At 39.1% G+C, this 72,089-nt stretch overlaps 1 protein-coding gene across 11 annotated transcripts; it reads left to right on the top strand.

Annotated features, from left to right (window-relative positions):
• The first annotated feature begins 22,062 nt into the window (after positions 1 to 22,062).
• LOC114266079 (putative disease resistance protein At4g27220) lies at positions 22,063 to 42,022 on the top strand. Of its 11 annotated transcripts, none has more exons than XR_014346280.1 (6): positions 22,063 to 25,456; positions 27,045 to 27,134; positions 27,207 to 27,746; positions 34,104 to 34,148; positions 34,260 to 34,354; positions 34,440 to 34,687. XR_014346280.1 is itself a non-coding variant. In XM_082898480.1 (5 exons), the coding sequence occupies exons 1-4, from the start codon at positions 22,598 to 22,600 to the stop codon at positions 34,137 to 34,139; spliced, it is 3,513 nt and encodes a 1,170-aa protein (XP_082754606.1). In that variant the 5' UTR covers positions 22,063 to 22,597; the 3' UTR covers positions 34,140 to 34,148; positions 34,260 to 34,687. The 11 variants fall into 11 exon arrangements, 9 of the variants coding, with proteins under 9 accessions (XP_082754606.1, XP_082754603.1, XP_082754602.1 ...); XR_014346281.1 differs by having other exon boundaries at positions 34,260 to 34,359; XM_082898480.1 differs by having other exon boundaries at positions 27,207 to 27,734; positions 34,260 to 34,687.
• The last annotated feature ends 30,067 nt before the right edge of the window (positions 42,023 to 72,089 follow it).

Genomic DNA, 72,089 nt, shown 5'->3' with positions numbered 1-72,089 from the left:
ATCAGTATCAATTGAGGGCAAAGGCTCTGACTCTTGATGCGGTACTTCCACACAAGGTGAAAAAGATGGGGTTGAGAGTGGATCATTCTCAATGGAAGAAAAATGTGATTCTTTGAAAGGGGTTGATAATGGCTTATCCATATCACTGTCATCAAAATCAAAACGAGCTAGAGATTCTCTTAAAGAATTTTCTATTGAAAAATAGGAGACAGCCTCTTCTTTCTTATCGAGAATATTAGCTATTTGCTCTAAATATCTTACATTTTGGAAATCGATTGACACTGGATATGCAACAACACATTGAAATCTAAGTTGCTTTGAAGAAATGTTGACACTTTGTCCTTGTTATTTGGGAGTGCAACAATTGTGTACTGAATTCCATATTTTGAAAAATTTGCAGCACTCTCTTCAAAATAGGATTTTTGTTGAGGTGGTGGAGTATAATGTTGATATTGAGAATAATCAAAAGGGGTTTCAAAGTAATTGACATGCTGACTCTCATATTTCCACAAATTATTTTCAAAATACGCCATAACCCCACTATACACAAGGTTCCAAAACACTAAATAGCTTTGACCTTTGTTCCTGTCAAAAAAGCTCAAAAACTCATCCTTTATTTATTTATTTTTTTTTTATTTTTTTCTTTGCAAGCTAAAACCTGCAAATTAGTATAAACAAATATACAAAAAAAAAAAGGAGGACAAACTAAATTGCAATAAAATAAAAGGGGATTCAGGACCTCCCAAAAAGAAAATAAATGTACAGAATAAAAGAAAGTGTAATAAAGTAAATGTTAGTAGTCAAAGGTTAATAGTCAGTCATTTTTATTTGTCCTCAAAGTTATATGTGTAGTAGATGTAATTAATCCACACGTGTCTAACAAAGGTAAATAGTCCATGAATTATATGTTCAGTATGGATATCTACTTTTTGTGTAACGGTATCAAAATTTTGAGTTTTTGTTTTTGTTTTTTTTTTAATTTATATTTCTCCTGTAGAAAAAAAAAATTTAAATTCAAATTTTTTTATTTTGTTTTATAAATAAATATCTAAATTAAATAATTCTATTTTTAGTCCCCGACAACGGCACCAAAAATTAATGTTGTTGTTCGCGCACCAAAATATTTTATTTAAAACCAAGTAATAACTACTACTCTGGAGTATAGCGGTTAAGATCAGGTGTCGATCCTCAAGAACTAATCGAGTTGTGTTGATTAAAAAAATAATAATTAAAGTAATTTAAGAAGGTTGGTTTTGAAAATAATAAAACTAAAATTAATAAAAACATAAAATAAATAAAATAAAATAAGAAATATCTCAGGGTTTTGAATCCACTACTAACCTTATAATCAGGGTTATTATATTAGTTTTCAGAAAATCATTAATTTGGATAATATGGTGTAAGTTGATCAGAAATACATCGTCTGGAGGATTTGTATATTAAAATCTGAAAATCACGAATCATCTTCAATTATTACAGATTGTCACCATTAAACTACAGTAAACTACAGTTGATGCACTACTTATCTTATTAGGTATGACTTATCTAACAATTTTAATACACAACAGTGAAAACAATTGTGTAACGTGATTTGAATAAAACATTTATTATATAAAAAGATATAAAAGTCATACAATTTATTCAAATAAAATCAAAACTAAAAATACTAAATATAGTAAAACTGCAATTACTTGATTAGGATTTCATCTTTACACTAGATAAAAAAATTAATTCCTCACACTCATATAAATATCACACTCTAATATTTATAAACTAAACACTTCCACTCTTGGCCGAAGAGCTCTCCCCCAAGCCCTCTTCTTCATTCCTCTTGGCCGAACTTGCTGCCTTTCATAGGGAAAAGAAAACCTGCAAAGTAAATAAATGAATTAATAATTAATAATAATATATATAAGTTAGTGGTGAATTAATAATTAATATATATATATATATTAGTGGTGTGGTGGATGATGATAATATTAGTGGAGTGGTGTCGTCAATTGTAAAGTCATCAAAAACCGAGCACCATCTTTTTATTTATTTATTTTTTAATATATTAATATAAAATATCTAAAATATTTTATTTACAATAACATATGTACAAGCACCCAAAATATGTGCAAACTCACAACATCACACAAAATTTTAAAATAATATAAATAAATAGACTAATAAAGTGTATAATAGAAGGTCAAATATCTAACATTTAGGTACCAATCATGTTGTTTCGTTTTCACAAGCCAAGGGTTTTATATTTATGGATTTGATAACCATTTGCTTGTAACCAGGCCAAAACCTTGAAACTTGTAGTTGTAGGGCACTAAATTGTGTTTTAAATTTCTGTATATTAAGCTCTCACCTGCTGTAAATTCATACCTTAGAAAATATTGAATTTGTAATAGCATGTGGATTATTTTGTAAATCTTTAGCACATTATGAATACAAGTATAGAGATTTAACGAGTATACAAATGATGGGAACTTATGATTAACAAATTGTTATAGAACATAATTAATGAGAATTGATGCACTTTGTAACAGCTGTTTTGGGTGACCGCTCGAGCGGTCATTTGGTCGCTTGAGCGGAGATTTGCAGCTTCCAGTATCTCGCAAGTTTGTAGTGAGACCGCTCGAGCGAAGGAATGGTCGCTCAAGCGTAAAATGCGAGCTCCCAGTATTTTCACTCTAGCTCTGCAAAACATTTGAGACCATGCATTCACCGCTGGAGTGGTCCCTTTGTATTATGGCACTTCGCTCGAGTGATGGAAAGTTCGCTCGAGCGGTCTAGTCAGGGCATCAGGGTTATATTGCGATCCAAACACTTTTCTAACTTATTTCTCTCACACTCCTCTCTCTAACAGCCCTCTTTCCCAAACCCTAGCTAGAACACCCTAGATTTCATCTAGTAAGAGTAAGAATCGATCTTTGGGCCTTCATTAAAGTTGTTATCCTAGTCAAGAGCTACATTTTGAACCGATTAGATCTTGGTATTTGAGAAGCTCATTGCGTGGACCTTCATCTCTCTTCATGCAACCTTGAGATAGGAATACCTTTACCCTTGTACATTTATATTTTGGCATAAATGTGAGTGAATCTTAAGGTGTGTTGAACTATTGAGATGGATGTGGTATATGTATACATATACGTGTATATATATATGGGCTTTGTGTTGATGAAGTGGTTGTGTGAAATTAATGGTGGATTCTCAAATCAATTATGAAATAATGACTAAATATACTTGAATCAAGGAAAATAAATAGTTGAAAGGAAAAGCGCCAAATTTTCATATGTAACCCTAAGTGCTATTTTCGATTTTGACTTAATGGTTAATGGATAAGTAAAATTGGGGAGTCCTTTTGATTATTTGTGTTGTGTTTAAAATGTTAATGTTTTGGAATGTGTTTGAGGTGCTCACTTGCCCTGTTCGTTTGAGGGCAACGAATATAGAGATGTTGTGAGATGTCCACTAGTCGGTTCGTGTGAGGACGACAAAAGTGGAAGGTTTGAGGTGTCCACTGGCCGTCCTTGTGAGGACATAAAAATGTAGAGATTGAATGGTGAATTGTGTGTTGTATAATAATTTCTAAACCAATGGAAATTCATGGGCATTAATAAAGGTCATGCATATTTAAACCAAATGTTTATATATTTTGTTAAAGTTATTCTCTACTAGGAAATTACTCATTCATATTTACTAACATTTCAGGAAATGAAGAGCCCTACAACCATCAATGGAGAAGAACAAAATGACTAACTCTTTTCAAAAATCTAAATTTTTGTGAACTTGAAGTTGTAATGTAATTGTAGAACTCCTTTTCTACTCTTGTTTTGAATTTTGTATTTTGTATTAAATGTCACAATGTAATTAGTAACTTAGAGGACAATGTAATTGTTTTGTAATCTTCTCTAGTTCACTGAACCGAGATAAGTTTGTTGTAATTTTGTAAACAAAATCTGCAGTTCAATGGGAAAGAGAAACATTTGCATGGGATTGTGTCATGTGTTTATGTGGAGATTGTTCTTTTAATTGTTTATTGGGAATTATATGTGTGAGGTGTTACAAATTTGGTATCAGAGCCAACCGGGTTGCATACCTGGAGCTCGTGGGAAGTGACTTGGTCATAATGGGTTATCATGCTAGGATGAGGGGTTGGTGGTCTTATTTGATTGTGTTTATGTGATTAGGTGTGTATGGGGTCAATCCTGTAGGATATAACTTATGTCCACTACATTCATCGAAGTCCCTTTAAAAAGGCATCTGATCAATATTTTTTTTCCACTAGGAAATCCTTGAATGTCATGGAATGAGGTGATATCTTTGGAGAGAGATCCATATGTGTTTTGTTTATTTACATGCTTATGTGTTAAGAATGAGAGGGAGACTTGAGAAGAAGTGATGAACTAGTATATGAATTTTGACTTAATTTTGTCCACATCTACTGTTATATAAGATGTCTGAACGTGGTAGGGGTCGTGGCAGACCTCATCGAGGTGGTTGGGATATCTCGGCTCAACTAGAGATCCCTTCTTAAAAAAAAAAAAGGAGTGGGCCAAAACAATATGGCCGCTCCACTAGACGCTATAGGAGTGCTGGCTTGAGAGATGGCCAAGGCTCTTAGGGAGTCAATGGATATTCTTAGAGCCGAGCAAGCTACTAGAACTATTGAGGGGGAGACTAGAGTTTCATTCCTAAAAAAGGAATTTTTCCTCTCAAATCCTACTGAATTTCTTGGGGGTGTTGAACCATTAAAGGTAGATGAATGGCTTGAGCAAATCACCAAATCTTTCGAGATTTTAGATATTCGGGATGGTGAGCTTTGGGTGGCACTTGCTAGTTATCAATTGAAGGGGAATGCCGGCCAATGGTGAAAATATGCCAAGGGTCAAATTAAACATACTTGGGAGGCATTTTCGCATGCCTTTCAAGAAAAATACCTTCTTTCAACTGCGAGGAAACGCTTGAGGAGAGTGTTTGACAAACTAGAACCGTCTGATTCCATAGTGTTGGAATTTGAGGCTACTTTTACGAGCCTATCACGTTTTGCACCCGACTTGGTAGCTACAAAAGAGCGTAGGCGTCTAGAGTTTGAGAAGAGGCTGAGGCCGAGAATCTTGATAAAAGTGATAGAAACTGTAGCTTGCTTTTTGTGTTCCTTTTGGATACGACTAGCCCTACAGTTGGGACTCTGTAGACACCCCATTTTTGACCGCCTGCAAAACTTGGATGCTTTGTCCTAGGCACTCGATGATGAAGTCGTGTTGTGTGTGATTCGAAGTCTCAACGAAGGAATGTAAGCTCGTGCTCCAAAACCAATCCCAAACCTTTAGGAGCCAGCCGTATCACATTGGGAGCCGGCCGTAGTCATTGGGAGCTGGCCGGTTCTCGATAGCAAGAAACACTGTTCTGGGTAGGAATGGGCCAGCTGTCCATTTCTGAAGATATTTTTGACCTATTTTGCTCAAATTCTATAAAACGAGGTTATATCTTTGTTTTAAGGGTTGAACAATTTCTAAAAAGCCTATACACACAAGAGAGAGCTCCTTCTTCCTATACAAGTCACCTTTGAGTAATCCCAGCTCTCTTCATACACCGTATACCACCTTAGATCATAACCGTAAAGCCTTGGTTGAGGCTTGTGCATCACAATTCAAGCTTGAGAGTGTGCTTGAACCAAGTTTGTGTTACAAACAAGAGCTTGCTTCTTTGAGAGGTGTAAGCTTACCACCTTCTCTCTTACTTCTTTTCCAATCTCTTGTTAGCTACTTCTTGTGTTTTTGTGTTGTCTTGAGTGCTTTTGAAGTGTTTAAATTTGGGTTTGGATAGCTACCAAAGGGTAGAGAGGGTTAACACCTTCTCTTACACCTTATTTCATAACTCAAGCCCTTATTTTTACACTATTTTCTTTAGTTTTCAAACTGCTTTTCAAAGGTTTAAAAGGGCTGGAAAACATGGTTTAAGGTCTCAAAAAGTGGAGGGGTTGGCCACCTCTCCTTGTCTTTGTTTACTAGTTTGTGTCTCCTTGCTTTTGTTTATCTTTTTGTGTACTTTTAACACACTTTTAGCCACTGTTTTTTTATGTTTTGGGATTGTTTAGGGCTGTCCTAATTTAGTAAATTAGTTTATGCTTTGAATATTAGCTTGATGTAGTGTAAGTCCTCATAGCTTCGATTGTTTAGGCCTTAGACACTAAGTTGTTTAAGTTGATAGCTTTCTTCATTTCAAAGGTCTCATTTTAATAATCAATTTAACATTCATTTCTACAACCTCCCTATTTTCTTCTTTTCTTCTTTTGTTTGAGAGTCATTTCGACCGGTTGATGGTTACTCAAAGCATGAACGAGAGACCTATGCTCAATGGCTTAATCTCTACGGAGGTTCACTGTTAACGGCATGGTCCCTCTTTCATGCTTAGAGTTGCTTCTCGTTTGATATTGCTTCTCGCTTAGTGGACTTAAACATCACTTTGGACAAATTGATTAAAGAATGGAAAAGGCTAAGAAAATTGGCTTAAAACGCTAAAAAATGCTAAAAACACTAAAATAACCTAAAAATGTAAAATACAACTCGATAACGGAAAAACACAATGAAAATAACCTAAAAACGCTAAAAAACACTTGATACAAACAAAACAATACTCAAAATATAGCCACAGTACACCAAGGCAAAGCCAGCCTTTTTCTACAATTGCACTGGTTTGGGTTGACACTTAGACTCGGCTAGGTCCAAATAGGCACAACCAGGCCCAAAAATGATGTCGGTGGGTGCAGTCCAGCTGTCATGCACTATTTCTTCCCAAACTCTATAAAAGGTGCTCTCATGTTGTTTTCTTGGCAGAATAGCAAATCTTTGATATTTTCCTCTCAAGATGGAGATTTTGCTCAATAATAAGGTCCAAGACTAGATAGCCACTTTGGATGGCTCGGAAAAGGTGAATTTTCGTGGTTTCGGCATAAACGTTCTTTTTCCTTTGAGCCGCACTTCGCTTTGTTTTCCATTCCTCCACACCGTCATCCAATGCTGGAACCCGATTACATATGTGTTTTGCTTCGGATCACAAGAAATGTGCCATTTTCTCGAAGAATTTTAAGCTTTGATGGCATCCCGGCATGACGAAGAAATCATGTCGCAACCCTGTTTCGGCCATGCACGGGCACTTGGACAGATGTGTGGGCTTTCATTACACGAGGCTCGGTCCCTGGCTCATAATGGGGAGCTAGATATACCCATCTTAATTCATCGATTTTCCATCATCGGAGACAGGAGTGACTTTATCTGGCGTGGTTACCACCAACACCCTCTGCTTATGTTTGTTTGCATACTTCCTACTTGCTCCTAGTTACAATGTAGCTAGCATTAGGTTAATTGAAGTGGCCCAATGCCTGAAGAGGGTAAGAGTTGCATGGGTTTGGCATTAGCCGAGACCCCTGATGGGTTTAAATGCTTTTCATCGGCGAGAGACTACTAGATTTGCAGGGAGTCCACTGTTTCTTCAGGTATTGTTTCTCGCCATTTCTTATTTATGATTCCTCACATCACTCGGCACTCACTCTCTATTTTCATCTCAAAAACCGTTTTCTTACTTTTCCCTCATTGTACACCTCTCTATTCTTTAATCTCTCTTATTTTTCATTCCTTTCCAGGTATGGCTCATGGATAAGCTGAAAGTAGTGGACCCTTGCCCCGCGTATTCAGCCAGAGCTTACTTCTTTCAGCAGTGGCTAGTGGACTTCCCTTTGGAGAGATGGTGGTGCGACTGGATGTACAGCAAATCTACGGCTAACATAGCTTGGCGTTGCTCCTGACTCAATTTGACTGAGATGAGCTACAGCATGTCCCGACAACCGAGAATACAGTTGATTAGCCTTACGCACTGTGTGTTCTATTTCCCTTTCTAGTTCAGACGCCAGTTTGGACATGATCAGACTTGTCCGGAAGAAGGGATAGAATACCCGGCTCCATTCCCCATTCGTGCTTCACACTTGACTTGGTACCTCACTGCTTGGAGGACAAGAGAACAAATGGCCCCTACCCCTAGCTTCAGTTACGCCCTTTCTAGTGAGTGCTTGGCTTGGCTCGAAGACGAGGCACAGGTTGGGCCATCTTTGGCTGTAAAGACCTCCACGAGTGTGAGTAGAAGACACAGGACCAGTTAACTTGTTTGTGCCCCTAGTTTTATTGCATTGTCTTTTTTTTTTTTATATGATGTAAAAGCAACTTTGGTTTAATCAAAAGTTGGAGAATGTACTTGTGTTGAAATCAATAAAATTAAAGTTGTGAGCACTAAAAATTTTCCTTTTTGCTCCCAAAAATGGTCTAAGTTGTAAAAAGTAAAATTTTGAGAAAAATCAATTCATTAAAACGTTTCAAAACGATTTTCCAAAACGATTACCACTTGACACACACAGAATCAATCCTTAAGGTGTACAACCCCCAATCAGAAGATCATAAGTACCCACGACTATATTCATCATCATTGCTCTATCTTGCAACTAACCCTTCTACCAAATGAAGATGACACAACCCAACTAGAAGACAATGGATAGAGATGGCCCGAGCAAACAAATGGACAAAACAGTTGAGTTGAAGATGGTTATGGCCGAACTTCGGGATAAAGTTGCCTACGTATCCTAAAGATGGGAATCGGGCCTTACGTAGTTTGGTTCAAGTTCACTCGAGTATTAATTCTCTCCTTTTCCGCTCTAAGTTGCCAAAGTTGCCCTTTCGGATTTTCAACCTTACGAGCTCTGCTTTTCTTTGTTTCTAATTTTTCATGCTCTGACTTTTGCCTAGGTCGCCCTTTCGGGTTTTCGGTCTAGAGAGTCTCTCAGGGGTAATATTTCTTCAACTTGTCCATGCTGATCGGCTACGAAAACTCGAGGCTATCTAAATCTATAAGGATAATAGCCCCTTCTGACCAAGTTGACTTGATGATGTAAGGACTAGTCCAATTGGGTCTGAACTTGCCCCTAGGATCATGGATGGGGGCTCGGTTGTCTTTCAGTACCATATCTCATTCCTTGGGGTTTCTGGACTTAACCTTCTTGTTGAAAGCCCTAGCAATTTTGCGTTGGTAACCCTGGATATGGTACAATGCCTTTAACCTCCTTTCGTCAAACAACATCAACTCTTCAAACCTGCTCTGTTGCCAATTCGCCTCTGCTATCTGACACTCAGCCATAACATGCAACGACCGTACTTCAATTTCAATTGGCAGAATAGCTTCCATCCCGTACACTAGAGAATAGGGAGTAACCCCCATGGATGTCTGAATTGACATTCTGTAGCCCCAAAGAGCAAATGGTAGTTTATCCGGCCAATCTCTGCAGGTCTCTGCCATCTTCCGCAGGATGTTCTTCATATTCTTATTAGTAGCTTCAACACCTTCGTTAGTCTGTGGTCTATACGTTGATGACTTATGAAAAGCCACATTATATTTCTGGAGCAAATCGACCACCTCTTTCTTGAAGTGCGAACCGTTGTCTGAGATGATCTCATTCGGCACCCTGTACCTACAGATGATGTTGTTCTTGATGAACTTGGCCACATGTGATGCCTTCAAGATAGAGTAACACTGAGCTTTCACCCACTTAGTAAAGTAATCAATCGCCACCAGGATTAGGGTAGTTTCCAATCCAGCGATACACACCTCATACTCTGCTTCGCTGTTGGACACTCTGAATCGGAGTTTGAAAGCTAAGGGTATGTGGGAATCATCAGGTGCTATGAGCAACACATCTGTCCCATAACCATATTGATTAGACGCTCTGTCAAAGTACATTGTCTATGTTTCCTCTCTACATGTAGAATGTCTTTATTTAGGAATAGGTACTCTACTGCCTCATCTCTTTGTACTGGGTGGTCTGCTAGGAATTCCGCTACTGCTCTTCCTTTAATTGATTTACGTGTGACATACTTGAGATCAAATTTGGAGAGAAGAAGCAACCAACGAGCTAGCCTACTCGTAAGTGTTGGTTTCTCAAAGAGACATTTGATGGGATCTAATCTTGAAACCAAAATTTCAGAGTGAGCTAACAAGTAGTGCCTTAACTTGCTGGTAGCCCATACCAAGGCTAAGGAAGCTTTCTCTAGGGGAGTGTAGTGGGTTTCATAGTCCAACATCTTCTTGCTAAAGTAGTAGATGGCTTTCTCTACCTTAGCTTCATATTCTTGAGCAAGCATGCATCCCATGGTCGAATTCGTCACTAACAAGTACAAGATCAATGGCTTCCCCAGTTCCAGTGGTGACAGTACAGGTGGATTCTGTAAGTATTTCTTGACTTGCTCGAAGGCAAATTGACATCGATCGTCCCGTTAGAACTTCTTACCTTTCTTTAGGAGACCAAATAGTGGTTCACAAGTCAAGGTTAATTTTGAGATAAACCGTCTTATGAATTGTAATTTACCCAGAAAGTTGTGCACCTCTTTTTTAGTCTTTGGTGGTGGCATTTCTAAAATGACCTTGATTTTGGAAGGATCTACTTCAATTCCCCTTTGTGTAATCAGAAATCCCAACATTTTTCTTGCAGTCACCCCAAAGGTGCATTTCTATGGGTTCAACCTTAATCTGTACTCCCTGATCCGCTGAAAGAATTTTTCTAGTGCGGTGTAGTGGCCTTCTCGCTCGTTGGACTTGACAATCATGTCGTCCACATACACCTCAATTTCATTGTGGATTATGTCATGCAAGATCGTGGTCGCAGCCTTCTGATATGTAGCCCCAGCGTTTTTTAACCCAAAAGGCATAACTCGGTAGCAATAAGTACCCCATGGCATAGTGAAAGCAGTCTTCTCTTTGTCCTCTGTGCCATCAGAATCGGGTTATACTTGGAAAACCCATCCATGAACGAAAGCAAGACATGGCCAGTAGTGAGATCTACCAACTCGTTAATGTGCGACAGTGGAAGTCATCTTTCAGACTAGCTCTGTTCAGATCCCGGAAGTCGACGCAGACTTTGATTATGCCATCATTCTTTGGAACTAGAACGATATTAGCTAGCCAAGTTGGGTACTTAGACACCATCAAGAAACATGCCTCAATCTGTTTGGTGACCTCTTCTTTAATTTTCAATGCCCAATCTGGACGAACTCAGAGCAGTTTCTGTTTAATTGGTCGAGCCTCTGGGTCACGAGGGATCCGGTGTTGTACAATCTCATGATCAATTCCAGGCATGTCTTCGTAGGACCACGCAAAAACATCTTTGAAATCGTTTAATAAAGTGATTAAATGCTCGCGTTCGTCTGAAGACAATGTGGACCCGATCTGGACCAAGTGGGGATCCTCCTCAGTACCTACGTAATTGCAAAAATTTCATTTGTACAGGGCTTAATACGCCTCTCCTTCTCATGATCAACCAAAATTTTCAAAACCTGAGGAATTTCTTCCTCTTCGTTCAAATCAAACTTTTGAAAATCAAATCAGTGCAACAAACCAAAGGCACAGAGAAGTAAGTGAAATCTACAACATTCCCATTCAAAACGTCTAGATCTTCGGTTACAGTAGACTCAAAATAAAAATGGAAAGTCGACCTAGACAAGACCTTGGTATCCGGGTTACCACTCCTGGAAGTACCAGACTCAAAAGAACTCGAATCTGACTCCGACTCCACAGACTTAGTGGAACCATATTCTGACTCACTATCTTATTCAGAACTGTTGATGGTGCCCTTCTCAAACTTCCATACCAGACGTGGAGCCTCAGATGTGTCCACGATGAGACCAGTGAAATCTACTGTCGGTTTGTCCCCGATCATTGAGATAGTAAAACTATCTCCCAAGTTGACGAGCTTAGTCCTAGCATTAGAAATTGTTAGTAGATCAGCCAATGCTTTTCCCAATAGCTCCTCTTCGTCGTCGATGTCCAAGCTGGCAATCCTACCTTGATCTGTATTGAAGCTCAGGTCCGTCTGCTCATGCTTCTCTTTTGGTAACTGGTGCTCGAAGAAGATTTCGAACCCTAGGTACCTGGTCTTTGTTTTCCAATCAAACCAAGGCTCTAGAAATCCATAAAATGGGAAATCTTCCCCTTGGCAGACAAAGCGTCCATTTAGGGTTCCCCGAATTGGCCTGTGGATTAATTCATACCGTCTCCCAGTCCTCTTTGCTTTAATTCTTCTTCTCAACTCATCCCTCTTCCTTTGCCAGTCTGTAGCAGTAGGTTTGTACCCCAGCCCAAAAGCATGGGGGTTGTGACTCATCTCTTTGGCTATGGTACCTCCCTGCCTACCACTCCTGCCCAATCTTGATCTTGAAATATGCCTTTGTTTGTTCATTATATAGATGGATTGGGCGCTTATGTAGTTCTCATCGTCTTCCACCATGATAGTTTGGACCAACCGGGCCTCCGCCAAAGAGAAGTTGGAGAGGAACACGTCCTCTTCCCTATGTATGATTTCTAACAAGGGTGTGGTAGTTTCCTGGGAAGGGTGAATTGCAGAATAGCCATACACAGTAGCAATCCCACCTTTAAAGGGATATTTCACCAGCTGGTGAACAGTTGATGAAACTGCCTTCATCTGATGCAGCCATGGCCTTTCTAGGAGTAGATTGAAAGTTGTCGGTACGTCCATGACATGGAATTCCACCTCATGCTCAGACGGGCCGATTAGTATGTGGCTCTTGAACGTTCCCATAACATCTCGGCTAGTGTTGTCATAAGCTCGGACGGCTTGGGTTGTGGGCTTGAAGTCAGCCGACTTCAAACCTATGGCATAGGCAGTTCTCGCCATACAAACATTAATCACTAAGCCGATATCCACTAGTACCACCGGGATCCATTTCTTCCGGCTCTCCAGCGTCACGTATAGGGGTCTGTTGTGGTTCGCACCCTTAGGTGGCAACTCTTTATCTATAAAGGATATCACTAGAGTAGCATCCCCGGAGGTGACCAATGACATCAGTTGGTCAATGGTGGTGTCGATGGGCAGTTTCGTCTTATTCATGGCCCCTAGTAGCGCCTGCCTATGTTTCCGAGAAGCCATTAGCAGCCCCTAGATTGATATGTTTGCCTGAATTTTCTTGAGCTATTTCAAGACCAGGTCTTCCTCAACATCTTTCTCTTTTGATTTCTTTGCCTCTTTCCCAGAGGATTCTGGTTGATCTAAAGTCAGGGGTTTGAAATACTGACCACTACGGGTCATATGATTAATCTCGTTAGTATACCACGTATCATCAGGGGTATCAGCTTTCCACCATTCGTTAGTGTACACATGACTTAGGTCACTATCTTCCCACCACTTCCCTACGGTCATGGCTGGGCTATTATCAGGTTCTACCTAGAGCATGTTCATATCACGCCCCCCGTCATCATACCACTCCTCCTCCACAACAGTTTTGGTTTCTGCGTTCCAGTACTTCCTGAGCTTTCTTGGTATTCTTTTCCTATCACTGGGCTCCCACTCGGGCTTTCTCGTGCTTTGGACATCTACCGCTATTGGCTCGGTCTCTGCTTTTCCTTTTCCTTTTCCCGGCTCCAGGGCTATCTTTCTCTGGATTTCTTCTTTCCTTGTTCCTTCTCAATCAAAGGTACGACCTCAGCCTCACTGCTGTCACCAACTTCCCCTTCTTTACAGTCTCTCTCGCTTGCTCTTCCACATCTAAGTCCTCTTCACTCAACCACCTATTGCTGGTTTTGGTTTGGCGGGTGGAGCGATAATTTAATTGTTAATGAGATCCCGGATCTCATGACGCAAGCGGTAGCACAGGTTTGTGGGGTGGGGTGACCATGCTGTTGGTGAAAAATACAATACTGGGTAGGGTCATGTCTAGGTGGTAGTAGGTCAGGGAGGGGTCAAGGATTGAGAGGCTTAATGTGCCATTTCTCCATCAGAAGTTTAAGGGCATGGGTTGGGCTCATATATAGGGGGTAAAGGTTCTTCGGTTCTGGTTTGGGATGGTAGGTTGTGAGGGTTGTGAGGTTGTTGGGGCAAAAGGATCAACCATTTTGTCCGCTGTGACGACAGTATTGAATTGAAATGAAAGCAAGGAAAAAGTTGACAAGCTTATACCTCTTGAAGAGAGAAAGCTTTGGTTGTAAACCAAACTTGATCCTAGAACACTCTCAAGGTTGAATTATGATTCTTAAGGCTTAACCAATGCTCCATCGTTCAGCTTTAAGGGTGTCTATGATGTATAGATATGTTTCAAGGATGATATAATATCACAAAGCTGGCTTGCTAAGGAAGGAGGAGCTCTTAAAGATTTTTTACACTCTTGGAAATTTTTCTAACCCTCAAAATAAAGATATCATCTCGTATTTATAGAATTTCAGCCAAATAGGTCACAAATATCTTCAAAAATAGATAGCTGGCTGATTCTTGCCCAGAATAGTGTTTCTCGTCCAAAAGGCATGGCCGGCCCCAAATGGCCACGGCTAGCCCCCAATGAGGCACGGCCGGGCCCCAATGTGGCTTCCCTGTTCCTCTAGTTCAGGCTCAATGTATGTTGGCACAGTGCTAAAAGATGGATTTTTATGGCATATAGGTATAGAAACAGCCTTGGTATAGAAGGTTGAGATTTTTTAGAGCTAAAAATCGGATTCCTTCGTTGAGAATTTGAAACATTGACAATGTAACTGTCATCATCGAGTGCTCAGGAAAAAGTACCCAAGTCTTGCGGGCGGTCAAAAATGGGGTGTCTACAGATGGGAAACATGATTCGGGATTATGATAGGTTGGTAGAGTCCGCAACACATGTTGAGATCATGCTTGAAGGTGCAGAGAAAATGTGGCAGCTTAAGAGACAAGGGTTTACTGAACCTCGAGGGGGTTCCATGGCATCCAAAAATTCAAAGAGTTTTACGTCTTCTAATCTACCGCCGTTATTGGCCATGTCATTAAATACTACGTCAAGAAAGAGAATGGATAGTACGGGACAAAGTGGGATCACTTGTTATCGATGTGGTAAGCAGGGTCACAAGTTCATTACATGTCCACAAGGGGGTAACCAACAACATCAACCTTCTACTCGTCCTCAGAATCAAACCTTGGGTGGAGGTCAATCGGCCATTTGCTATCAATGTGACCAGCCAAGTTATATGAAGAAGTTTTGTCCCCTGATTGTCAAAACAACTAGTGCTTCAAGGTTTCAAGTAGAGCAGAGCTAGAGACAGACTCATCAGCCAGTTCAGTCTGGATAGGCGTCTAAAGTTGTACATGGGGCTACCTTCGCACAGTCCGTGCAACATACCTATTATCAAAGGGGTGGGTATAGTGAACAGAGACCCCAAGGGAGAGTCTATGCTGTCAGTGCATCTAAACAGTCGACCGGGCCAATGGTGATGCGAGGTACATGTCTTATATATAATACTTGTGCCAATGTGTTGATAGATATGGGGGCATCTCACTCATTCATAACATCTACATTTGCATCCATATTGGGGTTAGAGGTTGAACCATTAAAATATTCTCTTGTGGTAAAATCACCGGTTGGGGGTAAGATGGTATTAAACCATGGGTGTTGCGGGCCTGTGATTAAAGTTGCTGTTCCGCCGACTTCCTTTTAGTTTGGTGTTGTTAGATATGATGAATTTTGATGTTATCCTCTGTATGGACTGGTTGTCCTCTTTTCGTGCTGTAATAGATTGTTATCGAGGGAGAGTTACAGTGTGTACGGCTAGGGGTGACTGTTTTTATTTTATGGGAGATAGAACTGATAGACTTTTAACACTGTCATATGACTCTCGTAGTCGAGGCAAATTCACTTCCCTTCTTGCAACTTTGATGAGTGACAAGAATAGTGAAGTGCGAGGGGTATTCCCTAGGGTGGTTTGCGATTATTTAGATGTCTTTCCAAATGACCTCACCGAGCTACCACTTCATTGTGTGGTTGAGTTTTCTATAAACCTAGTGCCGAGTACGACACCTATCTCTATGTCACCCTCTAGATTCGCTCCGGTAGAGTTGCTGGTTTCGAAGGAGCAATTACAAGAGTTGTTAGGCAAGGGTTTTATACGCCCTGGTACTTCACCCTGGGGAGTGCTGACTTTCTTTTCCAAGAAGAAGGATGGTTCATTAAGGCTATGCATTGATTACCGTAAGCTGAACAGGGTCACAATTAAGAATAAGTACCCGTTGCCTAGAATAGATGACCTTTTTGACCAACTTAAGGGTTTTCAGTGTTTCTCAAAGATAGATCTAAGATCGGGTTATCATCAATTGCGCGTGAAAGAAGAAGATATTCCAAAGATAGCCTTTCGTACTCGATATGGCCACTATGAATTCCTTGTGATACCATTTGGTTTAACCAATGCTCCTGCCACCTTTATGGACTTGATGAATTGGGTTTTCCGAGAATCTCTCGACAAGTTTGTGGTAGTCTTTTAGATGATATTTTTATATATTCACCCTTTAAGAAAGAACATGAGGTGCATCTTCACATTGTGTTACATTTAGTTAGGGAGCACATGCTATATACTAAGTACGAGAAACGTGAGTTCTGGCTCTTTGAGGTGAAATTTTTGGGTCACGTTGTTTCTAAGGATGGGGTTGCTGTAGATTCTTCGAAGATCGAGGCGGTATAGAATTGGGAGGGACCTAGGAATGCATTTGAGATCCGTAGTTTCTTGGGTCTTGTCGGTTACTATAGATGGTTTGTGAAAGACTTCTCGTCGTTAGCTTTTCAGTTGGCTAGGCTAACAAGAAAGGGAGTGAAGTTCATTTGGAATAAATCATGTGAGAAATCCTTCTTAGAGTTGAAGGCTAGATTAACCACTGCACCAATTTTGGTCATTCCAGAAAGAGGTTTGGGTTATACTATATATTGTGATGCCTCTAGGGAAGGTTTGAGATGTGTTTGGATGCAAGAAGGTAAGGTAGTGGATTGAAAACCCATGAAATAAATTACTTGACTCATGACTTAGAGTTAGCTACAGTTATTTTTGCTCTAAAACTGTGGAGACATTACTTGTATGGAGGTAAATTTGAGGTGTTCTCAGATCATAAAAGTCTTAAATACCTATTTTCCTAAAAGGATTTGAATTTACGTCAAAGAAGGTGGATGAAATTTTTAGAGGATTATGATTTTGAATTACACTACCATCCTAGAAAAGCCAATGTGGTGGCCGATGCTTTAAGTAGAAAATCTGTGAGTACTATTGCCAATCTTGCAATTAGGGAATGGGAAATATTGGGTGATTTAGGTGAATTTGATTTTCATCTTAGTGAATCTTTTGAGCATGCCACTTCATTTTTTGTCCTTACACAACCGACGCTTGTTACTCGAGCTATAGAGGCACAATGGGAAAACTTGAAAGTTGAAACAATGAATGAGAAAATTCCACAAGGGAAAGGGAAAAAGGGTTTAAGGGTGGATTCCAATTGTAATGTTCGGTATCTAGACTGCCTTTTTGTACCTGAATCGTGTAGAGACGAGATACTTCGGGAATTTGACCACTTTTATCTTGCAGTACATCTGGGGGGCATAAAAATGTATCATGACCTTAGCCGACAATTTTGGTGGAGGGGTATGCAGCGGGATGTGGCTTCTTTTGTGTCCAAGTGTTTAACTTGTCAACAAATCAAGGTATAACATCACGACCAGCCGGGTTATTGCAACCTTTGCCTATCACGGAATGGAAGTGAGAATGTATCACTATGGACTTTGTTTCGAGCCTCCCTATAACACAAAAGGGTAATGACACAGTTTGGATAGTGGTGGATCGATAAACTAAGTCGGCTAATTTTCTCGATATATGTGTGGAGGACTCATTTGATTACCTAGTAGAACTTTATCTTAAAGAGATTATCCAGCTTCATGGAGTTCTGGTAAGTATTGTCCCGGATTGAGACCCTTGTTTTACTGTACGGTTGTCGCAAAGCCTACAAACTGTTATGTGCACTCAGGCCTTGTTTGGGAACATGCTATTTTAGTAATTTTTTAGCTTTTTGGCTAAAATATGAGGTTAAAAAAACTAATATGTTTGAAATGACTTTTTGATTTTTTACGAAAGAATGTGTAAAAGGTAGAGAGAAAATGAAATTTTTGACTTTTTGGTATAGTTTGTAGACTTTTTCATTTTTTTAGTAACGTTTTGACTTTTAAGCTAAAACAGACACATGCCAAACGAGGCCTCAGTTAACTTTTACCACCACTTACCACCCACAAACCGATGGACTGTCCGAGCGCACTATCCAAATCTTAGAAGATATGTTGAGAGCTTGTGTACTAGATTTTAAAGGTTCTTGAGAGAGACACCTACCTTTAGCGAAATTTTCCTAAAATAATAGTTATCAAGCTAGCATTGGGATGGATCCTTTTGAAGCTTTGTATGGGCAACCATATAGGTCACCGATGTGTTAGACTGAAGTGGGGGATTCACCTATGCTTGGACCGAAATTGGTTCGTGAGACCACTGAAAAAATAGCTCTCATTTGGAAACGATAAGTAACGGCTCAGAGTCAACAAAAGAGCTATGTAGACCGGAGGAGAAGACCCCTATCTTTTGGTGTGGATGATCATGTATTTTTGAAGACATCGCCTAGAAAAGGTTTAATGAGGTTTGGTCGAAGTGGAAAATTGTCACCTAGGTTCATTGGCCCCTTTGACATTTATAAAACGGGTGGAAGAGGCAGCTTATAGCCTTGCATTGCCACCGCAATTATCTGGAGTGCACGATGTGTTTCATGTTTCCATGCTTCGCAAGTATGAACCTGATCCTTTCCATGCCTTGGATTAGACAAATTTAGAGGTGGACTATAATGCTTTATATAAAGAGACCGATGAAGATCTTAGACACCCGGGAACAAATTTTGAGAGGCAAAGTCATTCTTTTAGTTAAAGTGTTACGCCATCACCATGGGGTGGAAGAGGCCACTTAGGAACGAGAAACTGAAGTTTGTGAGAAATACCCCGATTTATTGAATGACATGTAAACTTGCTTGTTTGTTAATCTTAGATCATTGTAGGGGGAGGTTGTAAAAGGCAGGTAAAAGAAAGAAATCTAAATTTCTATGCCATTGTTTGAAGTTAACTTTGATTTCATTTTGGTTTAAGAAGTGGTGATGATTGAAACTATTGTTATTGTGATATTCATTTTTCTTGGGAATTGTTGGAGTTGTTTTGGCAAGAACTATGAAATTTTGGGGATGAAATTCCTTAAAGGAGGTAGGCTGTTATAGCTGTTTTTGCTTGAGCATTCATTTGGTCGCTCGAGCGGAGATTTGCAGCTCCCAGTATCTCGCATGTTTGTAGGCGAGACCGCTTGAGCAAAGGAATGGTCACTCGAGCATAAAATGCAAGCTCCCAGTATTTTCACTGCAGCTCTACAAAACTTCTGAGACCTAGCATTCACTGCTTGAGCTATGGAAAGTTCGCTTGAGCAGTCTGGTCAGGGCAGTAGGTTATATTGCAATCCAAAAACTTTTCTAACTTATTTCTCTCACACTCCTCTCTCTAACAACCCTAGATAGAACACCCTAGATTTCATCTAGTAAGAGCAAGAATCGATCTTTGGGCCTTCATTAAATTTGTCATCCTTGACAAGAGCTACGTTTTGAACCGATTAGATGTGGTATTTCAGAAGCTCATCACGTGGACCTTCATCTCTTTTCATGCAACCTTGCAACCTTGAGGTAGGAATACCTTTACCCTAGCATATTTATATTTTGTCTTAAATGTGTGTGAATCTTAAGGTGTGCGGAACTATTGAGATGGATGTGGTATTTTTATATATGCATATATATATATATATGGGCTTTGTGTTGATGAAGTGTTTTGTGTGAAATTGATGGTGGATTGTGGAATCAATTACGAAATAATGAGTAAATATACTTGAATCAAGGAAAATAAATAGTTGAAAGGAAAAGCCTCAAATTTTCATCTGTAACCCTAAGGGTTGTTTTATTATTATTATTATTTTATTATTTTGACTTAATGGTTATGGATAATTAAAATTGGGGAGTCCTTGTGATTATTTGTATTATGTTTAACATGTTAATGTTTTGGAGTGTGTTTGAGGTGCCCACTTGCCCGGTTTATGTGAGGGCGACGAATGTGGGAATGTTGTGAGGTGTCCGCTGGCTAGTTTATGTGAGGACGACAAAAGTGGAAGGTTTGAGGTGTCCACTAGCCATCTGTGTAAGGACGGGAAAATGTGGAGATTGAATGGTGAATTGTGTGTTGTGTAATAATTTCTAAACCAATGGAAATTCATGGGCATTAATAAAGGTCATACATATTTAAACCAAATGTTTATATACTTTGTTAAAGTTATTTTCTACTGGGCAATTACTCATTCCTATTTACTAATATTTCAGGAAATAAAGAGCCCCATAATCGTCAATGAAGAAGAAGAAGAAAACGACTACCTCTTTTCAAAAATCTAAATTTTGTGAACTTGAAGTTGTAACTTCTTTTCTACTTTTATTTTGAATTTTGTATTTTTGTATTAAATGTCACAATGTAATTAGTAACTTAGAGGACAATGTAATTGTTTTGTAATCTTCTCTAGCGCACTGAATCAAGATAAGTATTTTGTAATTTTGTGAACAAAATCTGCAGTTCAATGAGAAAGATAAACATTTGCATGGGGTTATGTCATATGTTTATGTGGAGAATGTTCTTTTAATTGTTTATTGGGAATTATATGTATGGGGTGTTACACGCGTTGATGAGTTAACCTTGATTATCAAATGTTAATTATATGGGGATGTTACATGTTAAATAATCGGTAACACAGGTTCGAGTAAGGAAATTTGATACACTTTGAAGGGGGAAAAAAAAAAAAAAGAGCTTACCTTGGCTACGAACAATATCTTCAGCTCTAGAATCGAAATCCCTAATTATAGAAGAGAGCATAGAAGAGAGGCCCTTGGCCAAAGAAGAAGAAGAAGAAGTAGAAGAAGTAGAAGAAGAAGCGTAATTGTGAAATAAGAATTCAATTATATGCAAATAAATTTAATTTACCAAAAAGGTAAATCATAGGGGTCCTTTTCATTTGAGAAACTTTTTTTTTTTTTTTTCCCCGCTATGGGAGAGAGTGTGATCGATGGGGGCTTTTTAGTAGGTTTTTGCCTTAACTTTTGGGATTTTGGGAGATAATAATTTTTAGGGGTATGGGGTGTGCATTTTAACATGTGTGAAATTTTCGTAAAGATAATTTTGATATTATTTTGAGAGAAGAAATAAATTTTAAGAATTTCAAAATTTATAAATAAAGGTCTATAGAAATAGAGTTCCAAAATAATAAATAAGATACTAATAACATCACTCTTATTTTTTTACACTCATTAGGACTTACTTTTTTCATAGATTAAGGGAAAGAAAAATAAGATCACCCACAATGCCCCCATATGTTTACTGAATTCATAACCTCTATTATAAGAATTGAAGAAGATACCAAAATCACACAAGGATATTCCTTAAAATGGATGGATATGATCAAATGAAATAATAATTTAGGGGTTAAACGTGGATGGCATAATTTACATCTGATGAGGTTATTTTGTATAATTTATTTGTGCTAGTAATAATGTTTTGGTAAATTATAAATATATTATCTGAGATTTGGTCAAAATACGGATTGGTTCTGTGATTCTACATCTTACTCTCTCAAGTTTCTAATTAAATAACAAATGCTCTATTTTATTAAAAAATTATTAAGTTAATTAATTATTTTTAATAATACCATAAATATATTTAAATTAATAATTCATATAATTTTATTATTTTATAAGAAAATATTTTAGAATTTTATTTTCTATAAATTCTGTTAAATTAAAAATATTTGAGAAAATAAGGTAATTGCAATTCCAAACCTATAGGTGTAATTCTGCATTTTTTTTTAATTCTACAAGCCTGTGCAAGATTGTTTAATAAGTTGATTTTTAAATAAGGTTATTTTTAAAAGCTAGTGAAAAATACTTTTAGGGTTGTTCGGAGTGATTTATTTAGATTATCTTTTTATCATTTAATAAGATTCCAGAATAAATAAATAAATAAAAGAGGTCTTTTTTTAATATTATTTTCGAATGCGACTGAGGGAGGTGCAACTGATCATTTCTACGTTTACCGACTTGGGACATTGGTGGTTAGTCTCCCCTCGCTCTCTCTCTCAAAAACCAGTGTGACTGCTGAAATTTGGTTGGGTGAGGGCTTCAACTTGAAAACAGAAACCAGTGTGACTGCGGTGAAATTTGCTTCCAGTGTGTACGCTTTCTGTGATCTTCCTCTTCATATTCCAGACCAAGAAAGGTAACTCGAAAACAGAGCTTTCATTTACTTTCTCACCTCCATTTCCCTTTTATTCCTGCTGTACTCTTTTGCTTCATTCTTGCCGTCTCCTTTTGATTCTTGTACTCCCTTTGCTTCTTCGCTTTCATTCTTGTTGTTTTTTTTGGCTTTTTCATCTTGTGTTTCCTTTAATTTCTTAAGAAAAAAAAAAAAAAAAAATTCCAGAAAAAAAGCCCTTTTGATTCTTGTACTGTCTTTGCTTCTTTGCTTTCAGTCTTGCTGTCTCTTTTTGATTCTTGTACTATCTTTGCTTTCGTTCTTCTTGTTTTTTTGGCTTTTTCATCTTGTGTTTCCTTAGAATTTCTTAAGGAAAAAAAAAAAAAAAAAAAGTCAAGAAAAAAGCCCAAAAATTAAAAAGAGAAAAAAAGTGAGAAATGGCTGAAGGAGTTGGTTTCTCCTTTTTGGGGAAAGCTCTGGGGGGAATTCGGGAGTACTTGGTTGCTGCGATCGGCAGACAGGTTGGTTATCTGTTTTGCTTCAACACCAGCATTCAAAATCTTGAGACTCAATTGGACAGCCTAAAAGTGACAAGAGAAGGGGTTCAACTAGGGGTGGATGAAACACGCAACAATGTCAGAACCGTTGGACCTCATCTTGAGGCATGGCTGACTAAAGCAAATGACAACACAGCAGAGGCAGAGACAATTATTAAAGACAAGGCCCAAGTTCAAAAGGGGTGTTTCAATGGGTGGTGTCCAAATCTCAAGTTGCGTTACTCACTGGGCAGGAAAACCGTGAAGAAGACTCAGGAACTTGCTCTTCTCCATGCTGAGGGTAGCAACTACATTCAGTCGTCCTACAATCCACCACCACCAAGCATAGAACCTATACCTACAACAACAGAATTCCAGGGGTTTGATTCTCGAATTCTGGTCATGAACGAGATCATTGAGGCTTTGAAAGATGATGGGATCCACTTGATTGGGATATGCGGGATGGGTGGAATGGGCAAGACAACAATGGCAAAAGAAGTTGCAAAAAGAACCAAAAATCTCTTCAATGAATTTGCAATAGCAACTGTCAGCCAAGAGCCAGACTTAAAACAGGTTCAAAGTCATATTGCAGAAATCTTGGGTTTACAACTCAACATGGAGAACCCAGCAGTACGATCAAGTCGGCTACGTGAGAGACTTCTACAGAAGGATAAGAAAATTCTAGTCATATTGGATGACGTTTGGAAAGAATTCGATTTAGAGGAGTACAGATTTCCTTTGGAAGGAGGCAGCAACAATATTTGTAAGATCCTTTTCACTTCACGAAATCGAAATATGTGGATAGGAATACGAAATAAAAAGTATATCCAACTTGAAGTCCTAGTGGGTGAAGAACCATGGCGTCTCTTTAGAGAGAAGGTAGGCGATTGTGCTGACAACCTTGATCTGCTACCACTTGCAATAGATATTGTAAATGAATGTGGAGGTTTACCACTTGCCCTCGTAACTATGGGAAGTACACTTATGAATGAACACAACCAATATCACTGGAAAGATGCACTTCGACAACTAAGAACCCCTTGTTCAGAAAGTTTGTTGTCAGGAGTGCCTGCAGAAGTGTATCAAGCTCTATATTTTAGTTACAATTTTCTAAAAGATGACAGAGCGAAGAAGGTGTTTCTGCTTTGTTGCTTGTATCCAGAGGACTACAATATTTCTATTGAATATTTGGTTAGATACGGAATCGGATTGCGGTGGTTTGAAGGCATCGACAAAGTGGATGAAGTAAGAGATCGAGTGAATGTCTTAATTGATCAACTCAAAAGTTGTTATTTACTGTTGGATGGTGATAAGGAGGAGGAAATAAAAATGCACGATGTGGTGCGCGATGTTGCTATATCAATTGCGGCTAAAGATAAGCATGGTTTTATGACAATCCATGGTGCCAAATCGAGAGAGTGGCCAAAGAAGGCGACATATGAGCTTAACACTTCCATTTTGGTGATATCAAATGAAATTGAAGAGTTTCCAGGAGGATTGACATGCTCAAAACTTGAGTTTTTACTAATACAATGCTGGAATAGTTCACTAAAAATACCAAGCAATTTTTTTGAGGGCACGGGGGAACTCAAAGTTTTGGACCTGAGAATCACGGAAGACATCTTGTTACTGCCGTCATCACTGCAATTCTTGAGAAACCTGTCGACATTGCATCTTGATCACAATCAGAAGTTCGATAATATATCTGTAATTGGAAAGCTACTGAATCTGGAAATCCTCAGCATTCGTCGATCCAACATTGAGGAGTTACCTGAGGAAATAGGAGGACTGGTTAATTTAAAGTTGTTAGATCTGACAAGATGTAAACTTAAAAGAATAGCACCTGGTGTCATATCAGCCCTAGTCCAATTACAAGAGTTGTACATGGGAGGCTGCGAAATCATTTGGGAACGGGAAGGCAAGGAAGGAGGAGAAAATGCGAGCTTAAGAGAGTTTGAATCCTTGTCCAATTTGAATACTTTAGAGATTAATATAAAAGATGTCGTGTGTTTGCCAAGAATCCCATTGTTTAGCAAATTGACAAAATACTCAATTTTGATAGGTTATGGTGCCAACGCCAGTTTTGTTAAAGAATACATAACAAGGCTCCGAAAGCTTTTGAGTCTCAGACTTCCTGACACGTGTACTATCTCGTTAGAATGTGGTGGGATCAATTCGTTGTTAAGGAGGAGTGCACTTGTAGAGTTAATAGGGGAGGGTTTGAAGGATGCAGTGCAAGAGTTGTTTCGAGAGGGTGTTGAAGGACTCCGATACTTGAAGGGCCTAGTAATTCGTGATTGTGCTACACCAGAATGTTTTGTCAATATAATGGAATGGGTCCCGCGTACACCTAATGCTATTCCTCCTATTTTTCCTATCCTGGAGAAATTAGAGCTCGATGATCTACCCAATTTAAGAAAGATATGTCACTGCCAACTTCCAACCGGCTCTTTTGGAAAACTAAAACATCTTGCAATATATGATTGTGATGGAATGGAAGAAGTTATTTGGAAGGAAAAAGGAGAAGATGATGCAACAAACAAGATGGAGTTTCCAGCGTTAGAATCCATGACTTTGTGGAGCCTACCAATGTTCGTTGGTTTTTGCAGAGGGACTGACGAGATCGAGTTCCCTCAATTGAAGGAATTGAGTCTTAGGCGTCTACCACAACTCAAGTGGCTCTTCCTCAATAGCAGTAATCCGTTTTCAGAGTCAATGGAAAACCACAATGCTACCTTCCTATCTCTTTTCCCCCACAAGGTATGGAAATTTATCGATAGGTTTTAATCGTTGGAATTAATTCTTATTGAAAATAAGTCTTAATAAAATTGTTATTAAAAATAATTTTTTGTGACGATTTTTTACATGTCGCTAAAATTTGACAATTAGTGACTTTTTTTTCATGGCTTTTATAAATTGTAGCTAAAACTCCCAATTAGTGATATTTTTCGTTGAAAGTTGAAAATTAGCGACTTTTTGTGACAAAATTTTCAAACCATTGCTGAAAATTAATAATTAGTGACATTTTTTTTAGTAGTGTTTGATAAAAAAACGCCATTAATTCTCACAGTATCTAATGGATAATAAGTTCACCTATTAACACTTACACGTAAATCTCCCTAAATATATATATATATATATATATATATTCTACTAGTAATTAGTAAGATAATTATAAATTGGAGTACTTTGCATTTACAAAATTTCATTAGTTTGCACCCTCCAAATTATTTACATTACAAAATTTAAAAAATAGTTTTTAAATTCAGTTTTATCAAATATTGATCTATTCTATTTGTTATCTGTATTGTTTATTATATTTCTATATTATTGTATAAAGTTACTTGTATTATTTTATTTGTTTCTATTTGTTGCTATTCTTGTTATCTGTTCATATGTCATATATGTTTTTTTTTTCTTTGTTTATAAATCACATTTTAATTTGCTTATGCATCTTTTTTGCATTTATTTTTGTTTGTTCATTCTCTAAAAATAAGAATATTGTCTGGAAATAAAAATATTATCTATTTCAACATGACATTCTTAAAATAAGTTAATAAAATTTAATACCGCTTATTGAAATGGATTATCATTATACTCATAAAAACATACATTTTCAATTATAATTTCTTTTCAAAACTAAATTGCATAATAAGATGGAAGATGATTTTGCAATAAGTTATTTGATCATATTTATTGAGAAAGATATATATTAAGGTTTTGATGTTGAGTTTAACATAGATATTTTTATATTATATATATATATATATAAAGTGGCGATTACAACATTTTAAAATAGTTAACTTTACTAAATGAAGACATAGTAATAGTTAATATTTTGTTAAATTAATGCAGACAAGAAATAAGTCTAACTATATTTTTATTCTCAATTATGTTAACAAAGAATGTCCGATTGATAGTAATGTTATTTATTTATTGTGCTAGTATAAATCAAAATTTAAAATTTTATAATAATTTTTTGATGAAAGTTACATGTGTTTTCCCCCTCCAAAACTCAAATCCAAGATCTGTCCCTGCCACTCACTCTGTTTAGAAATCAGCTAAGATCTTTAGAAATGGTTGTCATTTGGCCATGGATGGAAATTTTACTATTAGAACGTAGCTTATTCTATAGTTGTTTCTTTAATTGAATGACACAATTATTTGTTTCTCTTCTTTCTCTTTTCATAGTCAAGGATTAGTATTTTATTTCATTTCATTTTATTTTTTTGTCCCAATAACCAAATGAAAATTATTGGTCATATATGCAGGCTATAAGAGGAGAGACAGAGATAGAGTGATATTCCATAACAATTCCTACAAATGTTATAACTACCACTGGCAACAGTTTTATTTTCAGGTTGCATTACCTAGCTTGGAGGAGCTAGAACTCAAGGATCTTGACAATCTGGAAGGGCTGGAACACATTCCAATCTCAGTGGGATCCTTTTCTAAACATTTTATATTACTTTTAGTAGTATGGTTGTTAATGCAATTGTTTGGTTTGCAGGTTGCATTCTCTAGCTTCGAGGAATTGGAACTCCATAGATTTCAGAACATGAACGAAATATGGTGCAATCAACTTCAGACTGGCTCATTCAACAAACTAATTAAACTGTATGTCTCAGATTGTGGCAGTTTGAGAAATATGTTCTCTCCTTTTATGGCCAGACATCTTGTGCATCTGAAAGAGCTAGTCATAAATAAATGCTCAATGATGGAAGAAGTAGTTGCAAAGGAGGAAGATAAAGAAGAAGGAAGGATAAGCATAACTCCATTGCCTAAATTGGAGTTTTTGGAACTCGAAGATCTACCAGAGCTCAAGAGTTTTTGCCACGTTACTCATGTTTGGGAATTGCCATTGGTAGAAAACTTCACTGTCCTCAATTGCCCTAAAATGAAGACCTTCTCTCCTGGAGTCATATGCACCCCAAAGTTGCAACATGTATTTGTGAAGAATGGAAGGGACAAGTGGTACCCAGGCAGAGAAGGAGAAGACTGGCTATGGATAAGCGACCTCAATCAAACCATAATGCACGTAATTGAAAAGGTATGTTGTTTATATGAGTACTTTTGTTTTTCTCTCTTTTTCTTCCATTAAGTGCATAAGCCACATTTTAACTTCCAAGTATCCAAAAAGGAAAACAAGATCCAGACAATTGAGAAATAAGTATTTTAAAACTATCAAATCACGATTCTTCTAAAAATTAAAATTTTGTTTACTATATTGCTAAATTTGCAATTAAAAGAAGTATTAAATTAATATATCTGAAGTACATTTTATGTTAGAATTTCCCATCTTTACCTTCACCTACTCCACTACACACTCCACTTCACCTACCTCCACTTCACCACACGCTCCACTTCACCTAACCCACTATCACCTCCACTACACCTACTACCACATTTTCTTCTATATATAGATTGTATAGGAGTTGTAATTAATATCAATCTTGTAACAATCAGATATCAATCAATAAATACATCAATTTTAACATGTGTTAAAATCCACCTACACTCCTTACCTACTACACACTCACCACTATCATCACATTTTCCCACTTTTTCAAACCCATTTTAATCATTTCCCTCCTTTCCCTTACTTTCTTCCACCCACGATTTCACCATTTTCTTTTCTTTTAATATATATATATATATATATATTTTATTATTAAAAAAAAAAAAAAAAAAAAAAAAAAAAAAAACATACACCCTTGTTTTTCTTATCCCCCATCCACAAATATTTTTCTCTATTTTTTTATCCATTGTTTTATTTTATTTTATTTTTTCTTATTACACAAAACAACATTCACACAATCACACCAACAACATTCCACCACCTTGTCATTTTATTCATATCAGGGGCTCAACCCGGATCACACTTTTACACCACCAAAAAAAAAAAAAAAAAAAACACATCAACCCCATCCACAGGCAGGATTTTCTTCTCTATTCTGCCGCCGGTCTTTTCTTCTTGCCTCCGTCTTGGGCGGTCCTTGCCGGTGTTGCCTCCGTGTTTCCCACTCCACTGGGCACGATCACTACTCCCTGCTCCTCCACTGCAGCATATGGCGGCCCTCCAAATCGGAACATCACGGTGGCCTTCCGCTTCAGCTCCTTGTTTTCTGCCCTTAGCACGCTTATCTCTGCTCGCGCATCCTTATACATGCGTTGGAGCAGAGCCAGCTGGGCGTTTAAATGCTGCACCTCATTTGTCCTACTCTGCAGCCGGTTCGACAAATTTGTGACCGCCGTCATGGTTTCCACGCATGACTTCAGAGTATACTGATTAGCCTCAATATCAGTTTGCACCGCCATTTTTTGCTCCACCGACCGCATCGGAAAGTTCAATGGAGCAAAACCAGAGGTGTTTGGTTGAGGTTCACTGGCCACCGCACCAGTTATTTCTCCTGTGGGCTCGTTCAGTTCTGGAAAGAGAGTGAGCAGGTTCTGGGTAGCTGGACGGGAAGAAGAGGCCATGTTTTGGGTTGCTAAGTGTTTCCGAGCAGGGTTTACAGAGTATTTCAGACTGCCAAAATTCAGAGGTTTCAAACTGGTTTGCACAGCCTCTGCCTTCGTCTTGGTTATATAGCCAAGGCAGCCACGCGCATCGCGCGCCTCTTGACGCCCGACAAACTGGCACGCCTTTTCATGGCACATCTTTTGATAAAGTGGACACGCCTTTTGATGGCACGCCTTTTGATGAATTGGGCACGCCTTTTGATGGCACGCCTTTTGACAAAATTAGGCACACCTTTTGAGGATGCGACTTTTTAAGGGTCCGACAAGACTCTGTAAACTGTCCCGACATTGATTCCGGTTAGCTCCTTTATGGGTCCGACAAGACTCTGTAAACTGTCTCGACATTTGATTCCGGTTAGCTTTTTCAAGGGTCCGACAAGACTCTGTAAACTGTCCCGACATTGATTCCGGTTAGTTTCTACAAGGGTCCAGCAAGACTCCGTAAACTGTCACAACAACTGTCACAACAGTGTCTGTTACAACGGTCCGACATGACCCCGTAAACTGTCTTCTACATCGGTCCGACATGACCCCATAAACTGTCTTCTACATCGGTCTGACACGACCACACAGTGTCTGCTACAACGGTCCGACATGACCCCATAAACTGTCTTCTACATCGGTCTGACACCGCCATCCAGTGTCCTCTACACCGTTATGACACCACCATACAGTGTCCTCTACATGGTTATGACACCCCCATACAGTGTCCTCTACAACGTTATGACACCACCATCCAGTGTCTTCACCAATGGTCTGATACGACCATACAGTGTCTCTTATCCTTTTTTATTTTTATGTATTTTCTTGTTTTGTTACTCTCTCCAAACTCAAGTTGGTTAGTTTCTCTCCTCCTTGAGTTTGCGGGGGGCTGTTAGAATTTCCCATCTTTACCTTCACCTACTCCACTACACACTCCACTTCACCTACCTCCACTTCACCACACGCTCCACTTCACCTAACCCACTATCACCTCCACTACACCTACTACCACATTTTCTTCTATATATAGATTGTATAGGAATTGTAATTAATATCAATCTTGTAACAATCAGATATCAATCAATAAATACATCAATTTTAACATTTTACATAAAATTTTCTTCCTTTCAATTATAAAAGATCAAAAGTTTGTTCTTTCTAAAGTATGAAAGTTTCTTTTAAGCTGTGTTTGGATCATAAACTTAGATGAAAATTTAAAAAAAGAAAAAGAAAATATTTGTGAATAAAATATAACTACATTTTACACATTTTTTCTTTTTTTCTTTCTTAATCCATATTCAAATCTATCATTCAAACATAGCCGTAAAAATTCAAAAAAATTGGATTTACTGTACAGAGCTATTAATTCTTGTGCTATTTAATATATTACTTGTGAGCATTACTATTAAAATTATTATTTAAATTCATGATTAATAGTGATAGCACACCTGAAGTGTAACCAACAATTCACTCTCTCCTTTTTACTTACCTACTAATACACTATCCTGTATAAACTTTAAGATCTACTATCAAAGCATTGAACTTGTATAGTTCTTTATAATAAAAGTAGAATAATTTTTCATATACTAACAATCTCATTAATTTTTTTACTAAAAAGTTAAAAAAAAGTAATGATACTTAAACATCCAATAATGTGGTGACATATACGTTTTTAATAAGATTGTTAGTATGAATTTAAGTACATGTAACATTGCTCACAAAGGTATCTATGTTACATGGCCTATAGAGTATTGGTTGTTAATGCCTATCCAAGTACAAGACTTTCTAAACTCAAATCTTAGAATATTGGGATATATTCAAAAGTTATGTGGACATGTCAAAACGTGTATATATATATATATATATATATATATATTTCATATTATATAATTTTATTAGATAATATGAGAAACATTATTGGGGAATTTGTTAGAAAATCCTGTTTCAAATATTTGTATCTCAGTTAGTTTATAAGATATTCTTGTATTCCAATAAGTCTTATTATTTTGGATATTTGATCCTTATATTTACGGTATTTTATGAACAACTTTACCCTTACAAATATTTTTTAAACCCTTAGCAACTTGATGATGTGAACATTTACATTAAATAAATTTGACAATGTGAATGTTCACGTTGACAATGTGAACATTAATGCGAGTTTCACCCTATCATCATCAGGAGTATTTTGGGAACTATGTCATCCATAGAACTTATTGGAATATAATAAAATAATTTGTACTAAGTGAAACATAAGTAGATGAAGAGAGATCTATGAATAAATTTTCTAAAATTATTTTAGGATATATGTTTAGAAAAAAATTTGCAATTAAAAGAAGTATCAAATAAATATATCTGAAGTACATTTTACATAAAATTTTCTTCTTTTCAATTATAAAAGATCAAAAGCTTGTTCTTTCTTAAGTATGAAAGTTTCTTTTAAGTTGTGTTTGGATCATAAATTTGGATAGAGATTTAAAAAAAAGAAAAAAAAAAAGAAATAGAAAATGTGATTAAAATGTTAATAAAATATAACTACATTTTACACACTTTATTTTTTCCTTTCTAAATTCATATTCAAATCTATGATTCAAACACAACCATAAAAATTCAAAAATTTTGGATTTATTGTACATGGCTATTAATTCTTGTACTATTTAATATATTATTTGTGAGCATTACTCTTAAAATTATTATTTAAATTCATGATTAATCATAGTACACCTGAAGTGTACCCAACAATTCACACACTCCTTTTTACTTACCAACTAATACACTATCCTGTATAAACTTTAAAATCGACTAGCTTATAAAAGCATGGAACTTGTCTGGTTCTTTATAATAAAAGTATAATATTTTTTTCATACGATATAAGAAGTTAAATGTGATTGGCTGTTAAAAAAATAATGATACTTAAACATCTAATGATGTGGTAACATGTATATTTCTAATAAAATTGTTAGTAAAAATACATGTAGCATTATGCATAACAGTATCTATTTTACATGCCTATCCAAGTAAAAGATTTTCTCAACTTAAATCTTAGAAAATTCAATTTCAAATATTTATATCCCAGTTAGTCCATAAGATATTCTTGTATTCCAGTAAGTATTATTATTTTGGACATTTGATCTATCAAATCCTAATTCTTATATTTAATGTATTTATAAACAACTTTACCCTTACAAATATTTTTTTGAACCCTTATTTATCAAAATATATATATATATATATATACTTTGAACCCTTAGCAACTTATGATGTGAACATTCACATTAAATAAATTTGACAGTATAAATGTTCACGTTGACAATGTGAACATTAATGTGCACTTTACTCTATTATTATTTTGATAATTATGTCATTCATAGGACTTATTGGAACATAAGAAAATAATTTGTACCAAGTGGAACATATGTAGGTGAAGAGAGATCTATGAATAAATTTTCCTAAAATTATTTTAAAATATATGTGAAATTAGGTCTTATTTCAAAAAAAGAAAAAAAAAGTATAGAATTTTTAGTTCTTAGCCATGTGAAAGACAAAAAATATTCTTTACTAGCAAATATGAGCTTGTTCCTCTTCAAACATTATATAAAATTAGAGAATACGAGTGTCTAAGTTAGATACAGGTGTCCGACACATATCCCACACTCATAAAAATGATCACTTGAGACCTTGCTACTTTTTAGTGAAGTGGATGGTTAACATAATTTTTTTTTTATATATGTTATATAAATCTAAATAAATTCAAGGGTTTCAAAATGAAAAATACAAAATAGTAATGTAGAAATAAATTTCCTCCACTAATTAGGAATGTTAGAGAAGGTAGCAATATTGGTCTAACAAATTTCTAGCTTTCATCAATTTTGGAGAACAATTATATTCATTCACACACAAATCTCTTACACACCCCTTGTGAGATGGAAAGAAAAATAGAGTATAAGAAACTTAAATTTGAGAGTGCATAGCATTATCTTATTTATAAGTCATGTTCTTTTTAAATTTCATCCTAAATAATATATTGAAAGGGCTTGATGAAAAACCAAAATTATCACCAATGAAGATGCCAAATCAAGTATGAAGTTCATGTGCCGCTTGGAAATTCTAATGGTAAAGCCACTAATCTCCTATGTGTTAGAGGGGAGCTTCTAAATACACCCCCTCCCCTGGCCCCGCCCCAAACCAAACCAATTCCTTTAGCAAAGCCACTAGTTGTGTGCGCGTGATTGGGTGTATATAGAAGCTCCCATTTTTGGAACCAAAATTTACCTTTATTATACTTTTTATCCTAAAAACTATGAAACATTCAAGAAACCTCCATAATTCTGTTGTAGATTGGTGGTTGTGTGCACGTGATTGGGTGTATTTAGAAGCTCCCGTTTTTGGAACCAAACTTTACCTTTATTTTTTATCCTAAAAACTGAGAAACATTCAAGAAACCTCCATAATTCTATCGTAGATTGGTGGTTTTCCCAGACCGCATGTGATTTTTTGGCAGATTTTATACTTTGTTGTTTGTAATTTGAGTAGGGTTTCTTGTTTGGTCCTTTGGAATTTTGTTGTCCTTCTTTTGAACTAACAACTTTATAATTTTTCTCAAAAAAATAATTATGCCCAAATCCACTTGTATCTTCTTCTTCTTTTTCCCTTCATCTAATTCATATTAATCAACTTCATGTATATAGAAAATCTTCTATCATAAGTGTATGGTAAGTTGTGGCTCTTACGCACCATGTTGCCCCAAATGGTAGTTGCAACTCTTATGCACCATGTTGCCTCAAATGGTGCTTGAGAGTTTTGGTGTTATTTTTTTTCTCCTTTTTTTTTTCTTTTTACATTTTTGCATATTAGTTTGTCAATCAAACTTGTTTGAATTTTTATTTGTATTCTTGTGTTGCAGCAGCAACAACAAGAACAATTGCAACAGCACCTGTAGCAACAAGAAGTGAGATTCTTTGCATTTCATTTTTCTAAATCTTTCGTATGAGTAGTTTGTCTATAAAAAAAATTTGTACTTCCTTTTCTTATTTTATTTATTCATTTGTATTTCTTGCAGCATGAAAGGCGGACCTAATGTAGCGGTAAAGCTACCCTTTGGTGACCTGGTGGTCATGGGTTCGAGTCGCAGAAGCAACCTCTCTACTTGCAGGGGTAAGGTTGCGTACATCAACCCTTCCCCAGACCATGCTTAAGCGGGAGCTTTGTACACTAGGTACGCCCTTTTTATTTCTTGCAGCATGAGGTAGGCGAGGAAGGAGGAGAAAAGGAAGAGACTAATAACAACAATGATGATGGTGGTGATGTGTACAAGGAGGATGGAGATAGCCATAGTTAATGAATATGAGGATGACTTTTGATGATAATGATGGTGACAATGCTCAATATTGTGATTATAACGCTCTCTAAACATTTTGAATACAAAGTGTGTATGAAAGTATCTTTCTTCGATATTATTTTCCAAGCAAGAGAACAACATTGCTGTCTTGTGCCTTCTCTAAACCATAATTCTCAATTTATAGTTATATTTCTCAGGATAAAATATGAAATATCTTCATTTTCTTCCAATTTGATAAACCTATTATGCCTTATTTTTTTAATACATTGGTGATATTGTTTAACTATTAAATTAAAATTCTATTTATGAACATATTATTATTTATTACAAAGTACATAGAGTATATCTAGCATATCATATAGTGATAGTCATAAATGTGTCGGTATTAAATAACTAGTTGGTTTGTACCCAATTAAAATCGTGTTTGTGTCATGCATGCATTGAATTCAAAGTGTTTAAATGTAAGTCTTTAAATTGATTCATTATGACGTAGATTGATAATTTTGGGTTGGAGAAAAGCCAGATCTTTTTGGGTATTAATAATTTGTTGCAAGCTTCAGTCATTGAATTGAAAGTGTACGTTCTGACAAACTTTCTTGAAAAGTTGTTTTGGGTCACTTTGTTCCATTAGTAGATTTGATTAATTTGTTTGCTACTCTTTTCACTCCAATTAGAGTATGTGAATATCACATATAACCTAGAAACCAACAAATTATTGCCTAGTCCCGCAGGCAGTCACTATGATAAAATGATTGACAAACTATTCACTATTGATATGCTTCCACGTACTTTTTTAGCCATTATGGAGTGAATCCTCCATCATAGGGATAGAAATCATCAAATACAACTTGTATATATTTGGGCCATAAGCCACCTATTATTCACAGATGAAAAGTTATTCTTCTATAAAGCTAATAAGGGTTGCAAAATTAAGGAGATCATTGGGTCATATGATAAATAGTAACAAGTCAGCTTTGTTTTTCAGTAAGAACACTCCAAAAGAGTCATAGGGAAGTACAAGAAGTACTGAACATTCTTGGGAAGGCTAAATTGGGTACGTATTTTGGACTTCCTATAGACTTTGGTAAATCTAAGGTGGAGCTCTTCAATTACATCAAGGAGAGGGTTCACTTGCATTTAGTGGATTGGAAACAATGTTTTCTCTCTCTAACTGGGAGGGAGGTCATGTCAAATTTGTGGCTTTTGCTCAACCAACGTATGCTATGGGCTGCTTCAAAATGTTCGTCTTTTTGTGTAAGTTTCTTACTTCTTCTATGGCAGCGTATTGATGAGACATGTAAAGGATGAACGGTGAATCCATTGGCTAAAGTGGAGCAAGTTGACAAAAAATTTGAATGGAAGGGGATTCTAGGATATAGTGGCTTTTAATTTGGCAATGCTTGCCAAGCAAAAAGTGGTGGTTGATTTGGGATAACAAAAATAGTTTGGTTGCTACAGTCCACCAAGCTAGATACTTTCGAGGGTCATCATTGCGCCACTTGATTAATAAGATCAGGAATGAATGGTGAAGGGAGGTAACACGTGATGCTTTCCAAACTAATGACATTGATTTGATCCTAGGAATGCCACTACCTATGGTGGGTACTTAGGACAATCTAGTCTGGCCTATACCCATCTAGAATCTATACTATAAATTTGAGGTACGAAGTGGTGATCACGTTGAAGCGCAACAACTTGTTGGGTTTAAAAGGGGAAAGGGGAATGTAGTGATCGAGATGAACATATATGTTTTTGAAAATAGTTATGGAGTACCTGTACCTTGGGCAAAGTTGACCATTTTCTTTGGAAATGTGTATGGGATATTGTTCCTATTAGAGCGGCCTTGCGGCAGAGTAACTGAAAACAATTATGCATTTGCTAGTCCAATGCCCGTTTGCTTAGGTAGTGTGGTTTGCCTCTCTACTTTGGTGGGGTGTTTAGGGCATGGATTGTAGATCATTTTATCACTGGTGAAAGCAAATTTTAGCAGAGTGCAAAGCTGTGCAATAGGGACAATGAGCGATGGCTTACATTGCATCCATTGCCTAGGGAATTTGGAGGGGGGTAGAGATGAATGCATATTTCATAATGAACAATGTGATCCTATACAAGTTATGCAACATACCATAGCCAAGGCCAATGAATTTTTGTAGGCTCAAGTGGAGGCTAAAAACAGCGTTAGGGAAAAAAGGTGAGGGGTGAAGCTGAGCTACATAGTGGATGGAAAGCGCATGAGGATGGATGGTGAAGGTGGATTTTTATGTAGCATGGTTGCGATGTCAAAAAAGAAAGTGGTAGGAGTTTGTGTTGGCAAGCCTGTTAAAGCTCAATCGTTATGAATAAAGAACTGTATCAGCTCAAATGGTTGAAGGTTTGGTGCTTCAAGAGGCAGTCCTCTTAGCCAAAGATTCCTAAATCCAAACAGTCATGTTTGAAGGAGACGCCCAAAATCTCATCAAGATGGCGTTCATCAAGATGTAAAAGTCCTCATTGCAAATGTTTTGCATTTGTGACCATCATTTTAGCATAAATAATGGCCCGGGAGTTTGCCAAGTTTGGTTTGGGTGGGGTAGGTTGTTGCAAATGGGACACCACCCCTCATCTATGGACTATTGAGGCCCTTAGGGGTGATGGAAGTCTTTGAGATGGGAACATTAATTATCTATCTATTTAAAGCTATTTTGCGGAAAAGAAACTTTCATTTATTTATTTATATATGTGAAGCCTTAATAAGATGGTGTTGACAAAAAATGTCTCATATTTCAAGTTTTCCTAAAATACCCTTATAGTTGGTGTTTGTGTAAAATTAATGTTAAGAGAATAAGAAGACTTGAAAATAAGATCATAAGTTCGGTAAAGAAAACTCTTACCACTTAAGCAACACATAATTTGTGTGCATTTTTCTGCCATTATTCTTATACTATTATTTTTTTTTGAATTGCACACGTGTATAGACTGTTAGTGTATATGCATATATATATATATATAATAGCATTTTGGCATGAAACAATAAAATGATTTTCACACGAAAAACAAAAAAAAACAAAAAAACAAAAAAAATCACTAAAAATGTTCTTTTATTGCCATTTATTCTATAGTTAAAACAACTATGTTCCCTCATCTCTAATCTCTCTCGTACAAATTACAGAAAAGCAGAATATAAATGACTAGTTAGGAAGAGAGACTAGATGAGAAGCCTCTCTATATATACAATGAAAGAAAGCACTCAAGTTGTTGCAAGGTAATAGTCGTCCTCCTATTCAGACCTGCACTCCAATCCTTTGAGCAACCTAAATCAAGCAATGCAATGAGATCATTATTGTATCAAGCCTTTAACATCATGATTCACGCCTGTATCCATTCCCAATTCAGCAACTTGGTTAGTAAACTTGAAAACTATACATATTTTAACTTGAACCAACTTCAAATGAAGCAACTAAAATACCTCGTTGAAAGTTGAACATAATTTAGAAATAATGAATGTTTAGTAGTTGCCTTGTGAATCTCAACATACACCATGTACACATTGTAAACAAATAGCCTAGTGAAACATAAGCAACTCTTTTAGACCATAGACCACCCGTTCAAACATAAGTTCACCACATTAAAAAGTTTTGTCATCATAATTCTCCATCATAAAACATAATACATATTGTATCCTCACAACTATTTTCCAAATATTGCTTTTTTATAATGGCTTAGATCCTTTTCTTTTTTTTTTTCATTTTTGTTTCTTTCTTTATTTACTCATTAGAACCTACACTGAAAAATATATAAAATCATAAGATATTGATTTGTGATTATGTATCAATTTTAAATAGTAAATAACAATCAAAATCAAACAATCAAAGACGAATCGACACAACGATTTAATGTGAAAAAACCATAATTCGAGCGCCTCCAATTGTGATTAAAAAATCACGGGCCAAAGCCACAAAACAACCCACTAAGAAGACAAAAAATGAATTACACAAGTGTACTCTCAATTTCCTAGCAAATCCATACCCAAATTAAACCGACCCCAATGTGCCTCTTCTACCAACGTCTTCACCTCAGAATTATCTTGTCCAACGTTGAGTCCACAATGATGATGTCAAATCCACGATGATGAGCCACTCCGAAATCCACTAAAGCTTCAGGCTCAAGTTCCGCGGAATCCACCGAAGAACAACTCTCTCTTTTGTAAACGAAACAATAATACTAACCCATGATATTTGACAATCTAAAGTTCATTGATCAAACGATCACCTTCTATACACCAAGGAAACTCATATAAAATAGCCTACAATATAAAACACTTTGTTTTTTTCTTTCTCTCTAAAAATCTCGATGGCTCAACCCTAAAAGCAGTAAACAACGCATTTTATAAAAAACAATGGATTTTGTCGTTGGGTCTTCCGAGGACTCAACGGGGTAATGACACCATTTGGGTGGTGGTTGATCGATTGACCAAGTCAGTGCACTTTGTACCTATGTGTTTGAGTGACTCGGTAGATTATCTAGACGACCTTTACATTAGGGACATAGTTTGACTTCATGGGGTCCCTGTGACTAGTGTTTCAGATAGAGATCCGCGTTTTATGGCTTGATTGTGGCAAAGCCTGCAGAGCGCTTTGGGCATTAGGCTGACTTTTAGTACTACTTATCATCCTCAAACTGACGGGCAATCTGAGCGTACCATTCAAATTCTTGAGGATATGCTTCGAGGTTGTGTCATTGACTTTAAGGAGTTGTAAGAGAGACACTTCCCTTAGTGGAGTTTGCCTACAACAATAGCTTCCAGTTGAGTATTGACATGACACTGTTTGAGGCCTTGTATGGCCGACCGTATAGATCTCCCATGTATTGGGCCGAGGTGGGTGATGCACCTATGATAGGTCCAAAGTTAGTCTGGAAAATGGCAGAGAAAGGTACACTTATCCGAAAAAGGTTGGTTATGGCTCAGAGTCGTCAGAAGAGCTATGCCGACTGTAGGAGGAGACCGTTATCCTTTGAGATGAGAGATCATGTCTTCTTGAAGATATCACCTAGACGGGGTTTGATGAGATTTGGGAAGAGTGAGAAGTTGTCACCTAGATTTATTAGGCTTTTTGAGATCCTAAAGAGGATCAGGGAGGTAGCTTATCATTTGGCCTTGCAGACACAGCTTTTTGGGGTTCATGAGGTGTTTCATATCTATATGCTCTAGAAGTATGAGCTAGATCCATCACATGTGTTGGATTGGACGAAATTAGAGGTAGACGAGGATGCCTCATATGAGAAGAGACCGGTTAGAGTTTTAGATACTAGAGACCAAGTTTTGCGAGGCAAGACGATTCCTTTGGTAAAAGTGTTGTAGCGACACCACGAGATTGAGGAGGCTACTTGGGAGCGTGAGGCGGAAGTTCGTGGGAAGTATCTGGACCGATTTATTGATGTTTGAACATGTATCGAAAACTTTGTTATGTTAATGTAATATGAACATTGTAGATGTTTTGGAAATGTGAATTCTATATTCAATAATGAGCATTTGTTTATCTTGATGGTGAGAATAAGTGGCCGGTGGATGGGTCATGGTGATGAATTTGAATTATTTTCATTATTGTAATTGGCTTAAACTTGGTCTTAATGTTTGGTTTGAAATTTCAGGGACGAAATTCTTGAAGGGGGAGAGATTAGAGCGATTTTGGTTTAGACACGACCCATTGTGTGCTTTGGATTCGGGTTTCATTTCCGTATGTAGTTGTTCTTGTCTTGTTCCCTTTCATTCTCTTTGAGTTTATCTATTAGGATGTGTTGGTTGCACTTGAAAAAAGGTTGGTAGCTTGTTTTCCAAATTGTTGTCATCCAGAATTTTGTTCCTTCGCTCGAGCTACACTTTTTGCGTTCGAGCGATCTTAGCAAACTTTCAATACTTTTACAGGTCTGCAGAGATGTTGGAAATTGGTACTCTTCACTCGAGTGAAACTTCTTGCGCTCGAGCGTAGGTCTTCTGTCTATAAAACTTATGGGAGTTTGCATTCTTCACTCGAGCGAAGTTTATTGCACTCGAGCGGAGCAACTTATTATGTCTGGTTGCTCGAGCGACACTGCTTGTACTTGAGCGAGCTGTGCATATATCAGTTCGTAAAAAGCCACTATTGAGTTACTTTTTCATCTCTCTCTCTTTCTCTCTAAGCTTCCTAAAAACCCTAGATCTACACCATTTCTCTCTAAAACTCTACTTCTCTCTACAAATACACCTACATCCATCGAGTTCTTCACCCATGTTCCTTTGTTAAAAAGGTAGAACTTAATGGGGGTTTCGTTCTAATCGGAGCAAAGTTGATTTTCGACACCTTTGAGTTTCCATCACTCCTTCAATCATCTTCTAAGCTTGAGGTAGGGATTTTTCGCACCTTCTATGAGTTTTAACTTAGTTATTTGTTATTTCTAAACAATGTGATGGTTTTGGAAATTTTGGAACAAACCTACGGTTTTGGGTAAAAATCAAAAGAGGGATTTTCAAACAGATTTGTGGAAATGGTTTGGGATTGTAAATGAGGATGAGTAGTGATGAAATAGTATGTTTTATCCTTGGGATTGATTTATAAAGAAAAAAGGGTTTTTTCCCTAAATGTCACAAATGTTGATTTTGTATAAATAATGAAATTGATATTGAAATTGTGAAATTGGATTAATATTGATGAGGATGGTGGAGTTGGATATGTATTATCTCCCACATCTTGAAATTTGGAAATTTTACCTTTATTAATAATTGTTTATCTATTTAGAAATATTTGTTTGGACTATCGATGGATGATAGCTATGATTGTTGTAAAAATTGCATGAGAATTAGGAGAATTAAAACTATTTTATCATTCATTGCACTGAGCATTATCTCACACTTATACATTGGAAACGTTTATCATTTTGAGAAAAGGGGTGAATTTGGGAAATTTGTGTTGACTCATTGAATTAAGTTAGCCTGAGTGTCCATGGTGAATGTCCTAAAAGCCGCGCATATACATGGGTGTCGGTCCTGCGGACGAAATATCCGTAAAATGGCAATAGTAGTGCTTGTATAGCTTACGTTTACATAAGTACCGATTTACGATTTCCCGTGGACAAAATATCCGTAAAAGGTTGTATTTGTTTTGAGATTCCTAGAGTGTGATTCACTGTCCTGTTTTCTATTGTAAAAGAAATGATTTACAAGTTTGTGTTGTAACATGGCATTGCATGGCTTTGAAAGGAATATAAAATGTTTTCGGTACGTGCATTGCATATGCATCCACCTTATATCTTTGTTAAGACTCATATACCGTGTTGGATTATTTTTCTAAGCTTTAGCTCACCTTATGTGGGAAAAACATTTTCAGGTGCTAATGAGATGCCTCCGCCAAGGCAATAGCCTGGGAGGAGTTACAGTAAGAGCTTCATTTTGTGTATTTGTTTATGTTTATATTTGTACAAGCTCAGAACTTTATTTGTATTGAGTTTAAACTCACTTTTGTTGTAGCCAAGTATTGTCTTGGAAAGTTGTAAGCCTTTAAGGCATTTATCGTTTGTTTTACTTTCATATCATATCATATCTTCTGTTGTAACACATGCCATAGATTCAAGATGAGAGCTTGTGAATGTGTAAATGCATGTGTTATCTTTTGTATAATTCAAATCATATATGAAAAGAATAGGATATTCATTTTGGAAATACGTTATCTCGTTTGATTAAACGTCATGGGTTATTGTTATATTTTTGGGGCGTTACACACAAGGAGAGAAGGCCACTTTGACAAAATAAGATAAGGAAATTCATGGAAACCAAGTGTGTTGTTCACTTTTAATAATAGTATAGAATATAGATATATAGTAGTGAAAACCCGTGCTATACACGGGATCTTATAAAATTAATAAAATATGTTTTTTATAAAATAATATAAATAGTTAGATTTTTGTATGTAAATTATGAAAAAAAAAAATATTGAAACCTACAATTTAAGTTTCACAATTTATGTATCAACTTTTAATTTGTCACAATTTCAATCATGTAATTTTCAACTCCCTTGCTAGAGTTGTAAATTTGGGCGAGTTAAATCTAAACAACTCAAGTCAAGTCTCTAAATTTTAAAAAATTGGGCAACATTATTTTTAATTTGGTAAAAACCTATATAAAATTCAAAAATTCGAAAAAAAATTGAATGAACTTGGGTAGAGACACCAAATAACATGAGCGAAACCAAATTAAATATATAAAATTATTTACTAATTTAATTTTTAATAATAAATAAGATTAATTAAAAATTTAACATTAATGAACAGTAAATCTTTAGAAAGAGATCATCAAATAAGTTGATATTAAAAACAAAATAATTTTAATATGGTTTTTCAAAAATTATTTTTAATTAAAAATTACAATAAAATATTTAAATATAATAAAATTGGATTTCTTACAAAATAAAAGTATCTGAATAAAGAAATGGTAAGAAGAAAATTTATAATAGTATTCTCATTTGATCTGAAAATAATTCTAGATGACAAATAAATTATCATCTATAACCTTCATTTTTTTAAAATAAAAAAAGATATTTCACAAACCATCACTTTTATTAGAAAAGTAACATTTATTTATCTTTGTTTTAGCAAAAGTCACTTTTTTGCAATTTGAGCCAAAAAGTTTTCATTTTTTGTTATAGTTTGTTTAACTGACAATTGAGATTAAAAAAAAAATTAACTGTAACGCTCCGAAATAATTACAATAACTCATCCAAAACATCCACCAATGACAACAATAATAAAAGAGGTATCTTCCATTAAGTCCAATGTGATTTACAAAAGGGAAACATATGCAGTATACATTCAAAATGCCTAGCCTTGAATCTATATCATATGTTGCAAGTTAAAAGAAAGAATGGAAGATAAACAAATAAGAATGCCCTGGGGGCTTACATAGTTCCAAGACGATAATTGGTTACAACAAAAGTAGACTTAAGTCCGATACAGTTAAAGTCATCGGCCATACAAAAATGAATACAACAAAAGAAGCTCTTGCTCCATATCCTCACAAGCTACTACCTTGGTAGAGGCATATCATCATCACCTAAAATGTTTTCCCATATAGGATGAGTCAAAGCCCAACAGAAATAATCCAACACAGTATATGAATCTTAATAAAGCTATAAGGTGAATGCATATGCCATGTTCTTGCCAACACATATTTATATCTCTTTTCAAAACTATGCATGGCAAGTTCTTATCTTGATTCACAATTCATTTCCATTTCAATAGAAAATAGGGTGGTGATTCACACTTTGAGAATTTCAAAACAATACAACCTTTCCTGGAAATTTTGTCCGGAGGAAATTGTAAATCGGAACCTATGTAAACGTAGGCTATTCAAGCACTACTATTGCCATTTCACGAAAATTTCATCCACGAGATCGGCATCCATGTATATGCGAGGTTTTCGAGACTTTCACCTAGGACACTCAAGCTAACTTAGTTCAACAATACAATTTATGTTTTCCGGATTCACCATTTTTCTTAAAACGATAACATTTTCAATGTATAAGTGTAAAATAGTGTTCAATGCAAATGAATGAGAAAATAGTTTCAATTTTCCTAATTCACATGCAATTTTTACAACAATCATAGCTATTCTCCACCGATAGCCCAAAACAGATATTTCTAAACCGATAGTTTATTTTCCAAACAGATAAACTTTTCAAATTTCAAGAGGTGAGTGATAATACATATCCAACTCCACTATCCTCATCAACACCAATCCAATTTCATTATTTCAACATCAATTTCATTATTTATACAAAACCAATATTTGAGGTAATTAGGGCAAAATTCATACTCCTTTCAAATTCAACTCCAAGTATCAAGATCAACCTTTTCCAACCAAACCAACATTTTTTTTCTGACATCAAAATCATTTCCAAGAATCTATTTGAAAAACCCCTATTTTGCTAAACCCTAGATTGTTCCAAAAATCTCACCATAGCTTAGAAATACACATAACTAAGTCAAAACTCATAAAAAGTGTGGAAATTATCCGTACCTCAAGCTAGAATACGAGAGTGAGAGAGAGAGAGTGAGAGAGAGAGAGTGAGGGAAAACCCAAAGATGCCAAAAACCAACTTTGTTCCACTTAGAACGAAACCCACACTGAGCTCTATCTTTTTAACAAACACACACAGGTGAAAAGATCGACGGATCTAGGTGTATTTGAGGGCAATAGGTGAGTTTTAGAGAGAGAGTGAGAGAAAATAGGGTTTTGAAATGTTTTGAGAGAGAGAGAGAGAGAGATATGAAAAAGTGACTTAAAATGAGCTGTTTACGAACTTATATACGCACAGCTTGCTTGAGTGCAAGAGTTGTTGCTTGAGCGACCAGACACAATAAGTTGTTCTACTCGAGCGCAAAAAGCGTCACTTGAGCGAAGAGTACACACTTCCAGAAGTTTTGCAAACAGAGATCGTCGCTTGAGCGAAGAATGCAAATCCTTAGTAGTTTTGTAGACATGCAAAAATACTGGATGTTCATAAAGACCGCTCGAGCGCAAAAAGCTTCGCTTTAGTGAAGGACCAAAAATCTAGGCAACAAAAGTTTGAAAAACAAGCTACCAACCTGTTCCAAACAAAATCAAAGCAATCGAAAAACCAAACTCAAAGAGGTATAGTAGGAAACAAGGCAAGAACAATTACAAGGTGAAAAGAAACTTGAATCCAAAAGTCAAACGGGTTGATGTTTGAACCAGAAACGCTATAACCTCCTCCCCTTAAGGAATTTTGTCCTCAAAATTTAAGCCAAACATTAAAACCAAGTTTAAACCAATTACAGCCATGATATTAATCTAAATTCATCACCATGACCTATCCCCACCGGTCATTTTCTCCCATCAACATAATAAACAAATTTCCAATACTGAATATATACAATTCACATTTTCAAAACATATACAATGTTTATATTTCATTAACATAACAAAGTTTCAATACATGTTTAAACATCAATAAACAAGTCCAGATATTTCTCACGGACTTCCGTTTCACGCTTCCAAGTGGCCTACTCAACCCGTGGTGTCACCATAACAGTTTTACCAAAGGAATCTTTTTGCCTCGCAAGACTTGGTCTCGAGTGTCTAAAACTCTAACTGGTCTCTCCCCATATGAGGCATCCTTGTCAACCTCTAACTCAGTCCAATCCAGATATGGAACACGTCATGTACCCCAAAAAGATGTGGTGGCAAGGCCAAACAGTAAGCTATATCCCTAATCCGTTCTAGGATCTCAAAAGGCCCAATAAACCTAGGAGACAACTTCTCCCTCTTTCTAAACCTCATTAAACCCAGTCTACTTGATATCTTTAGGAAGACGTGATCTCCTACTTCGAAGGACAACGGCCTCCTCCTACGATAGGCATAGCTCTTCTAACGACTCTGAGCCGTGACCAACCTCTTATGGATGAGTGAAACTTTCTCCATCGTTTCCCAGACTACCTCTGGACCCAACATAGGTGCATCGCCCACCTCGGCCCAACACACAGGAGACCTATATGATTGGCCATACAAGGCCTCAAACGATACCATACCAATACTCGCTTGGAAGCTATTGTTGTAGGCAAACTCTACTAAGGGCAAGTGTCTCACCCATGACCCCTTAAAGTCAAGAACATAACCCCGAAGCATATCCTCTTGAATCTGAATGGTGCGCTCTGACTGCCCGCTAGTTTGAGAACGGTACGTGGTGCTAAAAGTCAATTTCATGCCAAAGGCATTCTGTAGGCTCTACTATAAATGAGCCATAAAACGCGGATCTCTATTCGAAATAATAGTCACAGGGACCCCTGTAGATACCCAATTTTTGACAGCCCTTAAGACTTGGGCACCACTGATTGATCACTCAATGATGAATGTGTACACTTGTCAAATGCTTGACTTCCTCAGCAGGAAAACTTAGTTTTGAATCAACAAACTGTAGACGTCCCCGAACGTCCCGGGAGGAATGAATCCCGTTCTGTTCATTTGGGGGTCACTACAGTTCAGGACTCAAATGTCACAGTTCTTAATCTAATCTCACAATGTGCAATGTGACATTGATAAATCACCAAAGAGTCCAAATCCGAAAAATCATTTTTTGAAAATAGATTTTTTTGAAAGAAGTGCCAAACATGGATTGCTTTGTCAGATACAGAGTCGCCACCTAAATATTTTTTTATGGGGAAATTTAGGAAACCCTGACTCGTTTGCCTAAGGCCACATGTCCGTCATCACCAAAGTTGCCTCGGCTCGGGAACTTGGGTACGATTGGGGAAGGTCAGCTATGAGCACCCCCGCTCGCCCGATCCGAAGATCGGCCTCTACTAACCATGATATCCTATTTTGAAAACGTTATGTGTTCTTATTTCGATTAATTAGCTAATCTTACTATGTGATGTTCACAACACAAAAGTATAGACTAGATCGCCTAATTTGGAACAAAGCATTGCATATCCGTTTGTTTGGAAAATGGTTTGAAATTTGCTACTCACGAGTAGGCTAAAACACGGATTTTCAATGAGTTGTTCCAACTCAAACAATCCAACCTTCACTCACAGGCATTCAGGCAGATATATCACATAAGCACATAGCCACATGGTAAGTATGCTGTCATGTTAACATTCACACTCATGCGAGATGCTAAAGCATAAACCCTTACAGCGTACTCCGAGCCAAAAAAAGAAACTTGTTAGCAATCAAATGTATGATCCAAGTCCATGTTAAGTGGCTAATGCATCGCATACAAAATGCAATCTAGAATAGGCTCGGCCAATCCTAGGATGGCATATGGAATGCAACAAGTAACACGTATTCAAGTTAGATTTGAAATACTATGCAGTTAGCATGATGCGCCGAGCTCGATGCATGCAAGACAAATGAATGGATGCACGCATGCATAGCATAAGGTATGCTAAATTAAATATGACCTAATACTAACCATCAAAAGCAGGTAAGTAAAAGGGAGAAAGAAGTGGGGGTTGGAAGACATGCACACACGCACCCACACTTATTACACATTCTCCCTCGCTCGGAGGGACCAAAAGAATATACAAATTAATTAACCTACAAGCTAATTTACGCCTAATTTGGAACAAAAACATTGCATATCCGTTTGTTCGGAAAATGGTTTGAAATTTGCTACTCGCAAGTAGGCTAAAATACGGATTTCAACGAATTGTTCCAACTTAAGCAATCCAACCTTCATCCACAGGCATTCAGGCAGTAATGTCACATAAGCACATAGCCACATGGTAAGCATGCTGTCATGTTAACATTCACACTCATGCGAGATGCTAAAGCATAAATACTTACGGTGTACTCCGAGCCAAAACACAGAACATGTTTGCAATCAAACGTATGATCCAAGTCCATGTTAAATGGCTAATGCATCATAGGCAAAATGCAATCTAGAATAGGCTCGGCTAATCCTAGGATGGCATGTGAAATGCAACAAGCAACATGTATTCAAGTTAGATTTGAAATACTATGCAGTTAGCATGATGCGCCGAGCTCGATGCATGCAATACTAATGAATGATGCACGCATGCATAGCATAAGGTATGCTAAATTGAATATGCCCTAATACTAACCATCAAAAGCAGGTAAGTAAAAGGGAGAAAGAAATGGGGGTTGGAAGACATGCACACACACATCCACACTTATTACACATTCGCCCTCGCTCGGAGGGACCAAAAGAATATTATAAATTAATTAACCTACAAGCTAATTAATTATTACAGACCACCTAACTAGTTAAGCAAATTAACTAAACTAAGAAAGCAATAAAACAGCCTCGGGAAGAGGGTCTAATGCATGCGTGCTCGGGTTTGCTCGGAAATTCGTCACCATGCACAAGCTGCCTCTGTTTACCCTACTCTGCTCTTCTGAAAGTTGCACAAATCCCAAGGAACACTCTCTGAACACTGTGGAGCATCACCGACCAAGGGGAAACATCACCGACCATGGTAGAAGGGTCATCGACCAAATATTCAACTCTTGGCCATCCATAATTGGTCGGTCGGCAATATATATGGTCGGCCGACCATATATGCCTACAGAATCCTGTCTTGACAGTAGCAGAGGACAAATATGGCATGGCAATACATTTCAAGCAAATGTGTGCACAAACACCCTCCTTATCATGTTCATGACTCAAAGAAGGATGGTCCTCGACCCTCGGGCCACCAATCGCGCATTTCAATGTGTGATGGCCAAAGAGGCCAAGGTGTGCATTTTAATGTAAAATGTAATGCACACAAACACATAAGGAACCCAACCTCAATCATGGTGATTCAAGAGGCAAGGCATGCATGCCAAATGCAATGCAATGCAACCTAGGCATGCAAGCTAAGTATGCAACACGAGAATGCCAACAAGCATGCAAACATGCAAACAACATATCAATGGCGAAACATGCGACAACATGTTAGGCAACCAAAAGAGAGAATGCATGCCTAATGCATTACAACCTAAGCATGCAACAATGTGTCATATATCTCAAGCAATGCAACACAATGCAATATGGCTAAGCATGGGTCAACAATGCAAGCAATGAGCATGCGAAACACTTATGCAATCAAAGCATGCAAACATGAAGCAATGTAACAACATTTGAGCAACATGCAAATGGGGGATTTAGACTAATATGGACAAGTCTCAACCATGTCCAAATCAGTAGCCAAATGCTATGGAAATGAGGGCCAAAACACATACAAACATGCATGCACACAAAGTCCAACACTTATGCATCAAACAGTAACTTTTAAGCACACTTAGAAGAGGATAAATATGGGCATATGGAAAACATACGAAACTTTGAAAATACATGAGGGATGATGACAAATCAACCTATCAATGCAAGCAAGGCGTACAACCATGCCTAAAACTCAAGGCAAGCCGAAGGGCTTAAACCATGGCTATATGAAGCAAGTCCCAAGGGGCCATGAAGACTCAAAACCACCCCAAGGCAGACCAAAACAAGGTCAAAGGCATACCTAGATGGCATCTAAATGGCCTAAGTCTAAAGGCATGCAAGAGGGTCCAAACATGGAGTTTATGACACAAGCCTTTTAAAGCATTAAAAGAGTATCAAATGCAAGCATACAAACATGCTATAAGGACTGAAATGACATGACAAGTGGTTCCAAACCACTGAAACAAAGCAAGTAAAGCATGCTAGAGGGGTCAACACTCAAGGCTCACAAGGGGGATTACATGGTAGCTATACAAAGCAAAGCATGGATGACCCGAGGAACCAAAAACAGACCTTGGGCACACTAAAACATGCATGAAAGCTTCACAAAGCTAGGCCAAAACAAGTAAGCATAATGGTGTAGATGCTAAGTACATGTTAACGCAAATAATGACATTACAAGACAAGTATGCAAGGCAAGTATGGTGTGTCTAAACCAATTAAAAACAGTGCTATATCATGGAAAAATAAGCACAAATAACACTTAAGACATGACCAACATGCACTTAAACAAGATGCTCACACATGAGGCTAAAATGGCCAACATTGAAGGCAACAAGGAGAGGGGATGTCCCTCTCCTTCTTAGGACCTTAAAGCACCATCCCCACCACTGAAATCCCTCTGGATTTCAGTGGTGAGGAGGCCCAAACAAGGTGGTCCTGGAGCTCACCAAAAATGCACAAAATAGGGACCAAACAAGGCCTAAGAGGGGTCAAACAACTCCAAACAATAAAGTGACCTAAACAAATATTTAGAGCACTAAAAAACAAGACTTTTATTAGTTATACACAAAGTCTAAAAACAGATGCAAGGTAGGTTAAAAGACTATGCAAAAATGGGGAATAAAGGGGCAAAGTTCTTACCCTTGAAGACTTTCTTCAAGAAGAGCACTCCAGCTACTTCCTTAGGTCCAAACCAGCTCCAAAACTTCAAGACCAACCTATTGGCTCCTCAGCAACCAAGGTAAGGTATAGAACTAGGTGTTTGTGCACAAAAATAAGAACAAACACACACAAAGGCAAAAGGAAAGGGAGATATAGAGGTAAATAGATACACTATGCAAACCCTAATCTCAGAGCTCTCTCTTGAACTTCTGGAACCCTTGAAGAGGGAAGAGAAGGTCTCCCTTTATAGGGGATCACTCTTGCAAAGCTTACAAAACAAGCTAAGCAAGAGTGAAATCCCTCCATACACGTGTATGGAGGGGGTGCAAAGTGGGTGCCAGCTAGTACAGCTGGCATAAAATATCTACCAAAAGCTGATACACAGTGGTCAGCCAGCCAAAAAATGCCAAATTGACCAAATAAATGGCCGACCGACCAAACATTTGGCCGATGGCAACAAAACAATGGTTGGTGGCCTCAAGCCATGGCCGGTGAGATGTGGGGATGGCCAACAAGCCATTCCCTGCTCCTCAAAAGCAAAACACAAGTGTTTGGTGCAAAACCAAACACAAAACAGGCAAGTCGAGAGGTCTTGAGGCAAGGCGCGTGGCCGAGGCCTCCGAGAACTCAAGATGAACACGAACATGGATGATCACCAAGTGTTCAAATGGTGACGTCCAAGTCTTGAGGACGGTCAAAAATGGGGTGTCTACAGTTGCCCCTCTTTGACAGAACTCGAACGTCATAACAATGACGGGAGTGAATGTCAAAGCCCAGAGACGACCCATTTTTGACAAGGCCGAAGACTTAGACAAACATGCAAGACAATAAAGATGTGCGCCCGAAGGCGGGGGCAAAATGCAACTGACAATGCAAGAAGCCGAACATAACTCATGATCATGCAAAGAAAGCTGTAATGAAGCATAACATGCAACAGTTTTAAGCAAGAACCCAGCTACATTACAATGCAAAAAGGATGTAAGAGAATTATTCAATTCTCGATACGTCCCACACGGAGAATACAATACCTGTGCGGCTCGTCTAGTTGCACCAGCTTCAAATGAACCGTACATACAATATCGCGCCTGAAAGAGAAAGAAAACTTAACAGGTACGATATCGTTAGCGACATGCATAACAATGCAATCTAAGCTGCGTAACAACGCAAGTAATGGAGTGCATGACAATGCAACCTATGTGTGACAACGCATAACAATGCGGAATGGATGCAAAATGATAATGCAATATATACAAAACTATGTATAAGTAATGCAAATGATATGCAATGCAATTGAAACATGATCAAACCATAAGCAGTTCAAAACCACACAAATATCATAAAGATGATGGAGATGTAAAGTCCGTCTACCATAGAAAAGGTGCCGACACCCTCAAACCACAATACCAGCAGTGGAATAGGCGCGTACACATGCAGAACTATGAGTGTGTAGACGGAACACAAGATACAAGTAATTGGGTGGGATGATATAAGTGAGGAATGCTCTGCTCAAGAGAGATCGTGATCCTAAATGCTGGATGCAAAACATTACACTACAATGTAATGAATTGAATGGATATGGCGCGCGACCAAAACATATCTTGCCTAGGAAAGGCATGGACACAAACAAACTACGTTTAACACAGAAACGGTGCCGTCACCCTCAACACTAGGTGCGTACACATAATATCATAACTGTGCTTCAACGCGAAAAGTATGGGCACATACCAGACCAAGCTCAACATGGAAAGGCGCAAGCTGTAGATGGAGGTGATGCAGTGAATGCATGCAACTACAATGCAATACAATGAATGCATGACAATGCACTATTTACAATGAAACCTACATACTAAATGATGCAGTAGGGAAATGCATGACAATGCAAAGTAAGGAGGAATGTACTACAATGCATGTAAGGAAAGATGCATGACAATGCAAGCTATGTACAATGCCATATTTACTAGTTAAAATGTAATGGATGCAGCGGATAAGGCCTGCGGCCAAACTGTATCTTGCCTAGGAAAGGCATGGACACATACAGACCACGTTTAACATGGAAACAGTGCCCTCACCCACAACACTAGGTGCATACACATAATCTCATAACCATGCTTCAACACGAAAAGTACGGGCACATACCATACCAAGCTCAACATGGAAAGGCGCAAGCCGTAGATGGAGGTGATGCAATAATGCATGCAAGCTACAATACAATATATACAATATGCAATGGAATGTGATATTTACAATGGACAAGGCCTGCGGCCAAACCGTATCTTGCCTAGGAAAGGCATGGACACATACAGACCACGTTTAACACGGAAACGATGCCGTCACCCACAACACTAGGTGCGTACACATAATATCATAACCGTGCTTCAACGCGAAAAGTACGGGCACATACCAAACCAAGCTCAACATGGAAAGGTGCAAGCCGTGAATGGAGGTGATGCAATGAATGCATGCAAGCTATAATGCAATATATACAATATGCAATGGAATGTAATATTTACAATGAGATGCATGACATATGCATTGTTTACAATGGAATGCATGACATATGCACTATTTACAATGTATGCATGACATATGCACTATTTACAATGTATGCATGACATATGCACTATTTACAGTGTAATGCATGACATATGCACGTTTGTTTTTTTTTTGAAAATGCATGATAATGCAGATGAAATTGAACGCGCGACAACACATGTCTTTTGAAATGCATGACAATGCACATGAGTAGCGCATAACAATGCGAGTGAGGGATGCATGACCATGAAACCTAGGATAAAACCTTCCAAGAGTCATTCGGGCACGACAAACACCAAAGGTCTTGCACCTTCAGAGGATTTAAGGTCTCCTAGACCGAGCGTATTTAAGGACTCACCAGACTGCCTGGAAGTGCATAACAATGCAAGTCAGCGTGCGCATGACAATGCAATCTAAGATAAAACCCGCCAAGAGTCGTTCGGGTATGACAAACACTAAAGGACTTGCACCTTCAGAGGATTTAAGGTCTCCTAGACCGAGCGTATTTAAGGTCTCGCCAGACCGCAGAGGGGTGCATAACAATGCAAGTCGGAGTGCGCATGACAATGCGTGTATGCATGCATAAATGATGCAATGCATTTGAAGTAGTTTCCGAATGTTTGCAAGATACAAAAAGGATACGAAAAGGATACACCCTTGCACGCATTCGAGTGCTACGCACAGAAAACATGGTCCGAGGTCAAAACGGAGTCCGGTTGACCTTCAAAAATGCACTCTCTTGCACTGTGTTGAGCAATGGAGGCCCCAAACCACATCAAAGACCCAAACAAAGGTGTAGGAGGTTCACCGGCCATAGGGGGAGGTCACCGGCCATCCACCGGCCACCAAAAAAGTCCACCGGCCATCTATTTGGCCGGCCGGCCAACAATGTGGCCGACCGGTCAAATATGCCTGAATCGGGGTAGTTTGGTCAAATCGGCACGGGTCTTTAAATATAGGGCTTCTAGCCCTATATTTTCACTTCCCTCTTGCTCGAAATTTCCTCCTCCTTCTCTCTAGGCTATTTTTCTTCCTTCAATCTGCCATTTTCCTGGGTTTTAGGGCCCGTTTCGACGTTCGATTCACGAATACCTTCGCGTTTCGAATATTTTGAACCGAACAAAACTTTGTTTCAGCGTCTTTTTCTCGATTCTCACCACCCGGGATTTGTTTTCCTCGAGTTTACCTCAATTTTTGTGCCTTTTCTGCACCCCGACCTTTCCGGCCATTTTTTCACCCTCTCGGGGTTGACTTTTCGGTTGACTTTTCAGATTCTTGCCCGGTTTTCACTCTTCCGGCCATTTTCGCACGATTCTTGAGATGGCGGACGACATTCCAGGCAGTGGGGCTCCCCCCGAGATAGATATGGACCCAGAGGCCGAGCTCTTGCCGCTTCACATCCGGTCGTTCGATCCAGTGGCCTACAGATCGGCGATTCATGTGCTGCTTCCTGACGGACTTCGCCAGTTCAGGAGTTTTGACCGGAGGGTACCACCAGAGCTGCTTCTGCGCGAGCCAGAGATGCACCTTTTATACGGCGCTTCCGAGGTATATTTTTCCCCGTTTCATTTTCTACAAAGTAGAATACCTAACTGCTATAGTCGATTCTGCCTTTAACTGTTTGATCTGGATACACCGATATATTATATGTTGTAGTTGACCGTGAACACACCTGCATTCGGTATCTGTTTGAATTTGAACATGCGCACACACACTGTATTTGCCCTGAACCACTCAAACGCCCTAATACATCATACACTGTAGTTCACTGCGAGCACACCGCCACCCAATGTCTGTTTGAATCTGAACACGTGAGCACACGCTGTATTGTTACCAATTCTGAATGTTCTTCAAAACTGTATATTGAATATTGCTTTGCAACTGTTTGCTTTTGACTACAGGGGGATTCCCATGCCTTCCGGGGGTATGGGAATGTTGCTGCCCGCGGATGGTACATGGAGCTACCGGACACAGTCCGTCACATTGTCGACCAGGCCGGCTTCGGCGCCTTCTGCAGGGGACTCTCACGCCTTACTGCGAGCAGGCCTCTTCTTACCGCTCTGGTGGAGAGATGGTGGGACACCAGCGACTCCTTCCACTTCTCTACCACGGGAGACATGACGATGACTCCATATGACTTCTCGATGCTCACCGACATCGGGATAGGGGGTGATCCAATCCCCTTTGACACAGACATGGACGAGTGGAGGCCGCTCAGATGTACTTGCTTGGCGACCTACTGCCTCTTGCTCGTCCAGGCTTCGTCAGATACTCGTGGTTCGAGGACCACTTCCAGATTCAGCCAGCTTTAGCTGAGGAGGCACCGATGGCTCAGGAGGAGGCGGAGCGGTATGCACGCGGCTTCCTCATGTTCTTATTAGGGACAACCATCTTCGCCGACCGGGCGAACACCGTGCCTCTCTATCTGCTGAGCGCTTTAGTGGACATCACACGGATCCTGCGCTACGACTGGGGTGGGGCAGCCTTGGCCACACTCTATGGATACATGAGCTCATCCTCCCAGTGCAGCGGGTAGTTGCTCGGAGGCTACTGGCAGGCTTGGAAGGTACATTTACTTCCTCTTTTACATTTCTGTTTTACATTTCGCGTACTCTGTACACTGCACACACTGCGGTCTGCTTCACGTTGACTGTATACTGCACCCACGGTACATATATAATCTGCTTTACACTAACTGTACATTGCACACACTGTACATATATAATCTGTTTACACTGGCTATACACTGCACACACTGTACATTCTGCACAATACACTGCACGATACATGGTTTTGCGATTTCGGCTTCATTCTGCATTTTGCTTTATCTAATAAGCATACTGATATTTGCTCTGCAGTTGTGGGTCTACGCCTACTTCCCGAGGCTTGCACCAGTGCCCGACGAGAAGACTCGCCTCGGCGTTCTATTCTCTCGACGCTTCGATATGAGATGCGTGCGGAGACCCAGGAAACGTTCATATTCTTCCGTCGCTACTTCGATACCATTACCGCCGCAGAGGTATTTTCAACTTTAGAGTTTATTTCAAGCTTTGTTTTGCACTGTGTTTTCAATAATAGTAGATAACTGACTGCATATCATTTTCAGATCACCTGGCAGCCTTGGGCTCTATTGCCAGCTACGGTTCGGGAGCGGTTTGCCGGTGCTGAGGAATCCGCCCGGTTCAGGCTTCTGTTGGAGGCCCCGGTCTGTTGGGCTTGGTACCTAGGCGAGCGCTTCCTGCGCCAGACCTTAGGTTTACTAGAGTAGATAATTCCAAGTCCGCCTCCTACCCACATGAGGGACACAGAAAGGTACACCCTGGAGGAGATGACTGGTTACACGATTGGCTAGGATGCGGAGGGCTTCAAGGGCGAGGGCGACTACACAGAGTACGTCCAGTCCTATATCATGCGGCCTCTAAGCAGTGGTCGCCGAGCTGAGAGAGGGAGGCCTATGATGCCGGCAACTAGGGCAGGAGCGGGAGCAAGAGCGCCAAGGGTGGCTCGGGTCCGTGGCAGGAGTGGGGCCCGGAGAGGACGGGGAGCTGGATGGCCGGCGTTGCCCACGATGATGACATATAGAGGGCAGAGTGGGGAGATTTATCAGATCCCCTTCGCTCCCCCTCCGGCTGATCACGAGTTAGTCGGGTTCTACGACTTGCCCCCGGTATGTACTATTGCATTTTGCATCTTGCATTGTCATTCCATTTCATTTGATGTTTCACAGAATACTGATGTTTCTAACACTTTTGCAGGCTTCCTCCGAGTACACTCGTCAGTCCCTGGAGCTGACCGCCTCTGTGATGGGGATGCTCCAGCGGAGCCTTGACCTGCTGGCCATTTACAGTATTCCAGTATGTTCTTCTGACCACAGTCTCAAACCATACATAAACTGTTTCACATAATCTGATGCATCGCACTGTCAACACAACACTCGATACACGGCCCTCACGGCATCTGATACACTGTAGCCCACAGATTGTTCACAGCATTACTCACGGCATTCATACACTTCACTTGGTCACTGCATTTTTGTATCGACACACTGTTCACAGCATTCATACACTGTACTCATACGCTGCATTCTATACTGATACATTTCTCATGACAGTCATACACTGTACTCACACACTGTATTCGGCATTCATACCCTACTTTGCATAGCATACTGATGCGTTTACCATTTGTGCTTTTCAGCCTCCATTCTAGATTCCTACTGCAGGAGGTGCTCTAGCTGGGCTTTCTGTTCCTGTCCGAGATGGCAGAGTATATCCCCGCACCAAAGCGGGGCGCACTCATGTTGGGAGTAGCTCACGGGCACCAGTTCCCGATGATGATAAGTCGGAGGTTGAGGCAGAGACGGAGGCAGAGTCATCCGAGGAGGAGACCGAAGATAGCTCGGGCTCAGATGACGGTGCTAATGACGATGCTCTTGGACCTTCACCCAGGAAGAGGACGAGGACAGACCCGTAGGCCTGAGATGATCGATGCTAATCCAGACTTTTGTTGCTTTTCTTCTTTTGTTTGTACTTTTCTTTTTTTGCTGGTAGCTTGAGTACCTTGTACTACCGCGGGTAGGTTTTGTTTTCTCCAAAGCTATGTACTTGAAAAATGGTGAAATGAAACAAACTTTTTTTCTGAGAAAGTGTTACATTTGTACATTTCATACATTGCATCGCATTGCGTCATATTACACCTCAATGTAAATGAGATTGATCTCCTGTCTGAAAATCAAACACTTGTATTGTAATAACCAGATAATGAACCGGCCAATAGCAAAACAACTCAAACAACCCACTGCTCATTCTGAACACTCAGCTCGTAACATAGTGCTTGGTTTAATCTGCATACAATACACACAGCTCATACAACGCGCTGCTTATTCTAAAAACTGCTCATTCTGAACTCATGGCCCATAACACAGTATTCTTAGTTCATTCTGCACACGACGAAAACTGTCCAAATCTGAAAAGACAGAATACAAAGGTAGAATCGGCAGAAGTTGAAACACACTCGGATGCAATCCGGAACCCATATGTTCACTATTTCCAAGTGACCAGGGTTGAACCCTTGCGGTTTTACAAAAGAACCAAACCTGTTTTGTAGAAATGTGGAGAATGGCACAGCACTCTGAGCACAAAACGATTTGAGAAAAAGGGTTTTCAACCGGGTATTGAGCCTACGACTGAACACAGTGAAAAAGACTCAATAACGAAAAACAAAAGGTAAATAACCTAAACACAACGAGACACGCTCGGAACTGACTCACAACAAGAGTTGAGGAAAACAAAACAAAAGACACAACACACAGACGTATTACAAAGACGAGAGACCTCAGATCACAAGGAGCCAGTTTCTTCGAGTATCGTTTCCCACCCTTCTTATTTGTGATTCTCACATCACTCGGCCCTCAGGCTCAGTTTTTTCTCTCAAAACCCTTTTGCTCACTTTTTTTTCATCGCACATCTCTCTGTTCTTCAATCTCTCATTTTTCATCCTTCCCCAGATATGGTCGGTGAATAAACAAGAGGTTGTGGGTTCATGCCCAACACTGGTAGCTCACAGCTATTTCCTCCGGTGACGTTTAGTCGATGTTCCTGATAAGGGAGTGGAGTATCTTGATCCATTCCGATTCGCGCTTCGCACTTGGCTCGATACCTCGTTGCTCGGAGGTTGAGAGAGCTTTCAACTCTTTAATGACAGCTTCAGCTGTGCCCTTTTTGTCAAGTATGCTGGTGATGGGGGAAAAACAGGAAGCCTGACTCAACTGTGCCCTTAGTTCATCATTTGGACCATTTTTTTTTGTTTTGGTTTTCTACTAAAACAATTTTAACCAAAATGAGAGTTAGATTAACTTACTTGTTCGATTTTTGATTTAAAATCATGCAATTCAGGCTATGAGCACTGAAAATTTTTCTTTTTTTTGGGTCTAATAAATAGTCCAGTTTTGGAAAAAGATGGAATAATTTTCGAGAAAATAGTCAACCTCAGTAAAAATTCTCAAAAACCATTTTGGCAAACCGCCACTGCTCAATGAGAACGGAACTTACTCTTGAGATGCACAACCTCGGATTGGAGGCAATGGAAAATTGCCCCTTGTTCCAAAGGGCACAGCACGGCAATGGAAAGTTGCCCCTGGTTCGGATGGCGACTCATGGCAACGGAAAGTTTCCCCTTGTCTGGATAATGCCGCAGCATACTGTAGTCAGTCCTCATTAGTGATGATCGCAACCGAACTCTCGGATACAGAGAAGACGAAGATGGTCAAAACTAATATATGGACACAGTCACTTTGAAAGTGTTGGTGGCTGGACTTCAGGATGAAGTTGCCTACGTATCCCAAACATGGGAGTCAAGCCTTACGTAGTTCGGGTTGTGTCACAGCCGAACTATCAGATTCAGAAAAGGAAAGGATGATCAAAACCATTACATGGACACACTTGATTTGGAAATGCTTGTGGCTGGACTTCAGGATAAAGTTGCCTACGTATCCCAAACATGGGAATTAAGCCCTACGTAGTTCCGGGAAGGTACACTCAGGTATTTAACCTCTCCTTTCGCGCTCTAACTTTTGCCAAGGCCGCCCTTCTGGGTTTTCAACCTTGCGAGCTAGGTTTTTCTTTTCCTTTCAATTCTTCTCTTTTTTTGTATCTTTTCACTCCTTTTTTCTTTTCTTTTTTTTTCATCTTTTTTTTTTCTCTTTTCTTTTGCATCATTTTTTTTTCTCTTTTTTTATTTATTTTTCTCTTGTTCTAACTTTTGCCTGGGTCACCCTTTCGGGTTTTCGGCCCAGCGAGCCTCTCAAAGGGTAAAAGTGTAACAAGTCCATGCCAAATGGTTTTAGGGCTTTGAAGCCATCCGTATTCAGGAGAGTGGCTGTTGTATTGATTTACAGAAAGATCCATCTTCGACTCTTCGAGCACATCGGACATCTTTGCCCCTAGTTCGAGGGGTGCTTCTGAATTAGCTTTGCAAGCTTCTTCTGATGAGGTCTGATCTTCTTGATCTAACTTTGGTGCCTCTTGTTCGAGGGCTGCTTCAAATCCGGCTAGACAGGCCTTGCATTGCGGTTGATCGTTGAACAGTCTGAACCCAAGGTCCAAGGTTTGAAAGCAAGGGCTCAAGTCTTGCGACTGAGAGCGATCCTAAGCTGCACAATCTCAAGAGCGATTCCACACAGGTCTTCGCAGGACTGCGCAAAACATTTTGTTTTTGAAAGTTTTTAAGAAAGCGACAAATCGCTCGCGCTGAAGATAGTGTGGAACCAATCTAGATCAAGCTAGGGTCCTTCTCAGTACTCATGTTAACAAACATGATTTCATTCATTAGGGCTTAGCAAGCCTCTCTTTCTCTCAATTTGATCAAAGTTTTGCAAATCCCGAGGAATTCCTTCCTCTTTGTTTTCAACACCACAATGTTAAAAAGTTTTGAAGAACTTAGGTCAATGCAATGAGTTTGGGGTGCAGAAGAGTAAGTGAGATGCTCCGCCGTTTCATTCAAATCTTCTGGCACAACTAGCTCAAGGTAGCAATAGGCACGAAAAACATGATAGCCGCAGCTGTTTCATTCAAATTTCCTGGTTGCAACTAGCTCCACAGCAGAGACAGACTCAAAAGAAAACAAAAGGGTAATTACAAAATAAAACGGTGTTCGAGGCAACAACCCCGGAATCACCTAACATTCTATACAATGGGACTGACTTGACATAACAAGACAGACCCTTAAGCAAAAAGACTGACTTAGGACAAAGAGACAGACTCAAAACAAAAACAAAGAACTGACTCGACACCCAGGCCAGAAGTTACAAAACTGTATTCGCAAATGCTCCCAACAGTGCGTGCCAAACGCCACATCTGAAATACACCGAGCGCCGCTCGCAAGTGGTCCCACCCCTGATCACATGCTTGCATTATCCTCGAAATCCAACAACTCAGCGGTGACATACTTTGCTGAGGTAGGTGGGAGGATGACCTCATTGTCAATCAAATCTTGCACTTTGTGGCGAAGGCGGAAACAACCGTCGGTGCTATGACCAGTTTGCTGGTGGTATGCACAGTACATGGTAGCATCATGTGTGAGAGGGAGATTCTTCAGGAGAGGTCGAGGCTCGAGGGGTTTAAGATGCCCCTTTTTAGCCAAAATTTGAAATGCCCTAGACAAAGGCATGTAGAGGGCATGAAAGACTCTGCGCCCTCGAGGCAAATACTTCGAAGTTTGAGGGTTCTTGCTAGACGCACAAGCGAAAGGGTCGGCAGGCACTGCCTTGGCTTTCTGATCTTTTCTCGGTGCAAGGTTGGGAGCGGAAGGAACTGTTCTGGCATGACGGGGCCTATCCCGATTTTTTGCCTGGCTTGAACTGCCTTCGGTTGGAGTGGGGAAAGCATCATCCACAGTCTTAGTCATAACTGCGAATACTTACTACTTATTCATCCCCCCGGCTTTTAAAGCCTCGACTGCCCACAGCAGTTGTTCAATGGGATCAGCATCTGTTCCCACTTTGTTCTTACCTCTAGCCTCAGCCTGATCGAGGGTTTGGGTTGCTATATCAGAGCCAAACCAGTTGTTGTTGGCACGTCACGGTCATAGCTTGGGACAACCTCAGGTTGGCTGAGCTCGATCACAATTCGCCCCAGTAGCGGGGGCTCCTGCGGTACAAAATTCCCGGCATACGATGTGGTTGGTGGCAATGCCGACATTCCATAGGCGAGATCAGCCACAGACCTCTAAAGGTCACCAATCATTCCCATCAACTCAAACGTGGTGGGCTCACGAGCTTGATATAACTGGGGTGTCCAGATCAGGTGCGCAACAGGTGACTTGAGCGGATGCGGTACATCGACATTGGTCTCATCCTGCAAGATGATTCCTTGGTCTAATGCGGCTGCCATAACTACAATTTCTTTTGAACTTTGGGTCATCATAAGTCCGCTGAGCTGAACGGTGACTGACGGATGAGATATCTGCCTTGCCTCAGCGAAGGAGAATATTGGCTACTCTGTACTGAATCTCTGAACTGAAAGAGAAAACACGCAGCATTTCGGCCCAATCAGAACAGACACAAGCGTAGCTCAATAACTGTACTCTATTACTGATCACTGTTCCCCAAAAATCACTGCCCCAAAAACTGAATCTAATACCTGCAGATATAACTGATTCTCAGACTTCGATACTGATGCCCTCAGGCCTGATATTCAGACTTGCAAACTGGTATATGCATTCCCTGTAGAGATACACTCTAAAAGCACATAGCAAGTAAATGAGAGTCAAAACACCCCTATGTTGGGGTAGGGTTTCCCTGTCCTATTTTGTCAGGAGCTAGGGTTTCACTACGCACGCAGCGGTTTCAAACAACCTATAATCAGGTAAGCAGCCTGTCCTAGCTTGGAATGGTCACTATGGATTCCGAATATGCACTAGGTCGAATGGTCAAGAAGGGTGCCCCGGTGACAACCAGGGTTTGTGTTCCCATCGTGGCAGAGCCCGTAACCGGTCAGCCTTATGGAACGCTTCTCGAAGTGAGCCTCTAGCAAATCGTTCAGGAATAGCAGACGGCAAACACTGTGACTTAGGCGCACCAATGCACAAGCAATGCAAAGAAACACATAAGTATAATCAAAACAGGATATCATGAGTTCGAGTTAGGCTCTCTAACTCCCCAGCGGAGTCGCAAGAAACTGTAGACGTCCCCGAATGTCCCGGGAGGAATGAATCCCGTTCTGTTAATTTGGGGGTCACTACAGTTCTGGACTCAAATGTCACGGTTCTTAATCTGATCTCACAATGTGCAATGTGAGATTGATAATCACCAAAGAGTCCAAATCTGACAAATCGTTTTTTGAAAACAGATTTTTTTGAAAGAAGTGCCAAACATGGACTGCTTTGCCAGATACAGAATCGCCACCTAAATATTTTTTTATGGGGAAATTTAGGAAACCCTGACTCATTTGCCTAAGGCCACGTGTCCGTCATCACCAAAGTTTCCTCGGCTCGGGAACTTGGGTACGATTGGGGAAGGTCAGTTATGAGCACCCCCTGTCGCCCGATCCGAAGATCGGCCTCTACTAACCATGATATCCTGTTTTGAAAATGTTATGTGTTCTTATTCCAATTAATTAGCTAATCTTACTATGTGATGCGCACAACACAAAAGTATAGACTAGATCGCCTAATTTGGAACAAAGCATCGCATATCCGTTTGTTTGGAAAATGGTTTGAAATTTGCTACTCACGAGTAGGCTAAAACACGAATTTTCAATGAGTTGTTCCAACTCAAACAATCCAACCTTCACCCACAGGCATTCAGGCAGATATATCACATAAGCACATAGCCACATGGTAAGTATGCTGTCATGTTAACATTCACACTCATGCGAGATGCTAAAGCATAAACACTTACAGCGTACTCCGAGCCAAAACAAGAAACTTGTTAGCAATCAAATGTATGATCCAAGTCCATGTTAAGTGGCTAATGCATCGCATACAAAATGCAATCTAGAATAGGCTCGGCTAATCCTAGGATGGCATATGGAATGCAACAAGTAACACGTATTCAAGTTAGATTTGAAATACTATGCAGTTAGCATGATGCGCCGAGCCCAGTGCATGCAAGACAAATGAATGGATGCACGCATGCATAGCATAAGGTATGCTAAATTAAACATGACCTAATACTAACCATCAAAAGCAGGTAAGTAAAAGGGAGAAAGAAGTGGTGGTTGGAAGACATGCACACACGCACCCACACTTATTACACATTCGCCCTCGCTCGGAGGGACCAAAAGAATATACAAATTAATTAGCCTACAAGCTAATTTACGCCTAATTTGGAACAAAAACATTGCATATCCGTTTGTTCGGAAAATGGTTTGAAATTTGCTACTCGCAAGTAGGCTAAAATACGGATTTCAACGAATTGTTCCAACTTAAGCAATCCAACCTTCACCCACAGGCATTCAGGCAGTAATATCACATAAGCACATAGCCACATGGTAAGCATGCTGTCATGTTAACATTCACACTCATGCGAGATGCTAAAGCATAAATACTTACGGCGTACTCCGAGCCAAAACACAGAACATGTTTGCAATCAAACGTATGATCCAAGTCCATGTTAAATGGCTAATGCATCATAGGCAAAATGCAATCTAGAATAGGCTTGGCTAATCCTAGGATGGCATGTGAAATGCAACAAGCAACATGTATTCAAGTTAGATTTGAAATACTATGCAGTTAGCATGATGCGCCGAGCTCGGTGCATGCAATACTGATGAATGATGCACGCATGCATAGCATAAGGTATGCTAAATTGAATATGCCCTAATACTAACCATCAAAAGCAGGTAAGTAAAAGGGAGAAAGAAATGGGGGTTGGAAGACATGCACACACACACCCACACTTATTACACATTCGCCCTCGCTCAGAGGGACCAAATGAATAATACAAATTAATTAACCTACAAGCTAATTAATTATTATAGACCACCTAACTAGTTAAGCAAATTAACTAAGCTAAGAAAGCAATAAAACAGCCTCGGGAAGAGGGTCCAATGCATGCGTGCTCGGGTTTTCTTGAAAATCCGTCACCATGCACAAGCTGCCTCTGTTTACCCTACTCTGCTCTTTTGAAAATTTCACAAGTCCCAAGGAACACTCTCTGAACATTGTGGAGCATCACCGACCAAGGGGAAACATCACCGACCATGGTAGAAGGGTCATCGACCAAATATTCAACTCTCAGCCATCCACAATTGGTCGGTCGGCAATATATATGGTCGGCTGACCATGTATGCCTGCAGAATCCTGTCTTGACAGCAGCAGAGGACAAATATGGCATGGCAATACATTTCAAGCAAATGTGTGCACAAACACCCTCCTTATCATGTTCATGACTCAAAGAAGGATGGTCTTCGACCCTCGGGCCACCAATCGCGCATTTCAATGCGTGATGGCCAAAGAGGCCAAGGTGTGCATTTTAATGTAAAATATAATGCACACAAACACATAAGGAACCCAACCTCAATCATGGTGATTCAAGAGGCAAGGCATGCATGCCAAATGCAATGCAACCTAGGCATGCAAGCTAAGTATGCAACACGAGAATGCCAACAAGCATGCAAACATGCAAACAACATATCAATGGCGAAACATGCGACAACATGTTAGGCAACCAAAAGAGAGAATGCATGCCTAATGCATTACAACCTAAGCATGCAACAATGTGTCATATATCTCAAGCAATGCAACACAATGCAATATGGCTAAGCATGTGTCAACAATGCAAGCAATGAGCATGCGAAACACTTATGCATTCAAAGCATGCAAACATGAAGCAATGTAACAACATTTGAGCAACATGCAAATGGGGGATTTAGACTAATATGGACAAGTCTCAACCATGTCCAAATCAGTAGCCAAATGCTATGGAAATGAGGACCAAAACACATACAAACATGCATGCACACAAAGTCCAACACTTATGCATCAAACAGCAACTTTTAAGCACACTTAAAAGAGGATAAACATGGGCATATGGCAAGCATACTAAACTCTGAAAATACATGAGGGATGATGACAAATCAACCTATCAATGCAAGCAAGGCATGCAACCAAGCCCAAAACTCAAGGCAAGCCAAAGGGCTTAAACCATGGCTATATGAAGCAAGTCCCAAGGGGCCATGAAGACTCAAAACCACCCCAAGGCAGACCAAAACAAGGTCAAAGGCACACCTAGATGGCATCTAAATGGCCTAAGTCTAAAGGCATGCAAGAGGGTCCAAACATGGAGCATATGACACAAGCCTTTTAAAGCATTAAAAGAGCATCAAATGCAAGCATACAAACATGCTATAAGGACTGAAATGACATGACAAGTGGTTCCAAACCACTGAAACAAAGCAAGTAAAGCATGCTAGAGGGGTCAACACTCAAGGCTCACAAGGGGGATTACATGGTAGCTATACAAAGCAAAGCATGGATGACCCGAGGAACTAAAAATAGACCTTGGGCACACTAAAACATGCATAAAAGCTTTACAAAGCTAGGCCAAAACAAGTAAGCATAATGGTCTAGATGCTAAGTACATGTTAAGGCAAATAATGGCATTACAAGACAAGTATGCAAGGCAAGCATGGTGTGTCTAAACCAATTAAAAATAGTGCTATATCATGGAAAAATAAGCACAAATAACACTTAAGACATGGCCAACATGCACTTAAACAAGATGCTCACACATGAGGCTGAAATGGCCAACATTGAAGGCAACAACGAGAGGGGATGGACCTCTTCTTCTTAGGACCTTAAAGCACCATCCCCACCACTGAAATCCCTCTGGATTTTAGTGGTGAGGAGGCCCAAACAAGGTGGTCCCGGAGCTCACCAAAAATGCACAAAATGGGGACCAAACAAGGCCCAAGAGGGGTCAAACAACCCCAAACAAGAAAGTAACCTTAAACAACTATTTAGAGCACTCAAAAATAAGAATTTTATTAGTTATGCACAAAGTCTAAAAATAGATGCAAGGTAGGTTAAAAGACTCTGCAAAAATGGGGAATAATGGGGCAAAGTTCTTACCCTTGAAGACTTTCTTCAAGAAGAGCACTCCAGCTGCTTCCTTAGGTCCAAACCTGCTCCAAAACTTCAAGACCAACCTATTGGCTCCTCAGCAACCAAGGTAAGGTGTAGAACTAGGTGTTTGTGCACAAAAATAAGAACAAACACACACAAAGGCAAAAGGAGAGGGAGATATAGAGGTAGATAGATACATTATTCAAACCCTAATCTCAGAGCTCCCTCTTGAACTTCTAGAACCCTTGAGGAGGGAGGAGAAGGTCTCCCTTTATAGGGGATCACTCTTGTAAAGCTTACAAAACAAGCTAACCAAGAGTGAAATCCCTCCATACACGTGTATGGGGGGTGCAAAGTGGGTGCCAGCTAGCACAGCTGGCACAAAATATCTGCCAAAAGCAGATACACAGTGGTCGGCCAGCCAAAAATGCCAAATTGACCAAATAAATGGCCGACCGACCAAACAGAGTGCCGACCGACCAAACATTTGGCCTATGGCAACAAAACAATGGCCGGTGGCCTCAAGCCATGGCCGGTGAGATGTGGGGATGGCCAACAAGCCATTTCATGCTCCTCAAAAGCAAAACACAAGTGTTTGGTGCAAAACCAAACACAAAACAGGCAGGTCAAGAGGTCTTGAGGCAAGGCGCGTGGCCGAGGCCTCCGAGAACTCAAGACGAACACGAACATGGATGATCACCGAGTATTCAAACGGCGATGTCAAAGTCTTGAGGACGGTCAAAAATGGGGTGTCTACACAAACCCTGTGCTTGTTTTGGACCAAAACAGTAGTTTTTCAGGCTGTTGCTTCCAGGGACCTGCCGTCCACAAGTGTGGCATGCCACCCACTTTTAGTGGCTGCAAAAATACAGATATTTTTTTTCCAACTTTCCCTACAGATGCATGCACCATTTCGGCTGTGTTTGTAAGGATATTTTCAAGCTCTCTCATATATTTCTGTATATAGATAAACCTCTCTTTGGTTGCCAAGGTTAGAAAAATTTAGGAGTGAAAAAATATTTTTGAAGAGCAAATTTTGAAAAATTTCTCTCTCTACAATTCTCTCTCTCTCTTGCAACTTGCATAGCTTTTGCCTAAACACTCTAAACCAAACCTAGAGAGCTTCTTGTTGAGGTGATTTGAGCTTGAATTTGAGCTCTTGAGGCACTTAAGAGTGTAAAATTGGTGGTTTGTAACTCAAAGAAGCATTCCTCTTCAAGAGGTATACCTTCTAGTTCTTTTGTACCATCTCTACACTACTTGTTTTCTATCTTTTCATGCTATTTTTGAGTTATTTATTACCTGTATTTTTGGACTGAAACTTATTATTTCAGGCCATGAAAGGTAGAGGGGTTGATAACCCTTCATTGAACCTTGCTTCTAAGGCCTTTGCCCTTGTGTTTCCCACCTTTTCATCAACTTTTTTTGAGCTTTTTACCACTAAAGAGGTTTTTCAGAGGCAAAAATCATGTTTTAAAGTCTCAAAAGTGGAGGGGTTAGCCTCACCTCCTTGTGCTTGTGTGCTAGTTTTAGTTCCTCAATATTTTAGCTAGTTGTTGTAGTTGTTTTTGTCTTCATTCCAACATTTTTTTGGATTTTTTTAGGACTTTTTTAGGACTATTTTTATGTGTTAGCTTCATTCATGCTTTGTATAGTATGCTTGTAAGGTAATGGTCCTCATAGGCTTGGTGTTTTAAGCATTAGACACCAACCTATTTGAGTTGATAGTGTTTATTTCTTGCTTTCCATACTTGTATTAATCTCTAATCACCTCTGCAACCTCCCTCTTTTCTTGGCTTTTTCTTTGTTTTGAAAATTGTTTCAAACTAATTGTTTGTTTAAGCTTGAGATTGAGGTTGTTGTGCTTAATGGTTTAATCCCTGTGGGGGTTCATTACTAACGGCATGACACTTCTCTCATGCCTAAAACAACACTTGGTTTGGTACTCCTTTCCATTACAGGATTTAAAGCTCGTTTTTGGACTCAATGAATTAAGGAATGGATGGCAATTAAAATGAAGTAATAAAACTTGGACTGAAATAATACAAGATAATAAGCTAATTTTGTGTTGAATCGGACGTTAATTGAACACATAGAGACTTGAGTCATTTCATACTTGTTAAGTGATGAAATGGTTCTAGTTTCCAAGGTCAACCACTTCCCTTGATCAATCCATGATAAGGAGTCGGTTTTGGGAGTCTTTTTATTGTGCATTTATTGAATTGTGTCCCTTGATTCATAAGTGATCACGCAATGAAATTGCGTCAATTGATGGCTTGCGAATCAAGCCTACCCCTCTTTTGACCTATCCACTGATAAGGAGAGGTAGGATGGACAAACATCCCTGAAAATACTCTGGTTTGTGCTCTGTTTGTCCTCTATTGCTGCTGGAAAGAACCAACATCAGTGGCTGGCAGGCCAATTTTACTGGACGACAACCCACTTTTAGTGGCCTGTCGGCCACAACTTCTGGGTTGCCAGCCATTTTTTCTAGCTAGGAAGTGCCCTTTTTCCAGTAGAGCAAAGTAGAACCTGAGGTGAAAAACAATGCAATTTTCCAACTGTGGAACAAAGGCATTCCGGTAGCAAAACGAAGAGTATTATCGGGTGGAAATCCGTATCTATGCATGAACCATCCCTGGATTCTCGGGATCTGTGAAGTGATGTTGTAATTTTAGTTTGTTACACTTAAGGTAGTGAGTTTGTAACTAATTAGTTAGAATAGCTAGTTAGTTTCGTGTTGTACTTATTTAATTAGCTAAGAATAGTTAGTTAGATTTGTTGTTGCAATAATTAGTTAATTAGCTAGTGTAGTTAATTTATTTCATTTGGTTTGTAATAGCTAGTTAATTCGTAGTAATTATCTAGGTTTATTCATTCGGACCCTCCTGTGCGAGGGAAAATATGTAATAATGTGTATGTCTTTTAACCCCACGTCTTTCTCCCTTTGATTTATCCGCTTATGATGGATAGAATAGAAGATCATGTTTCATTTAGCATATTCCACATTTGCATCCACTTGTCTTGCATGCATCGAGGCTCAGTCCATCATTCTAACAAAGCATTGTCATTTAAATACTTCGTTGAAAACATGTTAAAGCGCATGCTATCAAATTGATTCACATGTCATAATTAGTAGTTGAACCTATTAAATGCATTATCGCATGTGTTGCATTAGTTAGGAGCATGCATGTTTTCTAACTCTTTTTTTTTGTTTCTCTTGGCTTGCCTTGGAGTACGAGGTGAGCATTTTTGTGCTTTAGCATATTGCATGAGTGCGATTGTTGCCATGTCTAGCATGCTTGCCATGAGGTTAATTGCTTAAGTGATAAATTGATTAAATGCGTGTGGATGAAGCCTAATTGCTTAAATTGGAACAATTTGAATAATGTACATATGAGATCACTTTTTCAAGTGGTACATATTCAAACCGTTTTCAAAACAAACATGAACTCGAAGTGTTCCAACTTGTGCAAATTAGTCTATACTTGTGTGCACATCACAAAGTAATGCTAGCCTAATAATTGGAACAAGAGCATATAATGTAAATAAGATTCAAATCATGATTAGTAGAGCCCGTTCTTTGATCGGGCGAGTGGGGTGCTCAACTCATGACCTTCCCCCCTCGTACCTAAGTTCTCAAGTTGAGACAATCTTGGTGATGATGGACACGTGGCCTTCGGCATGAGTCATGGATTTTCTAAATTTTCCAAAAATATTTAGGTAGCGACTCTGTATCTGGAAAAGTAGTCCATTTTTGGCATTTTGATTCAAAATCAATTTTTCAAAAGATTTGTCAGATTTGGACTCTTTTGTATTTATCTATTTCACATTGCACTTGTGAGATCAGATTCAGAACTACGGGAGTCCGAATGCAGGGCTTGTCGTATCCGAAAGGAGCACGAAAAGTTGAGCTATAGTTTCTAGCAACTCCACTAGGGAAACTTGAGAACTTGACTTGAAATTCATGATGTGAAATTTTATTTACACTTATATGTTCTTTGTGTTGCATTTGCATTGGTGTGCTTAAATCACTGTGTTTGCCATCTGCTATTCCTGGATTGTTTTCCGAAGGCTTGCCCAAAAGTCTGCCAAAAGGCTGACCGTTCGTGGGCTCTACCATGATGGGAACACAACCCTCGGATCTGGACTACTGCTCTACCGTTTGATCGTCTTTTCACTTCTTGGTGTTAGGTGTGAGAGGTATATTAGGTAGTCTTGCTGAGGTACCCCCTTTGACCATTTGGCCTAGCTGCATATAGTAAAGCCTTAGTGACTGTTCCAAACTAGGACATGATGCTTACTAAAAATGCAGGATTGCATTAAACCGCTTGATTGAAACAGTGAAACCTAGTTCATGACAAAACTAGGATAGGGTAACCCTATCCCCTCATAGGGGTGTTTTGGCTCTCTCTTAACTGGTATGTGCTTTACAGTGAAACTGTACAAGAATGCGCATAGCAGTTGTAAATTTGGTATCTGTTTTGGGGGCAAAATTCAATGTGGCGTGCAGTCCTACAATTTTGATCATGTCTGTGTTGATAACATCTTAGTTGAGGTGATGCGCGATTTCTGATTACTACTCTTTTGCATTATTTCTTTTGCTAGGTAGTTTAAAACCATAGCTTCAGAAAGTTCAAATATCCCCCAAGTACTCTGGACCCGAGTTAGAAGACTTTGTAAAGCCGGGGATCTTGTTCGGGGACAACCCGTGTTTGCCTCACTCCAACCGGTTACAAGATGGAGGAGAATCAAGCAGAATTCACCAGTTCAGTTTTTACAGCAGTCACCCTTCAACTTACCCGTGTCCAGTCTGATTCCCGAACGGTCATCTACTTCTAGCCCAGCACAAGATCACTCACCTATTCCAATGGCACAATATCCTTCAGCCAGTATGGAAGAACTGATACACTATCTGCAACAAACAGTTGAGGCCCTACCACAGGATGAGGTTCGTCAGGCCGAGGTCACGGCCCGTCAGGCTGAGGTTATAACCAGGCTGCAACAACAACAACCACAACCGACTGTGGCCTCTGCATCCCATGCACCAACCGCGGCTATCCCAGCACCTGGAGCCACTGCTCATACTGCCAATGTATAAGAAAGCCAGGGCAATCCAGCAGATTCAATCCCAGCACAAGCCTCTAAAACCCCTGTTTATCAGACCGAGGCTCCATTCGAGTTCGAAGTTGACCCAACTGTACTCAAGGTCAATAGACTAGAAAAATTGTTCAAGAGAGCACAAGGGGTTAACTCCATCTCAGACATAGAAGATAGGTACATTGATTCTGCAGTGACATTACCAGATCGGTTTAAAATGCCGCACATAGACCGTTTTGATGGTTCTAGAGATCCGATGGTTCACTTGTATTTTTTTCGAATATCTTGTGGTTGATGGGCTTAACTAGACTACAGAAGCTATCTCTCTTTGCTCGCACCATGTTGGGTATAGCGGCCATTTGGTATGCTAAATTAAAAGACTTAGTAAAACAAAATTGGGAGGAAATGGCCTCCATTGTGCAGTACTCGTACAATACTCAAATTGAGGTCACAACTTGTGATCTCGAGGCAACATGCCAGAAGTCGATAGAAGGTT

This window comes from Camellia sinensis, chromosome 12, assembly GCF_055761805.1.
Source record: "Camellia sinensis isolate YWXY chromosome 12, ASM5576180v1, whole genome shotgun sequence".
In the NCBI taxonomy this organism is placed as follows: domain Eukaryota; kingdom Viridiplantae; phylum Streptophyta; class Magnoliopsida; order Ericales; family Theaceae; genus Camellia; species Camellia sinensis.
The sequence above is the reverse complement of the archived record's forward strand: the minus strand, read 5'-3'. Positions and strand labels throughout refer to the sequence as shown.

Coding starts and splice junctions, on each gene's coding strand:
- LOC114266079 (XM_082898474.1), top strand. CDS start 22,598: ATGGCTGAAGGAGTTGGTTTCTCCTTTTTGGGGAAAGCTCTGGGGGGA. Junction 25,457..27,044: donor TATCTCTTTTCCCCCACAAG/GTATGGAAATTT, acceptor CACTGGCAACAG/TTTTATTTTCAGGTTGCATT. Junction 27,135..27,206: donor TGGAACACATTCCAATCTCA/GTGGGATCCTTT, acceptor TTTGGTTTGCAG/GTTGCATTCTCTAGCTTCGA.